Source organism: Thermobia domestica, chromosome 9 (genome assembly GCF_964235325.1).
Source record: "Thermobia domestica chromosome 9, izTheDome1.hap1.1, whole genome shotgun sequence".
Taxonomy (NCBI): domain Eukaryota; kingdom Metazoa; phylum Arthropoda; class Insecta; order Zygentoma; family Lepismatidae; genus Thermobia; species Thermobia domestica.
The window spans coordinates 166,339,378-166,411,466 of NC_137462.1; the positions used below are offsets into that span (position 1 = coordinate 166,339,378).

At 35.1% G+C, this 72,089-nt stretch overlaps 1 protein-coding gene across 2 annotated transcripts; it reads right to left on the reverse strand.

Annotated features, from left to right (window-relative positions):
• Nucleotides 1-6,953: 6,953 nt before the first annotated feature.
• Nucleotides 6,954-32,588, reverse strand: LOC145695174 (speckle targeted PIP5K1A-regulated poly(A) polymerase-like). Of its 2 annotated transcripts, none has more exons than XM_081772135.1 (6): nt 32,481-32,588; nt 28,289-28,477; nt 25,468-25,585; nt 22,400-22,491; nt 21,702-21,968; nt 6,954-10,910 (listed from the first exon to the last, which is right to left on the reverse strand). In XM_081772135.1, exons 2-6 carry the CDS (start codon nt 28,431-28,433, stop codon nt 9,334-9,336), a joined length of 2,199 nt encoding a protein of 732 aa, XP_081628261.1. In that variant the 5' UTR covers nt 28,434-28,477; nt 32,481-32,588; the 3' UTR covers nt 6,954-9,333. The 2 variants fall into 2 exon arrangements, with proteins under 2 accessions (XP_081628261.1, XP_081628262.1); XM_081772136.1 differs by having other exon boundaries at nt 28,289-28,507; nt 32,481-32,583.
• Nucleotides 32,589-72,089: the final 39,501 nt, after the last annotated feature.

A 72,089-nucleotide genomic window follows, 5' to 3' on the forward strand; every position in this document is an offset into this window, starting at 1 on the left:
AATACTGACAACACACGTTGAGCATGGTCAGAGATATGCATCGAGGAAAATTTCGTAGCTTTCGGGAGGGGAGATATAGAATTTCTTCCCCGGGCCTTTCCTTGAAATCATTGATGATCCACTCAATTCCGAAAATATAAATAAAATAGGGAATCTAATATCACAATGTCACCTTAAGTATTGCTAACTTCTTTCGAAGTCTGTGTCCTCCACAGGGGATTGGACCACCGATCACATGTAAATAATTCTGCTATAAAACGAGAATTTGCTTGTTTAAACAAACCTATACCAAGTTTTTAAAATGTATTGTATGAAACGAGAGATCTATTGCGTATTTCAACATACAATATTGTTCGATTTATTTATTTATTTATTTTGTGTGTGTGAGTGATATGTCTTCAAAAGTGCATAATCATCGTTCATTTTTATTATCATTAGGTTCTTTCTGTTTTCATATAATACTGCACTCAGTCGGATACTTTACTCTTATAGTAAAAATGATGAGTGTGTTCCATTTCTAAAACGAGAGAAATCAATGTGACATGAATAGCATACCCAAGTGGTAATCTGATGTAAGACTTTAATGCATTACACAAACCTGGCATTTAGCATCGCCCTGTTTTAGAACCGAAGAAAGCGTTGACAACAATTGAAAAAGAGATTTTCTGTATATAACGAAACAGCTTCAACATCTTCAACACAATTATAAAAAAGATATTTTCTGTATATAACGAAACAGCTTCAACATCTTCAACACAATTATAAGGTAGAAAGAAAGAAAGAAAGAAGAAGAAAAAAATCTTTTCAAAAATTAATTTTTGTTTCCGAAAAGTCAGGTATTACTGAAATAATATCTGGCATTTGATATTTTGATATAATCCTAGGCTAACGAGAACTTATCCTTGCTGATTACTATTCAATACATATACATCTTCTACTGACAAACATTTCGTTCGGAATACTGTTCCGAATGGGCACTTCCAGTTGTAAGCCTTCGTGTGACCGATGTCATTGGTAAGAAAAAATTAGTCCCACTAATTTTTCGTTAATTGTTCGTCGACTGCTGAAGCTTAGCCGGACTTGAAACACACACAATAATAATAAGAAATAAAGTAAAATAAAAAATAAATATGTTCTGTGGAATTTCCTGGAAGTAAGACTACCTCACAGCTGACAATCATATGTGGTGTTGTTGAACATTTTTCCTTTTAGGTAATGGCACCTGGAAATCAGAAAGCATTTTCGTATGTCAGTGATCTTAGCGCCCGTTTAATCAACCTTTACTCATGTATGTCACCAAAGTTCACTAGTTTGTAAAATTCTAAAGCTTAAGTGATTTCGCGTTGGAGAAATTTGTTTCGGATATATAATAATTTATGTGATTGATACTTTCTGCTGAAATCGTAACAATAAATATAGATATTGGAATAGGCCTATCACGTAACTACAATTGTATTTTTTTAAGTGAGTTAGCAACACTACTTGCAATCGGGTAGGAAGAAGCTGTCTGTTCATTGGATTCACAAGAGATCTTTTCACTGTAAGTGTACGCAAGTAAATGAGTCGTTCCCATCGGTAGTGTCGCTTCAGAAATCTCGATGTGGATGAAGATAAAACTGTAGATGAATTTTATGTAGCAAAGTGCTGCACAGCACAGTATAATCATAAAATTCCTCGTACGCTGGCATTGAAACACGCCAGTGTTCCATGGCGTTACAGAAATCAGAAAATGATTTGTTAATTAAAGGCCACCTGGACTATCTTCTCAACATCCGAAATTTACTGAAATCTACCAATTGCAAAGGTCAAAACAAGACGCTAAACGAGCTGCAGCCAGAGGAACTAGTCAACTTAATCAGTTTCGCCAGGTACCTATTTGTAGTTTTTCCTACATGACCTAGGGAAGGAATATATCAAAGATTCACCTCGATTGTACACGTTAACTTTGCGTGTGCTCACTTGGACGACAAGAATGTACTTACAAACTTATGTGGAGATTGTTCTCAACTTCATTCCCGCTTTTGTTTAAAAATTATAGGACAAGGAAACTTCCGCCATCCTGCGCGAAAGTTACAGTGTATAGGATGTGAAGGCCTGCGACCAGTAAGAGATAACACCTATACACCTGAAAGTTTCTGTAACAATGGCGCTAATATTGCCCCTATATTGACAGCATGAAACCGTCGAGCGATTTATGTGGTGTATGCCAATCAAATATGAACGCTTTCCGCACGATCCGAAACGATGTAGTAAAACTAGAACTTGTAGGTTATTTAAACCTAACTGGAGTACAACGTCAGTATTACAAAGAGCAAACTGAACGACTGAAAAGGATTTATCTGTTTAGGTATTATCGTTCACCTATGCCCAAAATGTTCATTATCTGTGTGTTGCTCACAAGGGACATCCCCCAATTGTCCGGCTCCGATTTCAATGAAATTTTCCTAGCTGATAGAGGACATATATGTATTAATTGTGATGATAGAAATTTTTGCCATGGTGCATGTTTTCTATTTTTCATAATTTTTAAGAGTTGTGATGTGGTTATTAGAGATTAGTGCTGAAGTCCCTTACTAACCTATGTAAACGGAGCGTTAATGAAAGAACAATCATGTAGATACATATAAGGCCTAGGGGGAAGTTCTATGGTAGGTATGACCTTGACGGCAGCCATCTTGAAATCCGCCATTTTGAATTAAGGTCAAGTTTTTTAAATAGGAATAGGGTAATATGATACATAATTTCGGGCTAGAATTTAATCAGGAAGACAATGGTGAAGCTAGTTTTGAGATACACACATTTAGGGAAAAGTTACAGGCATTTAATTGTTCACTTACTACGTGCGAAAGTCCCTTACCTCCGCTTCTAACCCGCGTATTAATGATAATAAGTGGATAAAAGCTTCGGTAATACATACTATGCTTAGAGGCAAATGATACGGTAAAAGTAACCTTTACGGCAGCCATCTTGAAATCCGCCATTTTGAATTAAAGTGAAGTTTGAAAAATAAAAAACATAGCATGTGACATCTCATTTTAATAGCAAATTTTCCCAAAAAGCCAGTGGTATGCTGGATGCTTATCCCAACACTATTCATGAACTGACAAATCGCAACTCTTAAAAAAAAGGAAATAAATTTAGAAAACATGAGCCCTGGCAACAACTGCAAAGTGCCAGTTGGAATCTTAAAACATGCGGTGAAAATTAGGAGTATTACCAATTTGAAAGATCGAATAATGGACGTTTGGTGCACATTAGAAGCAGTCCTAATTCACACTGGTTAATTATAGAACAAAAATAAGCATACTATTGGCTTTTTGGGAAAATTTGCTATTAAAATGAGGTGTCACATGCTATGGTTTTTATTTTTCAAACTTCACTTTAATTCAAAATGGCGGATTTCAACATGGCTGCCATAAACGTTACTCTTACCGTACCATTTGCATCTAAGCATAATATGTATTACCGAAGCTTTTATCCACGTATAATCATTAATACGCGGGTTAGAAGCGGAGGTAAGGGACTTTCGCACGTAGTAAGTGAACAGTTAAATGCCTGTAACTTTTCCCTAAATGTGTGTATCTCAAAACTAGCTTCACCATTGTCTTCCTGATTAAATTCTAGCCCGAAATTATGTATCATATTACCCTATTCCTATTTAAAAAACTTGACCTTAATTCAAAATGGCGGATTTCAAGATGGCTGCCGTCAAGGTCATACCTACCACACAACTTCCCCCTAGGCCTTATATGTATCTACATGGTTGTTCTTTCATTAACGCTCCGTTTACAAAGGTTAGTAAGGGACTTCAGCACTAATCTCTAATAACTACATCACAACTCTTAAAAATTATAAAAAATAGAAAACATGCACCATGGCAAAAATTTTTGTCTTCACAAATAATACATATATGTCCTCTATCAGCTAGAAAAATTTCATTGAAATCGGAGCCGGACAATTGGGTGATGTCCCTTGTCAGCTGTCGCCAGTAGCTATTTTGAATCTGCTCAGAAGTTCCAAATGTTCGAGGTTTATAATGAAGGCAGCAAAAGCAATACATACATCGTTGACCAAGCTCATATTTGTGGAAGGCAGAGAATGGGGTAATTGGTTTCCTAGATAACTATCTTAGTAATATGCCGCACAGGGACGAATTGGTATTGTTCTGACAATTGTCACAAAACAAGAAGAATGGTCCAATACCTCGCGTGGCGCGTTGCTACTGGAAAAAATAAGACTTCGTAAAATTTTCTTCTTGTTGGACCTAACACGCTTCTCACCGGATCTAATTTTCATCCGATCTCATTAAATCGAAATACAGGAAAGTAATATTGATACGTATTGAGACTTCGACACTGTGTGGTTATAGCATCCCTCTCTGATTACAATCTCGCAGTAGTAATCTATGATCCAGTTACTCGAAGCAGCTGCGTTTTTGCTGCAGTACTATTCCACAACACTCAATATCACATCATAGAAGTCACTCTGACATTCAGTTGGTCAACATTGTCAAATTCAAACCACCAATAGGAAATGGTGTTGTTCCTACAGAAATGAAACCGGAAAGTTTTTCGCTGAAATGTCAGTGATACCTGTACAAAGAAGTACGTCCTTTGCGTGTAAATCTAGCCAATGCAGATCAATTCGTCAGGAAGCCACAGGTCAGGGGAAAGCGAGGTCGGGGTCTTAAGCATACTTGTTTTCAAAGTCCCGTTTAAATTTTCTCAGTGGAGTTCCACGTTTATATATATATATATATATATATATATATAGGCTCGATATAAGTGAGATTATCGAAATGTATATTTTTTCTGTTAACGTAATCGCCATTTTATCTTCGACATATTTCACACGTGATGTTTTGTGGTCAATCGCCTCGCTTTATTTCTGAACACTACAGACTACATATGTGACATCGGGCCATTAGACATAACTTTATGTTCAAGAAAGTACTATGCATCCTCTCTATATATACTTTATTTATTGTCCAGGTAGCATCCGAGGACTTCAACTACTCCTTACTCTGGGAAGAAGGGTGTCGCCCAAACCTCCTATGCGTATGAATTTTGTGTCACATAGTACACATCACACTTTTGCGTATAAGCAGGTTAGCACAAAATTAGCTTTCCAGTAGGATCAACTGCAGATTTTTGAATACGACAAACGACATGTGACAGAGGAGGGTCTCAAGGCATAAAAACCGTCAAAACCAGAAAATCGTTTTTTTTTTTTTTTTATTATAGGTATAAGACTTGTTTCTTCGAAGCTGGTCACATGTATAAAAATTTAAGCTTTTAAAAGATGTATTGTAGTGAATTTTTAATATGTCGGCCACTGGGCTTGTGACGGGGACGAATAGCCTCGCTGCTGACATCCCTATTAAACTTCAATCAATCAGCCGAAATCTTGCACTAATTTTGCAACAACCCTTAAATTAGATATCCTAATCAGTTATGAAGTCTACTATATGAATATGGCCTTCGAAGTCTTCAAAAAAAAAGTGAAGGTTTTGCACTGAACTGCTCATGCTAGTTTCAGTCATGGGCCACCACTGCAAAATATTCATTACTGCAGCTGTTTCAGGCTTCTTTTCAAGCAGGTGTCTTGTGTAACATGCACGTTCCTTGTTTCAGAAATTAAATCAGCAACAAAAATTGAATTACCACATTTCCAAGATATCCTAATTTCTATGAAATATTGTATCTCTGGTGATATTAAAATAAATGTTTATCCCTTTAAATCTTAACTAAATACCTCCAAGGAAGTTTTGTGAGTGATAGGCGTTCTCACTTTGCAATTTGGTGACGTGGATTCGAATTCAGCTGTCAGCTACCTTACCTGAGGCCTTAATGGACTTGTTCGTAATCCCACCAGTTGAATATCGGCCCTAACAGACATTTCTTCTTGTCTCATTTTTGTTTTTATTCTTGTTTATTGCAGTATAAAATTGCATTTGAGGCTATATTTAGAAGTTATGTAAATAAGTATAATTTCCTTCACCTCTATAAAAACAAAATAATAATTCAAGCTACATGTTAGAGATTTGGGCTTTCGATCTCCCGATTATAGGATAGTGACGATGGACTATTACCACATTGCTTTGCATTTCATAGCACAATTTTAGAAGTCTTAACTGATTTAAAGATCAAATTTTAAGCGCCTTTTTTGTGATTAAGGCACGTTATTCGATTCCTGGAGTTGGTGGTAGATTTGCCTTTGATAAAAGTCCGAGTAGTGGCTCGGATCCCACTTCAAACAGTGGGTTCCGTTTTATGCAGGTGCTGGAAACACATTCATTCCAATGAATCACCCGATTTACAATTTCTGTAGCTTGAATGTTCTATCTAAGAATCATATATATATATATATATATATATATATATATATATTTAAAAATGTTTTATTTAAGAATCGTAATTTTTTTTTTAAAAAAAAGTCCAGTTATATTTTGTACGTGTACCACTGTAGTTCCTCACTTTCCTGATGGTCTGATATCACACCTCAAAAGAGGTAAAAAAGAACATATTTTGCTTGAAAAGAGAAGCAGAAACGATCTATTATCTAGTTGAGTACAACAAAAGTTTCACTTCGGTACTTTGTGTTGAATAATTACTTAGTTATTTTTCAAAACTTAAATATGGGGACTGTCTTCGTGCCACCTAGAATACTGCGTTGGTTAACTCCAAATAAAACTGTTATCACCAGAGCATTTCAGTATTTTTTGCACGACAGCTAAAAGATTGCAGGAATAATATTAGAAACGTCTTTAAATAAGAATTAGTGAGTTTCCTTGTGACTAAATGATTTACTATTCCCATTTTCGGTGTGGGACACCTGTATTAATTGCAAGTGGGAATTACTGTAGTATTTGTGGTTTGGGACTCATATTAAACTGAAGGTTCATGTCTTTTTTTTAGCTTCGGTGCTGAAATGTAAAACTGAGCTTCAAATAATTAACCAACATAAGAATAAATATATTTTAAAATATATTTGACATATTAAAAACAATTCTTGAAACCAAGTATATCAAGCAGATACAGTCATAAATCGTTTCAGGATTTCTTTGAGGCTTACATAATGTTACATACTTCAACGTCAATAAAACACTCTTTTCGACGATCTTCATTCTTAAAAGATAAACAATACAATAGTGATCAAAACAATCTTTAATAATAGGTGCTGTACTATTTACCTTAAACAATGCAAGTAAGGTGAGTCTTTTCACAGCATAGTAAGACTGCGAAATTCTATGTACTCTTTAACAGAAATTCTACTCAAATATATGAAACAAAAGTTATATTTTTATAAAGTAATCATGCGCTTCAACTTCATATTACATATATATATATAAAGTTAATTTTCGTTAAAATTGAAGCAAGATTACTAAAATCTCAGTAAGTGACATTATCTCATAGCTTTCACAAATATTTCTAAACCACATTTTGAGACACCCAAGTACTACTAAGAGCCATGTCTCATTTAACTATTAACTATTTGATTTGGTCTGATCCGCTGCCATTTCTTTTTCTTAATACAGGAAAATTATTTTCATAAAAACTATAATTTGTAAAGAAAAAAAAGTACGGTAACATAAATAAAAGTTAACCTTTCAATATAATGGAATACTCGAAAATATATAGTACTTCTCGTCAAGTAAAAATAATGTATCTTACAAAGTCAACACTGATGTTGAATTTTTCTACAAAAGTTATCCTTAGACAGTATCCTTATCCTTTGTATGTACGACAAATTACGACCGATCGTCACCCAAAGTGATACGTTTCATTGGACTAGCTGCAGAACATTATTAATAAGGGAATTCTTGAGTCTGATTTATAAAGACAGTTACACACATAAAAGTTTGAGAAAGCGGAAAATATAAAGTTTTTCTACCATGTACTTTATAAAAGCACAGAAGTGGTTAGATACTATTCTTACGTATCTTGTTAAAACCAACTTCTCAAAAATATATATGTACGTGAAACAACTTGGAAGGTAATGAACTATAATTTCTCAGATATAAAGATCAGTTTTCATCGTGAAGTAACATTTTATTAAAGAATTTCTATTGAAGATTTCTTCTGATATTTATTTTTAATATTGAAAAAAAAAATCATTAATCTACTAGTTCTTAATGATTAGCAGTGTCTAACGAATATAGGAACGCGACATTGTTTCTCTTCGATCTGGAAAATTTCAATGGGTACCTCTTCGAGATCTGCCTGTCAGATTTTCTCATATATCGTACGTTCTAAAAATGGCGCCCACGGACCACACAGCACTAATCTACAGGTCAAAATAAAGCGAAAATGCAATATGATGGAATGCCCTTCGGGGCCTCCTTCAGTCGCTACAAGGAATCAAAATTTCACGATGTGGTAATACCGCATATTAACTTGGAACCATTAGCATAGCTCTGCAAATCCATGAAACAGTTACATCGATTGTTATGGTAATAAATGGTGCTAGTGTCAACGTCTATTGACTTTAACTGTCATCTGGCAAAAATCAATGTAATTATTTGATGGGTTGGTAGATCTAATATATGGATCTTTATCTGCGACGTTGCCACATAGTGCAATTCGCGTCTCCACACGAGGACCAGAAAGGTGTATATATATATATATATATATATTTGGTTTGACTTGTAGAATAGTGCTGTGTGGTCCGTGGGCGCCATTCTTAGAACAATCGATATATGAGTCTCGACAGATCATAGTGTCAAATGTGATATGGCTTAAATACAGTACTTGAAATGAACGAAAACAAACTTTTTGGCCTTCCTAAATCTTGAACCGGATCCACAAAATATTATACAACTAACATCATCTTACACTTTATACTTAAAAGATTCGAAGAAAAAAAATCACATCATTAAAACCTGCAGATAACAATGCAGTTTATAATACTGTCTCTAACCTATCATAAATAATTTTACCTTCGTGATTTGGCACTTACTGGAATTTACAGATCATTACAAGCTGATATCATATTCTTGTCATTTATTTATCACCTCTCTCAATTTTAAAGTGATTACGATCTGACTATAATAACAGGTTAAGAAGCAGAATGAGCCATATAGAACCTTAACTTAAATTGAGATATTGCTACATTCTTACTGAGAGTTCTCTTGTAATATAATTATCGCCTATAAGAGTATATTATTTATAGGGATATTTTGTAACAATATATTACAATATGAAAATTTCTAATGCAATATATTTGATATATTGATGTGAAATTTATTCTTTGATCTCTGTTTTAGATCATTCTGGATTTCAAATAAAAGAAAGAAATCAGGTTCGAAAAATCATTTATGTAGCTATGTAGATATCACTGATTTGATACATCTTCAGTTTTCCTCTTCTCCAACATAAATTTTACAGATCTCTCAATGATTCTTGGCATGTTTGTGTTGAAGTACATACATAACTGTGTAAAGGCATGCCTACGTGAACCGTTATCAGAAAATTCTAAGACAACGTGGGTTGGATTTTGCTTTTTACGAAAACTACAGAGGAAATTAACAAGCGGAGTTGTACATTCAAAATCCTTGTACACCATATTCACCATATATTGTGACACATATTCCTCTTTTTCAATGATTGGCATCCCTTGTGGAAACTGAAAGTTCTTGTGGGCTTTCTTCCGTCCTTCCCATAAAGGATAGAATCCCGAACACTCCAATATTCTTGTGTCAGTATCCTCCTGGTTTGTCTGAGATACATTTTCACGAACGTCAGACTGTCCTTCTAATTTTCTTATTTTGTTACCACCTACGCTATTATCAGACACATTAACAGGTGCATTCTTCCAGCGAAACTGTAAAATCTTCTCAAAAATATCCTTCAAAAGATCAAAGACTGTTTCATACCATTCTTCCTGTAGTTTCTTCTCTGCATTTATCGCTGAAAGAATTGCCTTGTCTGGTACAATTGAATCCGAGAAATAGTTACTAACGGGTATTGTCACTTGAAATGGTTGATCTTTTGAGCCAACGTTATTTCCTAATAGTTTCGACAATGGCGGTATTGCATTCTCATCAAACAACTTGATTAAATTTCGTTCATTGCTGTTTTCCATAAAATTTTCACATACTATTGCCGCTTGTGAGCAATAGGCTTGAAACCTTTCTACGGATTTTAAGCCCATACAAGAAGTAATATTATGATTTAATTCGAACGGATCTTGAACGCACATTGGAGAATCCACTCGAAGTTTCGGCAAATCTGTTGCGGAAATAGCAGTTTTATATTCACTTACTCCCTCTGGTACATTAACACTTTCGGTACTTGAGAAAAAAGATTTCAACACTGGCTTGCCAGTTAGGAGACATACTACCTTCATACCAAAATCAAAGGTTGAATAATAGTTAAAGAATCCACGTAGTAATATCAGCACACTGTCGTCGTTAGTTGTTGGTTTCAACAAAGATGGATCACACGAAAAACTACAGTTCCACCCATCTATAACAACTTTATTGTTGCTAAGCCGTTGTATGAAGGATATCGTGGGAATTATTGGGTTTTCTATATTCTGAAGGTAGAAGAAAACGAGCATCGCCAGTGTATAGTTTGTTACTCGCCCAGGACCTGATAATTCATGTTTCTTAGCCCAGTATTTAACCACCATTAATAATGGGCGAATTCGTTTGTCTAATGAAATATAAAACTTTATCAGTTTTGAATTGTGTACACCGATTCCATTCTTGAAGTTGATATCACAGTGCAGCTGCGTTGGTATATGAAAAAATTTAATAATAGGTGTTCGAGCCTTGGGTATAGCAAGTATATTAGTGAACCGTGACGCTGCTTTCCACAATAACTGTTTTCCTATTTTAATTACATTCTCACGTGTAGAATCAGGAGATGACGCACTACTTGCTACGGGTATTTCAGCAACTTTAGTTCCTAGAAAAAATAATAAAGTCAATTATTTATTTATTTATTTTTTAAAAAGGGAAAAACACATTTTGATTCAGGAAAGTACAGTAAAACCTGCAACTTGGCTTCCTCTCTAAATTGGCCACCTACTTATCCTGCTTGGTTCGTCTTGAACCTGCATGTTCTCATAAAATATTCATTACTTATTACTCTGTAAGTTGGCCACCTGTCTATCTTGGAAGTTGGCCGCATTGAAGCAATGTTTACTCTATGATGACAAAGTTACCTGCGTATCTTGGTCACGCAAAATACCGTTTTGTTATTTTTCTTAACTCTTTCGTATTCCCACATGAGAGGCAGATGTTCTGTATTTGTGATTGGAGACAAAGAAGCATAGATTCCCACGATTTGTTCTTGGAGATCAATGGCCAGAACAATATCCTAATAAGGGGGTTGTAAAGGAAGATGTAAATAAGAAAAAGCACATACAGGAATTCAGGGAATGGCTGTATGTATTTTTATACAGTGTCTGTTTTGGTAAAACCATTAGCTTTACTCCTTTCATCAGTGAAGATCTTCAGTAATTACGGAAAATGCTCAAGGTTAAAGCTAATCATCTCAATTGTCAACTATTGGCACTTGGCAGCTTATCGAAAGGTAGCCGAGGTTTTGAGTTATGAATTCCCTTAAGATTTTCTCAAAACATCTTTTGCTCCGAGGGAAACACTTGTAGCTAATTAAACATTTTTTCTACTACTGTATATTGTTATGATTACTCTATACATATTATTTAAAAGTAGCTGTGGTGCCATTGGTTATTAAAATTTTACAATAAAGTATTTGGTCTAGGAATTAATTCGTGCGGTTGGTACGCACACATTGAAGCTGTAGTACAAACACAAAATACATAAATACCTTAAGAAAAATATTGTCCATCGTTAGCCACCACTTTCGCCCATCTGTCAGGCAATGTACGGATTCCGTGGCGAAAGAAGTCCTCATCCTTGGAAGCGATCCAGTCAGAGACCCATGTTTCGATATCTTCTGAAGAAGTAAACCGCTGTCCAATCAAATCGTTGTTCATGCAATCGAACAAGTAGTAGTCCGAAGGAGCAACGTCTGGTGAATACGGCGGGTGGGGTAAAACTTCCCATCCGACATTTTCTAAATAGGTTTTGACCGGTTTTGCGACATGTGGGCGAGCGTTATCATGTTGAACAATAAGTTTATCATGTCTGTTCTCCCATTCTGGTCGTGTTCTGGCCAGAGCTTGCTTCAAACGCATTAATTGTCGTCGATAACGTTCTCCATTCATAGTTTCACCCGGTTGCAGCAGCTCATAGTACACCACACCTTTCATATCCCACCATATGCACAGCATAACCTTTGCACAGTGAATATCTCGTTTTGGTTGTGATGGACCTGGTTCACCTGGTTTCACCCAGGCCTTTTTTCGTTTAGGGTTCTCGTAATAAATCCACTTCTCATCACCCGTAATAATTCGATGCAGAAACCCCTTTCTGCTCTGTCGTTGAAGCAGCAATTCGCAAATGGTTTTTCGTCTTTCAACGTCTCTGTCTTTCAATTCATGTGGAACCCAATGTGACATCTTTTGAATCATTCCCATGGCTTTCAAGCGTTTGGAGACTGTTGTTTGATCAACGCCTAATGCTGCTGCAAGTTGTTCCTGCGTTTGACACGAATCCTGCTCGAGCAATGCTGTCAATTCTTCGTCTTGAAATTTTTTTGGCTGTCCAGCTCGCTCTTGGTCTGCCAAGCCGAAATCACCACTTCTAAACCGTGCAAACCACTTCTGACACGTTCGCTCAGCTAGAGCATGGTCACCATACACTTCCACCAAAATACGATGACTTTCAGTCGCACTTTTCTGCATGTTAAAGTAATGCAGCAGGACACCCCGCAAAAACACTTTATCAGGCACAAATTGCGCCATGTTCACTTAACTACAAACTGGTGTTGTTGACGCTTTAATCCACTGCCCTATACTACGAACGATACGCGATGACAGGGGTTTGCAACACATGTGTGGATACACGGAACTGTGGGACGCTCCGTTCGTTGCGCCATCTCTTGTCCACCCGCACGAATTAATTCCTAGACCAAATAATACTAAAAACCTATTCTAAATATACACCAATGACAGTTATTTTCTGTAAGTTGGCCACCTGTCTAAATTGTTCAATGAAACCAATAGTGTCCAACATAGACAGGTTTCACTGTAATTTTATTTTGTAATATACAATATTATACACACACAGATGGCTATAAAAAGATCGCAACATTTAAGATGTGTAACCTGGTAACACTGAGTATACGTGTACAGCCTGTGGCAGTTATTAGTGGTGTATTAGGTGACTGTATCACGTTGGAAGGGATATAATGGAGGCGTGTGTTGAAACGGTCAGATGATGATGTTGCAAAAGGGAAGACCTCCCTGAGTTTCAAAGATGTCAAATTGAGGGTGTACTTTAGTTGGTAAAAGTGTATCTAGGGGCCAATGTGGTAGATATGTCGTAAGAAATAGTGTCTAAGGTGTTGACTGCCTACAGAAATCATGGTAAGAATAATAGTGGATGGAAGAGAAGCCTTAGTGACAGAGATCGCGGCGCACTAAAGAGGATAGTCACCAAGGATCATTTAGCTAATGCGGAAAAAGTGACTACTGAACTCAATCAGCACCTCGAACAGCCTATTGTGACTATCAGAATTCGACACAAGTTGCATAACATTCGCAGTCGGAATGCAGTTGGAACTGACACTGCCAACAACGAAGTAAGTAACTCGAAGAAAATGTGCCAAAAATATGCATAGTGGACTGCCGATGACTCGAAATGTACAATATTATCCGGCGACTCTTTTCAACAACAGGCCGTGCTTATGTATGAATGGTGGACGCCCAAAGAAGCTTATCCTCCGAACTGTCTTCTCCCTACTGTAAAATACGCCGGGGACTCTTTGACGTTATGGGCTGTAATTTCCTGGTATTCCGTCGGTCCTGTGATTACGCTCACAGGACACATTACTATCAATGATCAAGCTGACACTTTAGGTGATCACGCGCATCCTATGATCCACATGTTTCTGGGCAATGATGCAATTTTCTAAGATGATAATGAGCCAATTCATACTGATAGACCTGTTAGGCAGTTTCAAGGTCATCGAAATGAACATCTTCTCTTACTCGCCCAATCCTCACACCTCAATATTACTGAAAACCTGTAATTAGTCTTGAGGTGAGGTGAGGTGAGGTCAGGTCAGGTGATTTTGAGTTTTTACGTCTCGTTCAGCATCGAGGCTATATGAGACGTGGACCTACTGATTAACGTGGAATCCGAACCACATGAGCTCCCGCCGGGAATCGAACCCGGGTCTCCCACGCCAAAGGCGCGTAAGCTAACCGCTTAGCCACGAAGAAGCTCTTGTAATCAGTCTTGTAGCTTGAACTTCCGAGCAGATATTATCCTTCAATCTAGCTCATGGAACAGAGTGCTGCACTACATGAATATTGGTTCAATATACCTATGGAAATCATTCGTAAAATATTTCTCTATTCTTGAGCATCAGAGTTGTTCTGGAGGTTACTGGTAGCCTTCTCTCATATATGCCTGTTTTACACGTTTGTCGCCACCTTGTAATTGTATTACGTTTCGCATTCTATACATACCGGTTCAACTCGCAAAGTAAAACAGAGGCTAAAGTTTCTGAAAACAGTTTTGATCGTTCATAACAAAATTCGCGGTTTTATGTATATATCTTTTCGTCCAGGGTTTACATTATACCTGGTACGAAAGGATGTCCGTTAAATCGCGAAATATATTATGAACAATATTTAAAACAGGATATTACACTTCAAATTTGTATTATTTGTATCGAATAATATTTAATGTTCAAACCATATTAGCAACAAAAAAATACTGACAACTGCGTATTAGAAAAGTAGAACAAGGCTTCAGTTGCTTTCCCTTTTAGCGTTGTTTCTTGTTCAATGTTGAATAATCAGATTTAAACGAGTGGTTCCCAACGTTTTTTTGACTGGCGACGCACTTTACCGAATTCTCACGACATCGCGATACATTTCTTTCACTTTTTTATTATTAACAAACTGTAATAGTATAAACTTGTAAGTTTCTATTCTCACTGTTTCTGGCTATCGTGGCGTTGACTGGTATAATCTGTCTCTTAAATTTGATTTTAACTAATTATTCAATGTTTCAGGACTTGTCTTTATAATTTCGCGACACACACTATGGGACTGCGCGATACTGGTTGGGAACAACTATTTTAAAATGGGTTGAAATGTTCATAGTAAGCCAAGAGTTCTGGATCTGAACTACATTTGCTACATCAGTCAAATTCTGTTCGTTAAACCGTAGGATTACTGTATATTAAAACATTCTCTTCACAACAGTTTTCAGAAATCCTAAGCTTCTGTTAAGCCTTGTAGGTTAATACTCACCCTATGTATGAATACGATAAAACATTAAAAAATTATGACTTTTATATTACATATCTAATTCTAAGAATATAATATAACTAACTATTTACACACCAATAAATTTGTATTCACTTTTACTTCCTTAACTTGGTTGATATAAAAAAAATGAGGAAAATACACCACATTTTTGATACTACATTTGTCTGACATAATTACAAGGCGGTCTGAAACCAAATACATAGAAAGACAGTTGACTTGGAACTAGTGATACAGTTTGAAATCTAATGAGGTATTTTAGGTAGTACGGCCAAACTCAACAAAATAGTTACACGTACTCTGAACGCTTGGAAATTACATTTGAGGCGTTCAAGTAGTAATACCAAACTGCTCCGTGGCAGCAGTTCTCGTGCTTATCTATGGTTTGTGGAAGTCATTCCTCTTTCCTTTAGAATACAGAGGTTATTCAGTCTACATTTGGCCAATTTCGACTTAGCTAAAAATTTAGAAGAATCCATGGCGCCAGGTCCGTAAGTGCTCGATGTGTTTCCCTTGGTTCCTAACAATAGCTCGACAGCGTAATTTCCACTGTAATAGGTTTCTCTGAACAACTGGGAGGGGAATCTTGTCCCATTCCTTTGCACAGCTTTCCAAAGTCCTTCCACAGTTGTCACATGCCGTTTTCCCAAAGCCCGCTTCAGCAATCCAAATCCACAATAGTCCATAGGACTTGCATCTGGAGATTTAACAGGTACCTTATTGAAAGGTATCACCTGTATACCACTTGCCTCCTCTATCTCCCTGTAGAATGCTAGGGACGATCGTGAGGTATGTGATGAGGCCTTGTCCATGTGAATGCGCACCAGATTGGCGTCATTTCCGTACATTGTTGGAATCTCATGCTCGTAGATCGGCCGCATGATCTGCTCCTGAAAAAACTGCGAATTAATTTTGCAGTTATTCGCCACCCTACGAATCTTCAGTTTACCTCGGTAACAGTAGCCAGTAACGACCATGAACCCTTTTGGGAAGGATTCTTTACAGACACGGACCCACCTTCTGAAGTTCTTGGCGCCTTTCTCTCGGTACATGATGGCTCTCGGTTTGCCGCAGTCGGAAAGGTTAATCCATGCTTCATCGAGCGTTATGACTTACATCCACCTTTGTTTTGCCAGATGCCGTTCGTACAGCTTCCGGGCGTTACACTTTCGTTCCTTTTGATGGGCATCCGTGAGAAGATGGCCGCGAGCTTGCATGACTTTTTCCAGCTTGAGTTGATGGTGTAACGTCCGGCTCACAGTCCCCTAAGACATGTCAAGACGATTAGCCATACACCTTTGTGTTGGCGGATTTTCTTGCATTGCCATTTTGTGAAGTTTCCTCTGCATGGTGGAGGTGGCCTTGGTGCATTCCCGCTTCCTAGACAACTTCGTTGGTGATCCAAATGGTGGAGCTTCGTTCCCCTTGTACTTTTTAATAACATTTTTTATTCCACTTAAACTGATGTTACAACCATTCTTCTTGCACTGTTTTCTAATGACAGAAACACTAAAGTGGGCGTCATAAAGAGCCGCAACATAGCCTTCCCAAAACTCGCTTAGTTTGGGAGGCATTTTGGCCACAGAGCGGAAACCCACACACTTGGAAACAAATTTAACACAACACTCACAACAATGGTCCTGTTTTGTGCGTTATTGTCGTCCGCCCGGAAAAACAACTCCGTTCTCAGGAAGCCACTGCATAACACTACTGGACGCCACGAGCCAGGTCGGGTGAGTCCATTCTACCCGGAAGGGGGAAGGAACGAAATCGGCCAAACGTAGGCTGAACCTTTGTATAATACAGTTTCAAAATATACAGGGTGAGTTTGGAATAAACATCAGAACAAACAAGTAGAGTTCGAGGGTGAGGTGAAGGCAACTTTATAAACATATGGAGACCCCCATGTTTTATTGCAGATTTGGATTCTACGAGAAAAAATAAGTAGATCTTATTCGAAACTTTTCTTCCATTCGTGATAAATAATGCTAGTTTCACTAAGTTTCTTCAATAGGACCCACCACCATGTTTTATTTCAGAATGAACTTGCGATAAACAGTACCAATTTCTGTCTTAAACGTTTTCTCGATTCGTGATAGGTGGCGTGTAGTAAAAAATATAGGTCCGCATTTAAATCCTTTAAACTGCCCCCACTCCACCAAAGATGGACGTAGGAGCTAATGTTATCACAGGTGTCTCCTCCAAAATATTAACCTTTTATTTCGAACACTTTTTTCCGCTGATGCTTGTTCAACGCTTCTTGACTGTTGACAAGATCTGAGATCACTATTACACACCTGAAACAGAACAGCAGTACAAACACTGCAAGCACTGGCTCTCTGGACCAAAGCAAACGAAGTTCATCCAATCATACTGAAAGCAGTAAAAGACCATTTTTTTGAGGAAAAAGTTAGGCCGAGGGGGAACCTTTATGTTGTGTCAACTGAACGCCGCCATTTTGAATCTCGTTTAAAAAGTTTAAACGGGAAGGGAGTTACGTGACACATGAAGCAGGGCTAGAATTTTAAGACAAACTCAATAGTGTAATTAGATTTAACTATGAACTGTAGTAACTTGAAGTAATCATCACATGAAACTCAGATTACCTCATAAAATGTGTTCAATGTGCTAGCCGTGTTGCGCTATGTGTGTTTACATACATGTCTCCCAAGCTGTATGAACATGGAGCAATGCCTCATATGTGATTTATATATGCATATGTATCCTTATTCCCTGCTCCAAATGATCCAGATCCCTAACTGTTTTTGCCATATACCATTGCCTTTAGGTGACCCCTCAGATAAAATTCCACTGGTGATAAATCAAGTGATCTGGCAGGCCATTCCACTGGCCCACGTCTACCAATCCATCGACCAGGGAATTGTTCATCCGGATACCGACGAATCTGAAGTTCATAATGAGGTTGCAAAGTTGGGGCCATGTCGTAATTGTTCTACTCTCCATTCACAAAATTGCACTTTCCGATCTAGCTTATCCTCAGAAAGATGTAGCTGCAGCTTATAAGGATTCTACTTATGCGTCTGTAATACCCTGCAAATAGAGGTTTGGCTGACTGGCATTCCCGTGATCGGCGTCTGTTGCGCTGTGGACACATCACAAACGATGCGAGCACTATTGTAGCTGTGCCTTCGTCACGGCAGTTCGGGGCCTACCTGATCTTGGCATGTCCTTGACTGTATCTGTCTCTTTCAATTTGGTCAGTAACTGTGCCAAGCAACGTACGAAACTGGATCATGTTGAGGATGTCTTTCATTGAAATCACGAGCTGCAACACAGGCACTTCTACCACCCCCACATATTGACGATTTTGATGCGGTCAGCTTTGGCTAATGGCATGGTTCAGCACTTGGAAATAAAGATAAATTTGATTTGCCCGTGATTATTACTTTAAAGTTATGTTAAATCCGATTACACCATTGAGTTTCTCCTAAAATTCTAGCCGTGTTTCATATATATCACATGACTTCTTCCTATTTAAACGTTTTGAGCGAGATTTAAGATGGCGGCTGTTCACCTTACATGCATTATAAATGCTTCCCGTCGGCCTAACGTGCCCCTTCTAGTGTTGTAAAATTTCCGGAAATTTTGAACCTGTTGTTAAAAAACAGTTTTTTTCCGGTTTCTTTCCGGAAAATTTGGAAAAATTGGGAAAATAACAAAAATCTTTGTTATAGGTTAATTGTACTAGTAATAGAGCCGTTTTATTTTCGAACACGTAAAAATGTAAGTTGAGAAATGTCAATATTGCGAATATTTAAAAAAGAAGCATTCGAAAATAAAATTATTGTAATTATTCTTGATAGTTAATAGTCTGCACTAATTTCCTTTATGTGCTTTTTAGTCGTTTATTCGTAGTTGTGCATTAATTACAGAACTTTTATAGTTCTATGCACATCTACTGCCATGAAGCGTTTCTGTTGCAATAAATAGGGGCTCTTGAATGAAACTGTGTCCTTAATGTGCTCTTTGATCTGCTGAAATTTTGTTAATTTTAACCAAATTACTTCTTCAAAGAGAGAGCAGTCGGGAAATTTCACTAATACTCATTCTAATATAGACAGACTTTTTTTTATAAACTTTTGTACAAAATTTTATACGTAAACAACCACTTGTTTTCTGGTGCCACAAATTATCTATAAGGTGAAAGTGACTATATTTGTAACTTAACAACTCTTGAACCACCAGACCGACCTCGATAAAATTTTCAACATAAATGAGGTTCCGGCCTGTGACGCTTTTATCATTTCACTTTGAAGGTGCCACTTGGAGGAAGGAAGGGGAAATATATATTGAAAATGATCGATATTAGTGTCGAATCCATAGTTTTCGGGGACACTGAAATGAACAGTGACATTTCCGATGCCGTTTAAATAAAAATTTAGGCCCGAAACTTGGAGGGGGGGAGGGAAAGAGGAGATATAAAAGAATTATTGAAAATAGCCGATAATAGTGTCAAATACATGGTTGTCGGGGTCGCTGAGGTGAACAGTGACACTTCCGATGCCGTTGAAATCCAAATTCATCCCCGCAACTTAAAGCCGGGGAGATAGATAAAAACGATCGAAAATGACCGATATTAGTATCGAATCCATTGTTTTTGGGGTCGCTAAGATGAGCAGTAACACTTACGATGCTGTTTAAATCCAAATTTAGCGCCGTAACTTGGGGTAGGGAAAAGGGGTAGATATATAAAAACGATCGAAAATGGCGGATACTAGTGTCGAATCCATAGTTTTCTAAGTCGCTGAGATGAACAGTTACATTTCCGATGCCGTTTAAATCCAAATTCAGCTTCTATTAATACTCCTAAAGGGAGAGGGTGACATGTAAAAGTAATTGAAAATGACCGATACTAGTTCGAATTCATAGATTTTGGGGTCCATAAGTTTATTGGTAACAATTTTGTTGCTCTTTATGTCCAAAATGAAACATTCTTCCCGCTGCAAAGAAGGGTATTCTGATAGTCTTTAATAATAACGAACGCAAATTTCACATGTTAAATTCTTTAATATATTTCTCGCCGCACAAATTTACGCACTTGTACAGTGTATGTGTGTATGTGTAAATAAGATCATCTCTCTTTTTGAGTTCGAAAAATATACAAATAATAAAGAGGGATTATTACCAAAAATAAGGAGACTATAAAGTAAAATTAAAGCCTTTAAGTATTTTTCCTGCTAGCGAAATATATTATATATATATATATATATATATATATATATATATATATATATATATATATATATATGCTGCAGATACATTACAGCAAATAAGATTAACATCAGAAGAAGAAATGATTTTTAAATTATAATTTCCGATTTTTGCCAATATTTCCGAACAAAAGTTTTTTTCTAATTGGTTTACAGTTTCCGGAAACACAGCACAAGGAAGATACTATCTATATATGATATATATAATTGATTTTAACATACTGGTATTAACTAAAATGATTTTGGCCCCGTTATTTCAACACGTCCCTTTCATAAGATTGCTTAAGATAATTTAAATGTGTCTATATTAATTAATTTAACTAGGATTATATTTTAGTATCTTTTGTGGGCATAACTATTTTCTATCACGGTGCTAACTTTAAAGGAGTGGTGCACATATATTTGTTGCTATCCCTATTCTAATACGAGAAACGTAATAGTTTTCATTTTAAAACCATAATGTAGTAAAATATTCGAAAATTTCAATTTTTCCCATATTTTCCGTTTTTTTCCAAGCTCGGGAAAAAAACGGTAACAAAAAACTGTTTTTTACCCAAAATTTCCGTTTTTTTCCAAGCCTTTACAGCACTAGTCCCTTCAATTGCCAATTTCGGCTATCTACACTCGTTTTCATTTATAAGGGGAGGTAAGGGACTTCTGAATTACCCTGTATAGTGTTCTTCATTTTTCTTGGAAAAATCAAATTATGGATGAACAGGATCATTATTTTCTTTTTTTAGGACAATGCCTTCACTCATACGCCTACTGTTCCATGGATGCCATCCATGAATCTGACTTCAAGCTACTTAAACGCAAGCGATAATCATTCTGTCTTACATTATTTGACTACAATTTGTTTCCCAATCTGAAAAAGTGTTTGGTGGAAATTTTTTTGCCACTGATGATGACTCATTGGTACTGTGGATAAGTGAATTGACAACTTTGAGTGCAATAGTTGTAGCAGAAGAGCGAACCTGAAACAAATTTGTGTTGAAAAATGCGCCATACATCTGGTTCCAGAGTTTTTGTTTTGGGTGAGACTGGCAATTTATGAAACAACCTTCCTAAAGCTGGAAAATTGAGAAAGCAACTTACCGAGGTCAATATATATATCTATGTCACTTCCTTTAAACGCAAGGCCCGTGAGACTTGACCCAAATGGATGAACGGAACAACTGGGAAACCTTTCTTTAAAAATATCTTCTAGTTCATTGCACAGATTAGTATGATTTTGGATTTCTTCACTGGACTGCTCCAATTCTTCTACCAGTGCTTGAACTTGATCATCGAAGTTCTGATAAGACAATAACGTATCAGCTACCTGCGAATATTGAACCGATGCGTTTCTCGGTTTTACATTTGCTGTAATGATGATAAAAAAAAAATTACTGTTAGTTTCAAGTAATGTACGAAAATAATTCTTCATTTTACATGATTATCTATCCTACACGAAATAATACATAATCTGGTCAAACGTAGTGCAACCTTACACAGCTTAAATATGGAAATAATTATTATGTACATTATCTCACTTAGGTCCTGAATATTTTTCCATTAAGATTACTTTAATTGAATAGCTGGAAATCGTATTAATTGAGGGAATACGTTGATACAGCATAAGTATAAACAAGTACTTTAAACCAATCTAACTGGTCTCTAATACTTTTAGGTATTTCTAAACAAATCACACATTGTTTTTGATAAACTTTCCAACATACAATATTCCTTTTTTAATATACTTTTAAAATAAACTAATTAAGGATCATATTTAAACAAAATAAGAAAGGACTTACTACTCATGCGTTCTCGAATTTCACGTCTTTTAACAAAAAGACGTTTTCCCTGAAGCCACAAGGGTCTATCAAATACTTTCTGAACAGACAACCTGTAGAAATAAAGCAACAATAAAGCTTAAATTAATTAAAACTTTACAAAAAATCGAACTCCAATACAAAACTGTGTAGTGACAAATTACGGGTACGAGTTTTAATCATTACGATAAATATTTTAAGAATCAAACTTCCTCAACTTAATAATTTAAACTTTTAAACTCTTCGGTTTCAACTTCCAGATTGTCTCTATTTCGAATTTCTGTTACAGAACTAAAAATTATATGCCTATGTAATAGTTAAGATCAGTATTCATGGAGAGACGTGTTCTCCACGAAAATATAAATGTGTGGAATGACGCATCGATTTATCTATTATGAGATAATGACAAAACTAGAATGTGTTCTTTCCTAATCAAGTGGCTAACGCACGTGAATCCCGGATTTGATTCCCGGTTGAGGTTACTAGCCTCGAAAAATAATCCGAGTAGTGGTTCGAATTCTGCTTTAATCAGTAAGTCCAGTCTCATCTGATCTTGATGCTAAATACAAACATTAAACTCCCATACATACAGTTAGATGAAGTGTGGCACATTTTTGTTAAAGGCTACGGAAATCCTGATCAGATGATTAATTTCCTGGTATAATTTCAGCAATCATCTTGCTGTTCCAAGTTTTGAGAAAATGAAGCTTTACGAATATATTGCAGCTCATTTCTTATAAGCTTTTTTCAACACCGTAAGCATAATAATCAGACTTCCTATTGTCCGAGAAATTTGTTATGTTCTTCAGTGCAACCCACGCACTCTCTTTTTTTTAACTGACATTCTGAGTTTTGTCAATTTTGGATTTTTCATTATTTCTCTAATTTGTGATCCAATAAATATTCCTTCTTTTGATTTTACATTTTTGATACGGGTAAATATATAAAAACCTTCATTAAATCTATTTTGATATTTAATGGTGGTTAGTATAGCTTTAGCGGTTCAACAAAAGGTTTGTAACTGATATTCTTCTGACCAGAAAACATCGAATTCCTTGCAAGCCAATGTTTAACGAGATAGCGTTTTCCTTTTGCCCTGCTATTCCATTCGAAGAAAAAAAAAAATAGTATCCAGTATAACCTGATGATACTCCCAAAAGCAGACCAAGAATCACAAATGTACAATAGTGTTCCGTATACTTAATAGTTTTCAAGTAAAATCTTCATGTTTTCTTATTACACTTTCATACACATAGCATAAGCGGATGGAACACCAGGGTGACTAGACTATGTAATGAAATAGAATTAAGTCTGCATTTCGAAGAATCAATAAATAAACGCACTTAAATCATGCCATATTCAATGTTGAATGCAGACATGAGTCCACAAATGTCTGTGAAATACATCAAACCTTCGTGACACTTGATTAACCGAGATGTCCCACGACAGCACCGTTGTCTATTGCGTTTTTTTTAAAAAAAGGTTCCAACCGTGTAGTCTAGCTAGTAGTTCAGTCTGCGACTTGGATAACTACAAATCTCTATCGAGATCATTTAACTCTATTTAAATTAGGTGCAGTTCCCGTAGACTTTTTAATGCAGTTAGGATCTCATCCCTTTTGGAGTCCCTTTCAAAATAACATATAGTATCACACTCATGAAATCCAGTTCGATGGTAGTATAGGAACAGAGATCTCTCAGGCCTAACAGCGGCAATTACAGTTGGATATTTGATTGACTTATAGGCTTTTGAGGTTATTCCATGTACATATGTTAAACAAAACTAATAGTCTGTGGTGTGGTTTCGGCTCACCCCACAGCATTGGTACGACAAACTGATTTGTGTATGCTTCATTCAATCAACTATTCCTGAAGATACATTGCACAGGACTTACAACACGCGTGTGATGTTAATTTTATTTTTTACTGTTTTATCCTGATCCCGACTTTATACTGAAAATGAGATTCATAAGACTTTCTCACAAGGGTGTCATGTAAGTAATTGGAGTTACCGGTCACTTTCCATATATGTAACAGAAGTTGTTAGGTTCACTTAAACAAATACTCGATATGACTTACTGCAAACGATACGTCAAATACATATAAAGTCTCACACAGATACTTGTAAATGAAAATAATAACACATTCGAATTCTCGTCCTGAAAGTAGAGGTCTGCACGGGTTCGGGCCGAGCCCGCGGGCTTAAGAAGGACTCGGGCCCACAAAGAGTATACTACTTCGGGCCTAACTTTGTAAATATACTGTATAATGAATTAATGATAATTTTTTATGATATCATATATTTTTTATGATAATTTTTTTGAGAACTTTCAAAGCACACAACTGCAAATTTAAACCTCTAATTGCTGTAAATAAAAATACTATTTTGCGTTAGGTGTAAGTTTCTGTAATTTGGGCTCATTTGATTATCAAACGAGCTCGGGCCTAAATGCTAAAACATATTTCGCACTCGGGGCGAGCCTCACATTATAAATTCACGGGCCGGGCCGGGCCCGGGTTAAAATTTCCGGCCCGTGCAGACCTCTACCTGAAAGTCAAACTGTCATTACATTACGAACAGTTTATTCACATTGCGCCTCGAGACTGTAAAACCTCAACAAAACAACAAATATGAAAATCTAAACAATGTACTAACACTCTTCTGATAAAAATTTCCAGAACGCAGTGTTGAAACAACACTAGTCAAGGGAAAATTTAGTATTTAATATATACATATCCATTTTCGGTTAAAGTACTGGCGAATTTGTACACATTTTCTATTTATGCTTCTCCTTAAATAATAATAATAATAATAATAATAATAATAATAATAATAATAATAATAATAATAATAATAATAAAAATAAGTAAAATTATTTACTGTTATTCAAAATTGCATTTTTACATTTTAATCAGTAAAGTATAACACTATTTTATTGAAATTTATCATGACGAGAAAGCAAGAGATCCATCTCAACTTCACAGTTAACAACTTCGATTTTTGTGATGTTTTTCTTCCCTAAGTTAGTGAGATTGTTAGTTATAACTTACTTGGATTCAAACTGAACAATTGCGTATCTTCCCCCATTTCCAATAATTATTTCTTTCACTCGGCCAAACCTCTCGAAATATCTCTCAAGCACGGGTTTTTCTATATTACGGGGAATACCTGAAATCAAAACAAAAAAATTTTTAAAAAAAATCCTTAAAAACTGCACAATTGAAATTAAGACTCTTTGTATTGTAAGCAATAGTCTATCAACTTTCCTAGTTCACATGAAGTAAGGATATAACGATTTAGAGGATATTGTCTTATGTAAGTATAAACAGCCTGACTTTTGTATCACATATCAATCAACAAAGATAACAAGAAATAACAGAACTGAAGAGTTCAGAAGAAGAAATGTTCAATTTTTCGTATTTTGAAATAACGACTTCATAATATATACAGGGTGTTGTACCATGATACTCCGACATTTAAAATCATCCTTATCTGTTTTTTTGCAGATTAGGCAGCTGTGATTCTAGACAGAACAGAAACAGAGACTTAACAAGTTCGGTGTAATTGGTTGTCCGAAGAACGTGGAGCTGTAATCAATACTGTATAAACTAAAGAGACATGAGCGAACAAGCGTAAGTACGTTGATAGTATAAAAAAACAAAATCGGGCATTCAAGTGCACCAATAAATTTAATAACAAACTTGCATCACTTAAAATAATCAGACGTGATATGACCAGTTCTTGAGACTGGTAGTGTAGTAAAAGAACTGGTATACAATAATTCCCAGCGTCTCAGGGGTGTACAAAACGTTCGCAGATCATTTGACAGTAAGTCCAAAGAAGTTAATAAGCCAAGCAACTCAAGAGCTTGGTATAAACGGTTCTTTATCGACAGGTACGCCTCTCTGCCTAAAAAGCCTCATTTTAATTGAAATCAAACCAAACAATATTTGCAATCATTAAACTAGTCTACATAACTGAGACTGAGACTTAACTTTCCTATCACGAATAATGTTTTTCGACAAGATAACTTTGCACATCAGTCGGTACTATGTTAGAATTTGGTTGCATCCATCACAACAGGTCGTTGATAATTAATTGAGTCATATTCTTGTACCTATCCCTAGGACATAATGAACTCATTAATTAAGAAAACAGAGTATAGACATATATAAGTAGCGCAATTTTAATAACGATAAAAATTCACAATAACTTCAGATAGCTGTTTTCGAATACGATGGTGCACCACAATATTAAAGCCATGTTACCTACACATTTCCTAACCAAAAGATTTAGCACGATGGACTAACTTCCTGGTCTCCATATTACTCATATATTACACTACTAGATTTTTCATGGAGATATATGTAAGAGATTGTGTTCTGTACAAAAGTTGCTACAATACAAGTTTTGAAAAAGTTCATAAGAGATGCCATATACTTTGTTACATTGAATCTAATACAGAACATATGGCGTGAAAATGAGTATAGACTGGGTGGTCGTTTAACCAGATCACTCAAAGATCAATAACACTGTAAGTCTAAAGTAATACTTTGTATCGATACATATGCTTGCCTTCACAATATATATACATTCGAAATACTAAAGTCGCATGATGGATAATCTGTACATTTTAGATGCTCCTTTCTTTACATGGAAAAATGTGCTAATAGCTGTGAATAAATAAATAAATAAAAAATGAGAACGACATTGCAAACAATAATTTGAAGTTGCTCTCTGAAAGAGTCGAAAAATGAAGTTGGCACGTTCTCCAACTAAATTCGATTGACTTGTTAATTAGTAACCACTAAGCCGTTTCTGAGGAAAATAATATATAACATTTGACTTCCTGAATCATTAATTAAAAAGAGTGAACCTGAAACAATACAAGCTAACAAATTTTATCAACTGACCAATAATTATAGTTACTTAAAAAGATCAATTACAAACTACTTACTGTAAATATACTTTTAAAAGAATCGTGATTTATTCTTTGCACTTCCTGTTCCTCAGCCATTACCAAATTCTGAACCTCCTTTACTCGAAGAAATGATCATACTGAAGGAATGCAACGGACAATATGAAACAGATACTAATAACAAATGCTCTTTTAAATTTTCTAAGAGTTTAAGTAAACTTGAAGCAAGATTCTTTGTCTTAGCTTCCCGTATATGTTCTTTAATTCTTTCAATATATCCAGGCATTCAAACTTAATTTGATAGAAGTGAATCAAGATGGGTGAATTTTAATACTTTTGATATATTCATCATAACAAAGTTCGAAAGGTGGGAAAAATTTAATTTACAATATAAATATACATGGATTGAAAGTTTCTGTGCATATAATATTAATTATTCATCCAATGATCACACTACCAAAAACAGGATATCAGTTCTTATGTCAGTAACTTCCGAATGAACTGACCGTATGAAATAAGTTTTTAGAACTGTTTATGGAATTACATCTCAATGTCAAAGAAACAGAATTGAAATTGAATGATGCCTCGCTTCTAAGCTACTGGCTAAATGAAACTTGTTGGATATTACATCCACATACTTCTGCTGCTGACTATACAAATTACTTACAAAAATGTTGAGTCATTCTTTCACTTCCTCTGGCAATCTTTTGATAAAGACTAGAGTCTCTCACAAATATCGGAACAATATTGACGTGTGAAAATGACTATTGAAAATGACTATGTATAAGAAATGATCTACAGTCTCATTTAGCTAGATGAGTTATCCCATCACGAGATGATCAGTTTCTAAAGTTGATGACGTGAAACAAGACAAAAGGATTTTATGATATGTTAATTTTTAACGATCGTTAGTGGAACTAATCAGAGTTAATTTCTGAATAAAACTTACGTACCTGTCACAAATATTCCTTTCTCTTCTTTATCCTGTTTTGTTTCCTGCCTTCGTACAGCCTGTACATGCTTTTTACCCTGTATGTGTGTTTCCCAAGATTCTTGTCCACACACGTAGATTTTACATAGCTCACATTCTCTTGACATTGTTTTGGAAATTTTTTAATTTCAGTTCTTCAAGATAGTTTTCCCTTGAAAGAACATCACAATCGTTAATACTCCTGAAACGAAAACTTCTATTTTGGAACAAGTGCCCTACTTTTTATACATTAAATGATCTTACAGTGTAACTGATCAACTTATTTAAGGTTCGAGATTTGCTAGTAAGTATGACTAATTACAACTGTGATCAATTTTCTTTAGTCTGTATGATAATCGTGCAATAACGGAACTGTTACCACCTACAGCGTACCCTTTTCCCAGTGTTACCCATGCTCTTTACTTATTGATATTACTTTTTAAGCCATCATCTATTAATCTGTATGCTCTAATGAATAAATTTATCCATACATTTGTTTTTATCAAAATAAAAATAGGCTTTTTTTTTTTTAATATATTAACCGCCAGATATTCGTTTTCTGTAGATTGTAATGACGAACTTGTTCTCTCTTGTGTGGATGATTAAGTCTATGTAAATGAAAGTTCAAATTCACCTCTGTATTTCTTGTAATATATTTTATATCAGGTATAATGCACGTTATCGCTGCATCCTTCGTAGGACCTATTACTTCTTGCAATGCTTGATTTATTACATAATTGTGGGTAACGGGAAAAATTATAAGGTGGTTCAGATGGTCCTGCATTCCAAAACATTTTCTCAGGTTAACAATATCTACAATGGTTAAGTAATGAATCAAGCTCTTTAAGAATAGGTGCTGACGACGGTTACAACGATAACCAACATATACACTGCTATGAAGAAGAAAGAAAAAAAAAAAAAGCAAAAGATACGAGCTAAGTCTGAACATTCATTTGTGTATTATCTTATAACATCCATTAGTAAATAATTGCACGTAATTTATGATATCAATATTTTTTATCGTAATCTTATCTTGTAATCAATATAGCGTTTAATTATCTAGTACATAGTAAAAACATTCGGTATTATAAATCCTTCAATTAGTAAAAATTTAAACCCAGAATGACTAATTATTATATTGGTCAACAAGAGGGGCGAAGTCCTCCTGTTGCTTGTATCTTATCTTCGAATAAGAAAAAAGGTTTCCTTCCATGGATTTGGTAATTTAATACTTTTGAACATTTCAAACTCTGTAAATTGTTTGGAACTTAACCAATTCTGTACAAATTATAGTTGGAATACAATTATGTACTTCATGCTTATAAATTTGAACTGTATTTCAAATCTTTGATCAACACGAAATGAAATGAAATGAAAAAAAAAAAAAACAAGTGGTTACAAACGAAGAAAAAACGAAGTGGTTACAAACGATATTTAACTAATCAGGACAGTAATTCCAGTGTTCATGAAGTTACATGAGAATAACAGCTTCTAAATTGGTATGATAAAATGCAACATCAAAACTAGAATTAAAGAACAGTTGGAGATTCTCAGAAACAGGCTGTCATTTCAGATCTACCTAAACATTCATTTAGGCAGAAACATGAACAAATGATATTCATATTTCACGTAAATCATCGTCGTATATTGGAACGAATACATTCGAACCCTTTCCTATTCGCATTAAAATCCAGATATCAATAGATACAGATGAAATTTAAATAAAGAACGGGATACTATTACCAATAGCTTTATTTTAAAAATTAACTAACAGAGCTACATATAATTCGACAGTCTGTGCTAAATTATTTGTTTCTATGATCTAAAAAATACCTGATCAAAATGGAATTTTTAAAAATATGTAACGTTATTTCTTCGTTACCTTCCCTGATTTAAATATATTTTGAATACTTATAAAGTTCAAGAGATCACAAATTAATTGCACCACATTTATGCACTTTTAGATCATATATTTTTCCACATATACCTTATTTGTCACATTACAATAATATACATCCAATTATAACAATATGGTTCTTCGTTCTATCTATTTCTACATTACCGTATCAACCAGAAAAAACAAGTTGTCATAACAACGAAAAAAAGAAGTATCTCGATATAATACAAATATTTAAATTATTTCTTCATATACCTTTTTCTTCTTAATAGCTTGTGCTCTTTAAATAGCACTTTTGCCCTAAATAGAGACAATATTTAGGAGTACATACAAAAATATACACTATCGCTGTAAATAGTATCAGCTCAATTTCTACAAAAATAAGGATTTCATTTTTAAGTAGAAATATTTCATAAAATAAATTATTTAAATGTAGAAGCCATCTACGCTTATTTATTTATCATTTATTGTACCTAAAATTTCCTAACCGATTCTCATTAAAAGAGTTGCGTACAAAATAATAGTAGAATATGTTGCAATTATTATTACGTAGAAGCTGAACAAGAAGGTTCATTCAAATTTATTTTCATTTATAGTTTGCTTACACATCTATTTTATGGACACTTCATGAACAAAGTTTCCTAATTTTACATAAAGTGTGTCAAAACTTTAAGCGCAGAAATTACATATTACAAGTAATATGAATGTAGCTTTTAGGAGTATGCAGTGGTGCTATTCAGCCGGTTCGCTAGAACCGGTTGTTAAATATTTCCAGTTCGCAGAACCGTTTGTTATACTCATATATAACAGTAAATTTTACCCAGTTATACCTAGGAACAGTAAATTTTAGTTTAACTTTGTTTTTAGAAATTCTTGCAGCTACAGGGTTAAATATATGATTCCTCAGAACAAGGTATAAGTGTTTATTTATTAATTTTAAATGCTCAGAAATCAAGAATGAAACTGGGATCACATAAGTGTAGCAGTGACGGATATTGGAACACATATATACCATTATAAATAATAGTTAATCCATTGCTGGAATTTTTTGACAACCATCTACCTTGGATAATTCGTTTCCAAGATATTCCCTATGCTACTTAATTTCGTCACATCACCCTGTATTAGGATGCTGAGGTCGCTACATGTCACTTGTTGTATCCAGTAAAAAAATCTGCTTTTGTCTGCCTTGAATAGTTTGTTTCCTACGAGATTTATATCTATTCATCTACTATCTCCCTCCCTCTCTCTCTTTGTGCATTTATCTATCTATCTATCTATCTATCTATATACACAGAACCGGCTGATAAAAATTACAATACCACCACTGGGAGTATATGAGCCAGTGTTAGAAAAATACATGCTCTAATAGTTAGCAGCATATATTTTTTCGACATATACAGTATATAAATATATAAACAATGTGTTCCAGCAGAACTATTATTGGCAACGAACAATATACTTTTCAGCACCATAAAGGTTCATTTTTGTCGATTTTTTCGAAAACTGCGCATCAGAATTTACCCTTAAGAATGGTATTTTGTTAAGCTCAATGTAATCTATCGATGTACATATTTTGTATCTTTAGACAATATTTTAGCTAAATAGTTTAAGAGTTAATCATAGGCTTGCTAATTCTTATTAACCATACTACGTACTGTCATCTTGCTAGTGTTATAATGAACAGATTCACGAGGATATTACTTCAGCACCAGTCTCACAATTCGTTTTACGCAGTTTCCTCGAAAACTACCTACAAGCTTTTACAATGATGCATACCACGTTGATCTACTGAGTGAGATATATCGGTTGGTATATAGGTCACCTTTGGGCAAAATTCTTCCCATTAAACGCTAATAGTACTGCAAAATCTTAGTCATCAATCTGAATTTATCATAATGTGAATAACAGCAGGATATACATTAAGATTTTTCTCTTCACCATACTATTACACCGGCAGGCATGAGCAAGTGGTCTGAAGCATTATTTTGACGATCGCAAAACCTGTTTGTCGGGGGGTTCGAATCCCAATGAAAGTATTGTCCTCTTACCGTTAATTTCATTTATCTTTATTTGTTCCTCACGGCCTGGTTTAGCCTCAAAGGCATAAACGTGTAACGTACAACTCAAAGGTAAGTATAAAATAATAAAATCAACACAACATTTTGTGTTAGTGACCTTTATCGTGTTCCTATAATCACCATAATCCTGGATCAATAAATATTTCGAATATTTAACAACCCATACTATCTGAAAGTAGTCACTTAAATTTACTTACTTGGTGAAACTTGTATAACTTTTTTAAAATATTCAGGTTTTATGCATCCATCTTTATCTCCAGGACTCAAGATGACATTATTAACCGATTTGTAGAATTTAATACCATCTGAAAATAGAAATCAATGTTATGTGATTTCTATCTATTCAAATAGAAAGCTTTCAAAAGAAAGACACATTTCTAGGTATTACAAAACAAAATTATGCGCTAATAAATGTCTGAACTTACGTTTTGATGTTATCAACTCATAGCATGATCCAATTTTCGGTATCTTTCGGTATTTAGGATTTTCGATATATCGATATTTTTTGGTGTTCAAAAAATACCGAAAGTCAGAATTTAAATCTCAATACTGAACATTTCTACTGTAACCTTCGTCTTAATTAATTACCAATGAAGGTAACTGTGCATACATTTTAATACCTTACTGTTTTGTATCTTTTCAAAATGTATATTTTAGGCGTGACGCTCGCCTAAATATATGAGAATCATTTCTTTCAAAAATTAATATGAGTCTTTTTTGTTTCTAATAAAAGGTTTCAAAAACACTTATTTCAATATCGTTCTTGGATACCTACGTCCTTCTGTCCTTCATTTTTAGGGGATGGGGGTAGATGAAGGCTTACTTTGAGCTTAACATTGTCTCCAGTACCAAAGCCATATGACATTTTGTCTTTTTAGTTCTGGCTCTAAAAAAATCAATTAAAATATAGAGAAAAAAAGAGTCTGCTATATGAGATATGGGATCTGCACTATGTCAATTGTCACCACAATCATTTAGCTACGAAAGAGCTTTGCAAGCTATTGTTGTTTGTTATTAAGGCCGCAAACGTATTTCTCATGCTTTGCGAGTTATGTCCCATTGTATGTTTTGTTTTACTTCTCCCTGTACTACTTTTGCTACTTGCTTTTGATTGTTTACCGACTGTAAAGGAAAGTATGTTAGCGAAAATGAGGATAGGAGGACGAGCATCTTAGCATATACAATACCTTACCTTTAATGTCTTACTAAATAAATTACATCATACAAAAATTCAACCAGAGTAGAGAAAAGATATGGGTAACAACACTAAACTTTCTTGCTTGCATAAATCATGTCATGCAGCAATTATTACATTTATGGAATATGAAATAAATAAATAAATAAATAAATAAATAAATAAAATAAATAAGCCTGAACTGTTCTTGAAAAACTATCCGGAAAACTTATAATCAAGAACAACAACTTTTTTCTAAATTTTTGCCAGGAAAATGACATTGATTTAAGAAATATAAACAAAATAGAGCCGTTTTCAAGAAATTAGCAAGTTTTTAATATTCACCCTACAGCAAACTACTCGTAATTCTTGGGGTAGTAAGAAAATTCACTCCCCTTGGTAAATCTTAGCCGCCCTCCATATTTATATATCCTATTACGGTTACCAAAATATCGCCTTTTACATCAAGGTTGGTGACCAGATTTTTTTTTTTTAACAAGACTGTATATTGAACGATATGACTTCTAGGCAAGTGTATATTTACACTGAGACGGATGAAAGACTTTTTTCTTTTTAAATGTACAGTTCGCGCGGAAAGTATTGACGCCTAAAGCTTACCGTCAATATTTTTCGCGTTTTTACACACCATCCACGTATTTCTTTAATGACACCGCGGAAAGCATTGTCGCTCGCTGGCAGGAAAGACCCACATGTAGTGTTTCTTTCTGTGTAGTAACAACTTTCAACTTGTTCTGGTGGGTCGATGGGATTACTTGACGTATACAAGTGCTCTTGGTATTTCGTGTAATTTTGTTGCTGCAATGTGTGTGTTGTGTTCTCATTTCTTTGTGATAAGATGCCTTACTACGCGTTGAAGCCTGATGAAAGTGATGCGGTGATTGCCCTGTTTAATGCTGGTAAAAAATCCAAAGATATCTCTAGGTAAACGAGTTTGAAGTTGAGAACAGTATAACGTTCGGTGAAATGCTTCAGGGACTAAGGAGAAGTCAAAATGCCCCGCCCAAGACCAAAGTTTTATAGACCTAGGAAACTGTCTCAAAGAACGCTAAAGATCATGAAAAGACAGCTGAAGAAGCAACTTTTTTTAACAGCTAGTGAATTAAATGAAAACAATCCTGCATTGCTTGGGAATATGTCCCTTCGGACAATGCAGTAGAAAATTCATGACGACTTAGGGCGACAAAGTTACAGAGTTCGCCGAAAACCCCTTCTTGCAGAGAATCATCGTAAGAAAATACTGGCTTTCTGTAATAAATATGGTACCTGGACTGTTAATGACTGAAAAATAGTGTTGTGGATTTATGAAGCCACGTTTTTTGTTAGTGGCATTGGTTGCCAACGAACGTACTGTCCTCATAGTGCTGATCACATCTTTCTTCAGCATTTGTCCATCTGTAAAAACCATGCCAGTATCATGGTCTGTTGTTCCTTTAGTTATGGTGGTGTAGGAGAGTTAGTTATCCATCCTAGAGAGCAGACTATGAATCAGTTTGTCTATTTTCAGCTATTAAACGATGCATTGGAATTGTCCTTTGCAAAAAGTGAAGCATCATTTTTATGCAAGATGAAGCTCCTTGTCATACAGCCAAAAGTATGCTATCTTGGCTTAAAGATGCTTGAGACATGTTTTTTGAAGATTTCCGAGAGCAAAGTCCAGACTTAAAGTAAAGCTATGGTATATCATAAAGAGACGTTTACAAGGTATGGACATTTCTACATTGTCTCTGCTGGAAGCTGCTATCAGGGAGGTTTGGGAAAATTTACCACTTGTTACCCACCAAAATGTCGCCTTGAGTCTTCCAGAATGACTGAAAGCATCCAAGAGTAAAAAAGGTTAACAAAATACTGACTAAATTTTATTTTGTGTTGTGTTCGGCGTCTTTTTATTTGTGGTTCTAGCTTTCACTTGTGTCGCGTCAATACTTTCCGCGCGCGCTGTATGTAGGGGCTATAAAGCACGTAAATCCGCTGAAATTCTGAACTAGATGTTTCAAGATTATCACAGTTACTTCTTTCTCATCTTCGCTCGAAAGTACAGTATAACATACCTGCAAGCGCTTTTGCTATGTCAATATATATGTACAACTGACACGATGATCGGATTCCACTAATGACTTCAGCTTCCCCTGGTTCACCAACTGCGAAATGGATATGATTTCTTCTCATACGTTTTAAGCCTTCCGTTTTAATGCTATTCCAATTCTTGAAGTATGTACCATGAATGACCGTTGGGGCTTCCTCAGCTGAATTGATAGGCTTTAGTTCAAGCTGCTCCACCTAAAATTATACCATTAAAGGGACAAATCAACACATGATATTTTTATTGGCTAAACGCTGCTAGCTTAAAACAAAATATTATGAAAATGCAATACTAAAGTACACACCGATCCTATCCTAGAGTCCACTATGCGGTGTTACATAGTACAGAGAGAAAAATAATCCATACACAGTGAATAGAGATGTCTGGTGCAAAAGAGAAACAGTAATACATTCAAAAGTGATTAAAACGCAATTGAAGAAAATTCAGACATACACTTTCACATACAATAAGTGTTTGACATACACAATTTGTGTATGTACTCTCTTTTTAATTACTGAGTCTGATATTTAATGTACTGTACTTGGCAAATTTATCTGAAAATAGTTAATAGTGTTACTTCATTATAAGTTAGTTAAGTGCTTTGCATTGTGTAAAAATTATGGCTCTTATTCACAGTCGTTCTTACGTGTGATTAACGTTATAGTAAGACTTGACTAACAAATGAATAATGCAGTAGTCAAATCCTTATATGAGGTTAATCACAAGCAAGAATGGCTCTGAATCCGACCCTATATGTTTTGAATAACATTATATCAAGTAAATAAATGTGTACTCATCGAAAACTATTGTATTATCAACTTTTAACGTATATTTAAGATTCTAGCAGCAAGTTCACGAAATGCTTCTTAGAAGTGAGCAAAGTTTCTACAAACTAGACAAAGTTACACAAGTGTTAAAAGGAGTTTTCTGCATAAGGTTTTCACAGCAAAAAAAATATTAAATAAAAATACATAAATAAATAAAAGAAGAGGATTCTAGTGCAAGAAAACTTAATATTTTGAAATGAAAAAAATAGTGCGAAAGTAAGAAGTCAGAGGATTGCCAGTGAGTTTCCCGAGGAAAATATCAACACCGAAACAACTAGTTAATCGTACACTTTCGTTTAAAAAAAATAATAAAAAAAAAAAGTTCAGAGACTAAATAAAAAAAAATAACCCTAGATCCTTACGTATTCTTTAGGTCTGCTTCATTTTCCCTGCATTATTGCTACAGACAGGGGTGGAAATTACACGATAATATTACGTATGCATATGATTATTTTATGGTAGATCAAAAAATAGCTACCATTACATGAAATTACTAATTTTAAGTCGTAAATTTGATACATTATTTATATTTTTAATATAGAATAATTAAAAACGAGAAAAGTGGAAGTAGGGAGAACATCATAAGCACGAATAGACTACAAATGATTAACCGTCTGATTTACGCGAATTGATAGTCGTTTCGTTGCCAATTCGAGTATTCCCAAAACATGCCTTTGTTTGGTTACCTTCCTTGGAGCAAAAACTAAGAAGTAATTTATGAAAAACGCATCGGAATCAGCAACGTAAAACCAAGAATATTTAAAATCAATCTGCTATTTTCTGGTAACTTACGATTTATCTTACCCGTCTTTTGCATAGGAGGTTGAAACACAGCTGTTTTTGTGTCCAAAGGGCTGGAGATCTCAAGATACTCTTATTTGCAATGCCAGTATTACAACCTTCACGACACAGTAAAGTTATCTATGTTAGAATATAATAGAACAGGACGCAAAATACAAAACTTCAAGGTAAAATACCGACATGTATTAATACATTTTGCTGCGCATAAGGCGGATTCCTTTCTTTTCTAATTTATTTTTCCAAAAGTGCCCTCTTAAAACTATATTCTTTTCGACAAGCAACTTAAGACATCTGTAATTTGTTTTCTGTAAAGTCCTTCAGTAAGTGCTTGTATGTTTATTTTAAATACTAATTACACAGTTACTTGCTGAAGGATTTTACAGAAAACAAATTACAGATGTCTTAAGTTGCTTGTTAAAAAGAATATAGTTTTAAGAGGGTACTTTTGGAAAAATAAAATAGAAAAGAAAGGAACCCGCCTTATTCGCAGCAAAATGTATATATATAATGATTTGTTTGTTACTTTTAACTCTAGCGTATGGGGTCCCTTGTTTGACTCCAGATCCTCGAAAACTGAACTTTGTGGTGGACAAACACTGTAAGCGTGGGTTTCCTCGGAGTTCCTTGTTTCCACCAACTTTCTTCATTCCATCATTATCATCCATCTCATTACTACAGTCTCCTTTAGCCTCAGTACTTAATCGTAGGACGTTAAACTAATAAAAAAAGTTTTTCTCTAAGTCAAGTTCTTTTCTACCTTTTGCCAATGCTGATGTTTGATTATGTTAAAATAACTTACGCATTTTAAATTAATAGTATCCGAGGACTGAAAGAAATGTATGATTCTTTTAAAAGTATTCTTCTCAGAATTTCAGTAGCTTATATATATATATATGTATATTTAAAAATAAACAAGAAACTTTGCACCCTTGCTTCTATCTCCATTTCTTTTCTGAGGCAAACCAACATGAAACTGAAGTAAACAATTGTATTCATGTTTAACTTAAAAGCTTCCTTTATCTGTTTAATTGCCTCAGATTGATATATCATATTTTCTTTATATTGCACAACTTAATGAAAGGTATACAGTATTCCTGTATGAATCCAAAACACAATTTTCAACCCTAGGTTCATTCGAACTTGCATTCTAACATCCTTTCATGAACACTTTAACGTTCGTTTTCTCTCATGAGATTATCTAACATGATATCAATACTATCGCAAAAATTGTAATTAAACATGGATTTACCCACATATGGCGTAAACCTTTGAACAAAGCTTTAGTAAAACACGAATTGAGCACTTCACTCACGGTTCTTCTACTTGAAACAGCAAAGAAGAGTACTACTCAGTAATAAGTAGTCGAGTAGTAGATTTCATGGAAAATACGAACATGATAAAGCTTAAGATCAGAGGGAATCCACTCTAGGAAGTAAGATTTTTTTTTTTTTTTTTTTTTTTTTAATACAACCACGGAAAAGAAAAGAAGATATTGAGGGTTAATAGTATAGTCACAAAAATATCATAATGAAGTTATTTATATCAAGAAACACCTATTTCATGCCAAAAGAGTCGCTTACATCAGGAACCAACAAATCTGAGTATTTCCTAGGTCTTACAGCTCTAAGATGAAACAAGCAAGGCCACAGAACATGCATGATACTGAAGTGAGTTGTTAACCGTTGAACGTAAAACACGTTACATCACAGCTGCACAACAGATGAAAAAAAAAAAAAAAACCTTTTTGTTTGTTTTACTTTCTAATGTTAAACTTTGTAATTAAATTTGCATAATGAAGTTACTTTTTTAAACACTTTTATTTGTTTGAAAATATATTATATGAAACTTATAAGTGAAAAATATATTTAAATAAAATCATACTGTTCTATAAAATGTAATAATAGAAAAGAAGCTTTTAAACGATTGTGATGTACTTTAGTTTCATATCTTTAATTATTACTTTTATACATACATATATAGATATATGAGTAACTTTATTCAGCAGGTACACTTGTATTCTTAACGATATATTTGAAAATATAAAAAGTAATTCTCACCATAATTAATAACGATACTTTGTGGTGAACAATCCTGTGTGCCTACAATTTTTCTGAGTTCTCTCGTTTTCTCTCACCTCCGTCCTCCCACCATTCGTTCGTTCTCATAATCACAATCTCCTTTAGCCTCGGAGCATAATCGTAGGATGCTAAAATATTAACCTTAATCAAGCCCTATCCATTGGTCTAGTGGCTTAGGCGCGCGCCTTTGGGGCACAGGGTTTCGGGTTGAATTTCCAGTAGGACAGTTTTGAAATTTTAACGTTTGTCGGATTCCACAGGCTATAGGTCTACATCTCATATAGCCTTGGCGCTGAAACGGGATGTTGAACTCCAACCAATCAACCAACCAAAATAAGCAAAGTTAAAAATGCATCAAAGCACAACAGCATACATATCATTATTTTAAACTAAATTTTGGGTAAAATTACTTTAAGTGAACAAATAAACCTCGCATTATTAACAAGAGTCCTGCTTCCAGTTTTCTGATTATTGTTTTTCCACCTTCTGTCTCAGTTTCATAAGTAATATAAGGAGGTGATACCTATACTATATAGACCTTGACCCAACATCTTCCGAAGTATGCTTTCCATTTTATGTTCTTAAAGTTCTAAATGTTTATATATTAAAGAAATCATCACGGAAACTGCATCAAACGTGAGCCTACTGATTGATTTGGCATTTAACTCCTCCTTCAGCGTGCAGGTTATGTGAGACATAAAAAGGGGGCTCCTGAGAAAGAACCAATCAATACTTTGAAGCAAATACAGTATAAAATAATAACAGATTATAGACTGAAAATGAAATCGGTGCTAAGTGTCAAAAATTGAAAAGTTCGGTTTAATGTCAAAATGTGAGCTATGTGTCTAACAATGTTCAGTTAAAATCGGGCTATCTAGTATTTACAGTGGCAGTAGTTCAAACAATCGCCAGAACAATGCGCGTGGAAAGTAATTTGGGATTTTCACTCAACATTTTCATTTTGGCACTTAGCACGGATTTTATAGCCAGTCTACAATTGTTTAATGTGGAACTACTATTCAGGTTTCTTTCAGCAACAAATATTTCTACCAGGAATCAAATATCGCGCGCAGAAAGTTCCCACGTTAGCCACTGGGCAGATGAGCTGTTTATATGGATCTGTTGTTTCATGTAGAATCCAAATAACATGTATCCTCACAGAGAATTAAACCCATGATTTCTACGTCATAACTAACCATTGAAGTTCCTTTTAAAGATAGTTTCTATTAAACAGCCCGTTCAGTTCCGTTTGGAGTTTTATTAGTAAATAAATAAATAAATAAATAAATAAATAATAATGAAAATATCACGAGCCCTTGAGTTTTAATTTACTTTTGCTAGATTTCTGAAGTCCGTAACTCCTTTTGTTTTATACGAAGTTTTATATGCCCGTCAAGCGATTTAGAAGTAGATAGAGGTTGACCGGTTGATGCAAATTCAGCGTCCCTTTGCGGTTTTAGTGTAAGGGGAAATTTCCATAATATTCAATTTTTTGATCATGTATTCAGAAAGCGCTGAATGTGAGGATTTGCTTAAGTTGAAGGTGTGAAATTCGGTAAATTCTTCATTGATTTTTTTTTTTATTTTTTAACTTCCGTTAACCCACCAGAGAAAAACCATGTGAGATGACGAAACACAAATTAATCAATTATCCTTATTGGAGATCGCACATCCTCCCTACCAAATGACAAGACTTTGGTGTTCAAACACTGTGGTGTAATGAGCGAGAAATCGTATCGAGTACAATCAAAGCCCCCGCCAAGGATGAAGTACAATATGTGACTGGCGGAAAGGAATAATCCAGCTGCCATTAATGTCGAATAATTAAGGATTATGACGGGTATAAATGATTGCTGTGTGCACAAGTGTTGCAAGGAGATCACATAAAGATGATCTACACAATGAGAGAGGCCAAGGGTGAAAATCTGTGGCAGGAGACGACCTTGATGAACGCATTAACCATATAGCTCGTAAAGGAGAGAGAAAAAAAAAAGTATGGTTTCTGAACTTCCTGATCTTGAAATTTCAGGGAAATCGGAAGCCGCATGAAGAAATTGAATTACATCAAGTAGTTCATCCTTCGTGGACGGTTCGAATTAGAGATGCAAGGACTCGAAAAAAAAAAAAAAGGATTTTTTGAAAAAAAAAAAAAAAACTAGTTTTCTTCTGCTTCGCTTTTCTGCTTGGGGAATTTTGGGCTTTTTTCAAAATTCTGCTTTAACTTGATAAAGCAGACTTTGTTTCGCTTTTCTATAACACAGAAAGTCATTTAATTACTGATTGATGCCGATAATAATATAAAACCTCGAAAATAAACCATGAATTTCGAAAAGATATTTCAAACAATTTTTCTTCAACATATTTACATTATGAATTCCAAAGGATTAACCAATGTATATAATAAGAATTTTTTAACCTCCTATATACAAAAGTAAGCAGGGTTGGCAAGAACCATGGTTGTTTTTGAAAATGCCAAAAACCCTTTTTTTTTGGGGGGGGGGGAAGTTTAAATCATGTTTTTTTCTTGGTTTAAACCAGGGTTTTTGATTTAGATATTTTGCTTTATGTATTTATATTACATATTCACAGGAATAAGTTTGTTTCGCCTTGGTGTCATTATGCAACAACGGGGTTATGCTGGAAGAGGTCCCATAAGCTTAATGAAGTCCGGTCAGTAAATTTCTTAAATTAACAAACTCCCGCCCTAGCCATTGGGAAAATCCCGTCATTACTTTAAATGTAAAACAATAACGGGAAAATCCTGTTATTGCTTTGCATGTAAAATTTAAAGGTCAACGTATCATAATCAGTACGCTAAAACTGAGGTATTAAATTACAAATTTAGTATGTAGATATCATTGAAAGTCCAATCCAAGCTAATGTTGGAAGCTACGTAGGCAATCGATAAATTTTGCCAATTTCTATCAATATATTTAAGAAACCTTGGCTTCTTTATAAAAAACAGGCATTCAGGCATGCAGAAATATACAATTTGGTTTCGTTTCGTATGTTTAGACTTCCTTACGTAATACCGAGATTATCAAGGAGAAGGCTTTCGCTTAAAGTGATATCCGAACCGCTACTTGGTTTACGCATGAAAGAAGTGTTGTGGTTCGACCGAGAATTGAACATGGGCCACTTTGATTAAAAGGTGAAAAGGAAATAAAACTAATGCAGATGGTTTGATATGTGGAAACGTCACCATGAAGTTCACACGATTCGCATTTTTCGTTCTTTTTATTTTTTTGGTTTAAACCAGTTACTTAAAAAACTGGTGTAAACCAGCCAACCCTAAAAGAAAACACTTCTTTAAAAAAGAATACACAAATAACTAGCAATATTGTATGTTATTTTTACTTCAAAAAAAATATTCCATGCCCTATTTTTGAAACAAAATAAAATTAAAATAAAACAAGAAAAATACTTAGATTTATATGATACACTTAAAGGCTGCACATCTAGAGCTTTTGGTTCTGTATATTCTTGAAATTCTACAGTTAAGTTTTATATAACCACCATCACGATTTACTCAATCCTCAAGTTTTCTGAATTTTTAACAAGAGGGATTCAACATATAATTACGAAACTCCCCCCCTCCCCCCCAAAAAAGGACTACGGAATATATTTAAGTTAAGCTAAATACAACTGCACAACAAACATGACTGAGTGGTTAGCTTTTGCGCTTCTATCGGGAAGTCCGGGATTCAAACCAGCATTCGACCATTTTGACAAAGCTTTTCTTCATTCCATCTGTGAATGTAGAAAACTAGCGCGTGTACTGTGAGTTGGCCGAATTCTTTCTTATTGTTTATAAATCGTTATTATTACTAATTACCGGCAGTGATGGTATTGCGAAGGTTAGGGGGACGGTCTTTCGGACTGAAGCTTGTTCCCCAAAGTTACGGAATGTTTAAAACAAACGAAATATCTATTAGTTATGCCTTTACTCATAAACTTTAAACTCCTGTCAAATAAAAATTACGAATGTTTAGAAAAACTAAACATTAGTAAGAAAAAACCCTCCCAATATACTTTTCTAAATCCGCCACTGATCCTCAGTATAAAATGATCTTCAAGGTTGTATCCGGAAGTTTTTAGATACTCTTTGAAAAATCAACTTATTTACATAAAACCTATTACAATTTCTTAAAATAGTCCACATAACCATCAATACACTTTTGGATTCTTAAAAACCACGAGTCAAATATTTTTAAAATTTTGTTTACTGAAATATCAGAAATGTCATTATTATATGCTGCGACTACGTTTTCACTTGCTCAAAAGCGGCGTCTTCGAAGCTTTTACTTGAGTTTTGGGAAGAAGGCGAGTCACACGGAGTTAAGTCTGGAGAATAACCTGGATGCGGTAGAATACGGACTTCACTTTCCTGTAGAAAATTCGAAGTTTTCGCTGCTGAATGTGGCCGTGCATTGTCATGATGATCAAAAAAGTGAGACAGTGGAGTCTTTCGGTGACCAGATCAAGTTCAAAGTGACGATATTATAAACGTCTTTATCTTGTCCCCTGCGAAAATCTTTTAAGCATATAGCGACATCACGCCACGCTGTCATCTTTTGGTCAGGTGTAAGCACATGTAGGATCTAGTGACTGCAACACTTGGAAAGGCCGAGATCATCTTTTATTACGGATTGGGTTGCAGTATATCCATTCTTTAAGGTTGAATGTATTTCCTCCTATGTGATATTGCGATCCTCTTTCATAAGATTTTTACTGCTGCGACATTTTCATCTGTAACTGCGGTGCTAGGGCACTCAGAACGAGGCTCATCTGTCAGGCTTTGTCAGCTGCGTTCCGAAAACCAATTAAAAACGGTTGCTCTTGAAGGAGCAGGGTCACCAAAACACTTTTCTAAATGATCATGGCACTGCTCATGCGTTAAATCGTAGTTTAAGTCGTAAATGATCATTTCACGAAAATTACGTCGCCCCAATTCTTTTTGCTGCCGACTGATAGGCTCAAACTAATGTACAGTTCCAGCCCTTTAACTTTTAAACAAACAAACCTGCAGCCTTGCAGTTATGCCTTTCATTATTAGAGAGCATAAGCTTTTAGGTGTAATATGTTTCGGTATGACAATCCTATGTGAATTTTAGTATCTAAAAACTTTCGGCATCACCATCGTATAAGTTTTAATATATTATATTGCATACCTGTAAAATGTTTACAATTTTCGTACATCCGTATTCTTTCAATAGGACACCGATCTTTATTTAAAAAAATAAAGAAAGAAAAAAAAAAGAAAGAAATTTAGTAAGCAGGATTCGAGCCTATGCTAAAGTCATCACTTACAGATCCGTAACCCTAACCACTATACCACAAATACATGACTTCAATCTTTCTCCAGCCGTAAATTACTGTCTTGATGAATTATGTCCTACTAAATATGACAATCTGTTTTATTTTTATCAACTCTTGTGTCACATTTTATGATTGTTTTCTATATCATCATATATTTAATTAACAGCAATGTCCAGATGAGCTATTTATCTTGTAAAGCTACGCATGTTACTCTGTGGCAGAATGGAGGGAAAATAGATTTCCCTGAACGCACAGATCCGTGGTACATAAGAATCTGGGTTCATGTTTTTTTGGAGTTGTCTCTGAAAAGCAGTCTACCTTTTTGTGAGTATACATTAAACATAAATATGCATTAAACATTAGACGCAGCAAATAAAGGAGTACATATACAAACTATTACAACATGTATCAATTCATATTCTGAAATAATTGTTTGACATACGTGTTTAATTCGGCCTTTTATCAGCTGATGAAGCTACGAGTAGGTGGATAAGTTAAATTATTTCTTCACACACATCCTTAAATACTGAAATTTCAAATAATTACAAAATTACGAACGTATATTTCCTACCCACAATACGTCAATGCATGGATTTTAAGACACTAAATTATATGAAAAGCAGCAAATATTGTTGCCTGTGTGGTGCGTCTTGATGTATTATTTTTTCAAAATGGTTTGAAAACCTCATTGTTTGCTTATTCTTGTAATCTTATTCTCCAGATTACTTCTTGAACACGTTCTGAATCTTTTTTTTTTCTTTCTAGCTTGCGTTCAAAAAGTAATTTGGGAATAGAAGAAGTTGAATCTTTTCTAGTGATGTGACTCAATTAAGTTTTCTCTGTTATCAGCCAGGTGAAAATATCGACTTCCAACGGGTTAACTCTGCCAATATGCTATATGTTCACAGGATCTTTTTCGCTCACCTGTGTCAGGAATCGCCACAAGACATGATACATTAATTAAGTTACACCTTATATATCTATATCTATATAGAAGTAGGGACTAAGAATGGAAGCCTGTGATTGGCTGAGAGAAACGCTGGCTCCTAATTCGCTGTTAATTGTGGTTACGAGAAGGGCCTTTGATGAACACCAGTTCTTTGTCCGTGAGAAGGTTCGAGCAGACAAGACAGCTGAAACCCTTTGTCATCATTGAGATTGTTGCTCTCACGTGAGATGGCTATGGCTTTATTATCTTCCATTATTATTCAGTTCCAAATATTGCTGCATTTGGCTACTATGGTAGTATTTATGAAACTGATTTGTGTCCTAGCTCTAATATATACTCTGCTAGTCCTAACTTCTGGGGTTGCTTAAATCTGATGTGGTTGTTGTGTTCTTTGCAGTTATTCTATGGTGCGTACAGTTTGCTCTATGCATCATTTATCACATTCACATGGGATATGATATACTTTAGGAATGCGCAGGTATCCATGAACAAACGGATGCAGTAATGATGGGTCTCCTATCTCCAGTCAATGCCAACTTATAGAATTCTTTGAATATGAAGCTCTTGACGCAGCTATTCTTAAGCCTTCCTGTTTCTTTAGATACATAGATGATACTTTTGCTACCTTGTCACATGGACTAGAAACACTACAGAACTTTCTGGAATATCTCAATAGACGCCATCTTCAGATCAAATTCACTATGGAACTGGATCGGAATGCGTGTCCCCATTTTCTTGATATTCTTGTTCGCTACAAACCTGACGGAACATTAGGACACAGCGTATACAAGCGTATACACACGGACCTTTATCTCAATGCCAGCAGCTGTCATCAGAAATCACAGCCTCCAGTGCTAACCTTGGCCTCAGAGCAGTCTTCATAAATAACCAGGAAAGTTAGAAGATGCATTCAATGACCTTCGTTCGACGCTACAAGAGAATGGTTAGAATCTTACATATATCAACATGGCCATAAAAAGGTCAGTTACTTTCCAATACAAAGTGATCGAAAAAGTAAAGAGTGAGGATTCTCTCTCAACTACCGTATTACCTTCATCGATCATACTTCTGGTAAACTCAGCAGACTACTTGTCAGACATGGTATAAGAATTATTCACAAACCTCCCGTTAACATCAGTTCATTACTTAATTCAGTGAAGGACAACCTGCACCTGCGCACACCATCGTATCCATTGTAAATGTGATAAATCATGTATTGGCCAAACTGTATGCACCACAGAACAATGATGTAAAGAACACGAACTGCTACATCAGACTTCAGCAAACCGAAAAGTTAGCATTAGTGTACCTTAGAGGTGGGATATAGGGTTAATGTCACAAATACTACCATAGTAGCTAAATGCAACAATTTAGATATAGATAGCATAATAAAGGAAGTCACAGCCATCTCATGTGAAAGGAACAATCTCAAGACAATAGGTTTCAACTGTCCTATATGATTGATCCTTTTCAGAAAAAAATAAATAAATACAATAAAAAAGTGAGTGTTCAACAAAAGCCCTCCTCGTAAATACATCAACAGTCAATCAGGAATCAGCGTTTCCCTCAGTCAATCAATCACAAGCCTTCTATATACTCAGTAAGATTAATGCAACGTCTGCATTCCAAACGTCGGAATTAAATATTTTCACCTTACTGATAGCTTGAGAAAATTTATTTTAATTTGGGAATGTTTGTTTATTCATATAGTCCTGGAGTGAAAAAGTAAACAGTTTAGTTTTTCGAAATATTGTAGAAAAATAATACCTAAAGAAGCACCACACAGGTAACGATATTTGTTCTCTTCTATATTATTAAGAACACCTTAAAAATACATTATTTTAAAGACGACTAAAATATTCAAACAAACGAATCTACTACAAGCAAGCGATGAGAAATATTTGAGTCACGCTCTGGAACATTCCAAACCATCTCACACCTCTCATATTTAAATTCCTGAATAAGGAATTCACTTCCAAGCTTTTGGATTCAGAGCAGAACCGAAAGAATAGAGGTACAAGTATTGAAATTCGAAATGAGATGAACTGTAAAGTTTTAGAGTAAAAGTTCTGAAAAAAGAAAATAAAAAAAAAAAAAAAAAATGAGTATGCACAATTTAAAGTACTTAGGAAATATATTCTTCTTCTTACCGGACTTTTGGCCTAATAAACTGTTCAGTGAAAAATGGAGTTAAAAGCTGATTCTTGCATATATATTTACTACCTACTGCTATATTACTAAGAGTAATACCCGACTTACCCTTGATTGATTTCAAGAATACGATTGGCAGGTCCTACAGAAAATATATACACCCTATTGCGTGAATATTGGATAAATCTTGTTAAAGAAAGTTATAATATTGAATTTTCTTGTAATAAAATTATCTATGTATAGAAATTTGTAACATAAAGTGAATTTTGCCGGCCTGTTGTTGGTAACAAAAAGAAAGGTAAGTAATCGAATCACTTTGTGTTGTCGGCGTCGTACTTTTCGAGCTACTGTGTTGATGGTCTGATTAGAAGTTTCGAGATGATAACACCATTATGATATTGATTTTATGCGGGTGTCATGCAACTATTATAGAAACAGGTCATTCCAGATGCTGATAGAAATTTTGCAACAGTTATTCCGCATTAGCTCTACGGTTCTTTGTACAAAATATTTATTACTTTGTTATACAATAACCACATGTAAAACCTATTAGTATTTCTTAAAAATTTTATACATATAGTTCTTTTCTTTTGGGAAACATCCACCTACCTTTACATACTCATACAATAAAAATACATTTTTCGTTACAAATGAAAACATATTTAGATATCCTCACACAATAAAAATAAATTTTTCGTTACATATGAAAACACACTATTTAGATAAACATAATCTTGCTTACGTTAAAGGAATGTCCTTGGTTGGCACATATTTGTAGCTTTCCACTTCTAGGACAAGTACGCATGGTAAATCTCTTCTTATCATTTTCGGCAACGACTCTCTCGATATCTTCTTGTGTGTAACGTTTGAAAGATTTATGTTCAAGGATAGCTGACACATCCACGAACCCGTCTTCTCCGACCTTCAGACCCTCTTGAATTGCACCATGACGTAGCAACCAAGACAAAGCCTTGCTAAGTCTCACATTTGATCCCTGCCTTGCCTGTAATATTTATATATAAATTTTAATTAATACGTTGGCATAATTCGTGGCATCTTTGATAACTGACTAACAACGTGATTGATATGTGAAAACAGTTAATTAACTTAGATAAATTCTAATGAAGCACTCATGGAAGTACCTTTTTGTGACAAAATGGTTAACGCTCATGGTTCCGAGTTGCCGATGGGGCTTCTTGTATCGGACGGGAATTTGAATCCCATTTTAAACAATAGACGCCCTCTCTCATATAGACTTAATTCTGAACAGAGTTCAAATGTTAATAGTAATATACAGATTATTGATGTGATACCTAGCTTTCCGCTGCTTAAATAACCAGCCTATTCTTGTTGGTCCTTTCACACCTCCCCGTTCTACCAATTCAAGAGAAAGAGTCAACCTCTGACTAGTATCATCTACAGTGCACAGCGATTTCCAAAATTAAGTTTCATGCGTATAAAAACAAAAGGCACATTCAACTTAATACTGGAAGATCATCATTACATCATTCTCTTTGTTTCGTAAAATGTCTTCTTTCAACATTCCGAGTTTTTTCTTTTCTTCTTTTTTTTTTCGTACCGGTAATTTATATATTTTTTAAAAAAAATCAAAAACGTCCTGGTTGATATGACTAGTTTTAGTGTGTCCGGAACTTCAATCGTGAGTTCCTGGTCACCCAAGCAGCTGGCCAATCAGGTTCTTTAAATCAACTGTTTATTGTGTTATGTAATTTCAGTCTTCTTGTTTCCACTCATCCAGAAGAAAAAACTAAGACTCAAGTCGTTTTGTTCTAGCCAAGATTATGGGGAATTATTAGAAGTGTTGTTCCTGTATCTCTTTACAATATATTCTGAGACATACTTAACGTTCTTATTTCTTGTATGAATATTTCCATCATCTGTGTTCTCAAAAATTGAAAGACTGACACTGAACGTTAAGATGGAGAAATCAACCCATTCTTCTTACACTATACCCCTAGCAAGAACAAATCCAAATAAATTTAAAGTGATAACGCGCAGAATTGAGCCGGCAATCGAACCCGGGTCCTAGCTTACCGTGCCAGTACAGTACCCACCACACTCTTAGTTTCGCCCTCCCTGAACAGTAATAGGTGCAAAATTAGCTTGTAGTAAACTACGTAGCACATGCTGGCACGTCTTTCCCGCATTTAATGTTTTTATGACGTATGTTAAATCTGTATGCAGTTGGTGGGTTCGCGAAAAAAAAAAAATCATTCATTGGTGAAGCCAGTGACCTTTCTCAGCACCGAGGCTATGTAAGACGTAGTCCTACAGTTTACAGTAGAATCCGAACCAACGCAATGCGCTGAAATTTCACAGCTCTGCCACTAGTAATCGAACACAGGAAACGCATGTTCGATTAGTGCGCTACCCATTTGATCAGCGATGAGAGATAAAGTAAGAATGATAGTTACTAGGTGTTTACTGAAGCTGGCAACAGCGAGGAACGTAGGTAAGGCCACTGACGGACAAATTTTGTACATTAAAAATTCAAAATAAGACTTAGATTAAAAACACTAAAATTCAATTAAGGGACGTGAAAAATAATAGAATAAGTAACAATAACTAGTCAACAATAACAACACATTCCAGGAAAAAGTTAAAACCTCAGGCTAAGTTAACTATTCTAATTACACAAATAAAACTGAGAACACGATCACTAGAAACCGTAACTTGTAAAGCCTGATTAAGTTTTTTGGTAGCCTTAAACGTTCTCTGAGGTCTGAGTATTCTGGATATTCCACACAAATGTGCAGAATCTTAAGTGGACGATGTAATCTTCATCATATGTATGATTATGCTATGCACTAAATACGAATGAGTGAGATCGTGAGAGTGATCGCAAATGTGTCATGATCAGTTCATCTCGGCACCTAGTACGCAGCGTCTGCCAATTGCCTAATATAGGTTTCACTGAATGGAGCTTATTTTCGCTGGCCTGATTACAATCCGCTTGACAATAACATTGCATTCATTAGAGAAAAGAACTACTACGATCAGAGCATGGGAGAGAGTGCTCCTGTGCAACACCTACCAATGTGGCAAGCTAAATTCGCCGAATCCCGACACATTCCGGCATCCAACAGACAACAACCATTACTAAAAATAGCAGTTCTTAAACGTGTGTTAGTTGGCTAATAATTATTCCGAACGAAGTGTTAAAATGAATAAGATTAAAGAAATTCAGTGAAGTCCTGGAATTAAGAGTTAATTTTCTTCACAGGATTTACATAAACAGACAATGACGACTCCCACAGCATCTATCAGTAAATAAAGTTATTGTTATTTAGCAGTTTGTGTTGGAAGTTAGGGAGGGCTTGCCCCCTAAATATCTAAACTACTTAGTACATATTAAGTTTTATCTTACCTTGTCATCAATGTTTATTGTTTCACTTTTATCTTATCTTGTAATGAATGTTTAAGTGTTTCATCTGCTCTTCCGACTTTTTGAGAGTTTTGTACTTGAGTGAATTCACACTTTAAGAGAGTAGCTTTTTAATTATATATTTTCGCTAACTACTTCTGTTAAAAGGAATTCAATATTAAGGTTAGTTTCAATGTTTATTCATTGATTTGCAGTTTTCCTGATTCTATTGAAAACGTCTTTATCCGAAGTTAACACATAATGTGTTCTGTCCTGGTTGACGGTGAGTTTGTGGTGTTAGCGCTCTTCTGTGATGATTCATCGTTTTAAAGCATTGTGACTGGTTAGTAATGTTATGTTTTTATTCGATGTGTCCGTTTAGTTTGTGTGGTGGTTATGTGAATTACGCGGTCACAGAATATAGTCAGCAAGTGTTTTTTTCTTTACTGTTTGTCAGAGATTAAGGTTATCATTTATGAGTCATTTTAAATGTTTTTGTTGTTTTATTCGTAAAGTGTATAAGCTGAAATTAGGTATTTTAATTAGCTGGTGGTATTTTAATTATATATTTGGAAGATCGATCAGACAAAGTAAAATGGGTTACATCATTTCTGCATTACATCATCTTACGTTGCGCTACATAAAATTAGTTTCTTTCTTTTCTTCCTTTCTTTCTTTAAAAAAAAATCCTTTACAATTTTAATTTTGGCACTTTTCTTTCAGAAATATAATGAAATCATCAGGGATACCATCTAACGACTTTACCCGAAATCGTAAATTAAAATGAAATGAAATCTTTAAGTTTAACGTCCCACGGATATGCCGGTTAGGCTAAAGGAAACGGTGATAATGGGAAATGAGTGAAATGAAAAAAGTGGGAGAAAACGGGAGAACCCCGAGAAAACCCACAAGCACGATGTTTGTCCACCGCAAACTCCACACGACTCGAGCTGGGATCGAACCAGGGACCACAAGCACCGGAGGTGAACGCTCTACCACTGAGCCACCGCGCCCTCTAAATTAAAATGATTTTTCCCACTTTAACGTCAACAAGTATCCCCTTTAAACTAAAGGAGAATATTGGTAAATTTAACTGAAGATGGTAAAATTACATTTTTGTGCCTTTCCATCGGGAATCGAACTCGGGATCATGTGCAGCAAAGGTATACCTGCTAGCCACTGGACCAACGGGGACGGGGGAACTTCGAAGAAACTGGGAGTCAAATTGTAGAATCAATTTCATCCTGTATTTTTAATCTAGGTATATGGTTCCAGTAGAGGCACGCACTGATTAGACCACTGAAGACGCTACGCTATTGTATGGATACATACGCCTATAAACATATACTGTATGCTACTAACGAACAAAGAAACAACAACAAAAAGGCATTTTCCGGTACCCCTCCCTCCTTCCGCTTCTCAACATAATATCAAAGCCTTGCGAATAGGTTAGTATATATATATTAGGTTTAGTTTTATTCTTCTCTTAATACATAGGTTTGGCACGGCGGGGAATTATTAGAACTTAACCACCCCTCCAAACAAAAGCTTTTGCAATCTCTTTTAATAGATATTTGTGTACAAGATGATTAGCTTCGTGAATCGTGATCCAGTGGAAGGTGCGCCAGAACGACAGACAGCAGGCAAGTAACACTGAGAGTGATAGCCTATTTGCAATCTTTCACATTCTTAATCTAAACTCCTTTTTCATTTGCAGCTGTTAATTTTCATTACAAACTTGGGGATATACTCCCCAGATGTAAGCCAAATGTTTCCCTTAACAAACTGCTTGAAAATGTAATTTCTCACTCTTTGGTACTTTATTAACCTCGGGTTCCCTCCGTACAGGTTGACTTTATGAGGATTCAACCCTTATGGGTATAAATCAGTGCACAAATATAAAAACTATTAAGAAAACTGGTAGGTTGCAACGTTTGCCCAAGTGGGCCCAGCGCGAAAAAAAACATTGGTTCTTTTTCGGGTTGTACCCACCTGGGTTTTTGAGTTTTTTGTTAGTATCTTATTGGATAACTACAGTGATCATATTGAAAGTGATTTTTATCGGACTTTGGTCTTTTCTTGGGCGAATTAGATGCTTTTATGTTAAGGTATACAACAACATTCAACATAAGGCCTTTATAAAGTTCTGAACGCACTGAATGAATAAAAAACTTCCTTAGCTTGAGATAACTATAGAACAAATTAATGTATGGATTATGTTTATAGCATATCTGAAGTAAAATATGCAATTTTATATTTTAGAAAATACTTTCCGTGAATAGTTTGCTCGGCGACGTCGAGGGACGTTATCCCTCATACGTTTGATGGGTTTAAGGCCTAGGTACCTGTACTACTAGTAAGTATGTAAATACATTAGTAAAACTATTAGTATTATTTCTTATCTTTGATGGTACCAAAAAGTATTCTTCAGTAACATATGGTTTTTCAATAACAAAGTTTAGTTCAGTCATTTGTTGCTACTCTTCAAATAAGCATTCTGTAGAATCAATACCAGCAATAGCGTAAAAATTCTTGTCAAATTTAAGAAACTTAATGCTCGGAGTTCCGAAGACTACATAACACTATTGGAAGTAAATACTTCAACAATAAAACTATTTATTTTACACTGGAAGATATTTAATTTCATTTAAGACATTTTAAAAATTTACTTTATAAAATATGAATTATATCTTTGTTACTTGTTTTAAATTAATTTTCGGGAAAGAACCGACTTGCAACAAGTGCTCGGGAAATTTCCGTAATTGATTGGCGAACGTCACTAAGGCTCCTGGAATGACTCGATATACATTTGTTTGTTGTCTGTCTGTCTGTTCCACACACACTACTGAGTACAACTTTCGGTCTTTTACGTTTAAATTTTCAGGGTACTAGCACGAGACACTAAATTTCCTGTATAGATTTTGACGGCATACCAACGTAAAATTTTAAAATGGCATCCATTTTCTTTTTTCAAAATAGCAACTATCCACGCTACAAAGTGCAATTTTCGGTCTTTTAAGTTGAAATTTTCAGAGTAGAAGCACGAGATACTCATTACTACCTATATAGATTTTGGCGGTGATCCAGCGTAAAATTTCAAAATGGCAGCCATTTTTCAATACAGCGAATATCCACACTACAGGGTGCAATTTTCGGATTTTTAAGTTGAAATTCTGAGGGTAAAAGCACAACATATTCTAAATTTGCTGTATGGATTTTCTCGGCGATCCAATGTAAAATTTCAAAATGGCGGGCATTCTTTTTCAAAACAGCAGTGAACAGAAAATGACAATCAGCAAGTTGTGACAATGACAATCTTGAAATATAAATCACATTTTAACACTTTTACCGCCAAACCATTAAAATATAAAAACTCAATTAAATCCGAATATACCCATAGGCCATTTTTTCCCAGAAAAACCCGAGCCTTTTCAAACCCTGGTAGGTTGCCACTACAAAGTACGAAGGGTTAAGTGCTGTATCGCTGGTTCAATTTTAAGAAATTTCCCTTGTGAAGTGGAGAATTAACTATGGTCTGTGGGGAAGAATGAGTGCAAGTCTGGTAAGGGGAATTGTTGAAGTTATGAAGATGGTGGTTATTGTAGGGTGTTTTTGCTGTGGTAAGCGGCACTACATGTGGAGGCGGAAGGGACTGTTTGGCGGAGAGGTAAAATTGATTTAGTGGCGGGAACGGCAGTATTGAAATGGTGCACTATGTCAACGTCGTGGCACATCGTGTTTGAGTTTTATAGGGGTTAAGTTTAGAGTTACCCCTCCGCTTTTTATAAAAATCAGGAAAATTTACAGGAGAAATGAGGTAAGAAATGATTATTTGAAGTTTTTATTTGATGTTTAGGAATTTAAGTTCGGCATGAGAGTTATGTTTAACACGAGAAAAGATATGTGGAAGTTAGTACTATTTGCCGGATTCGGAAGCATTCGCGGAAGGTTTCAGCAGCATGGTAGTTGTAAAATATGGCGAACATGTGTAATGGATGCTCAAAAATAATGAAGAAAACCTTTTAAATTTTTGTAAAGCCAACGGAGTACTAAAGTTAAGTGAAATGTAATAATTTTTAATACTTTAAGCACTGTTTTTTGTATGTTGCAAAGTCCAAGGGCACCTACAGACTGGAGGGGCAACTCTAAACTTAAGCCTTTTATAGTATAGGAAAAATAATGAACGTGGAACCCAATCAGCCAAACGTGCTGGGTGATCACTTTGCGGTGTATTGCTGCAGTGTACACAACCTGCTTTTACATTTAAGTATCTCATGTTAGCTGGAGTTCGCCCTGCCCTAACTCGGTTAGAGTGCATTCGTGCTTTTTATTGGCCACCTAGCACACCTTGGTTCGTGTTATTTGCACTGTAGTATTTATGGGCATAATTTTAGATTTGGAGGTTAAAATTAGGTTTTAAAAAACAGAGTCAGCGCAGGTGGATTCGTGCGGCTATACATTCATAGGAAGCAGGCGTGTCAGCGACAATGAGTACGCGCATAAACAATGCTGCTGGAAAACAGTAGTGTTCAATTTAAACGCTCTATTGTGAACAGAACGACGTAACATCCGAAACCATCTCGGTGCTCTTATTTAACCTGTAATTTTATTCAATTTTTGACAACTTTTGGCTCACACTTCCCAAACAAAACTCCAAATTTAATATCTGCATAAGGAATGGATAATACCCTTGGGGATAAACTGCAGCAACCACTAAACGTTTGAACGTCTCGACTATCTTTCTGTACTTTTTCCTCTTTTACACAACTCTGCATATTATCGCATTCTGTAGTCTCAGTACTTCGATAATTTTCAATATAACCTATTTAATTAAAGTAGAAGAAAGCATTGTAAATATTCAACAAATTTTGATTATACATTAGTTAAAGAATTGAAAATGTCACATACTCAGTTCCAAGACAGCCCATGTTCTAGATTTAATGTTCTCAGAATATATTTTATTTTCACTAGTTAAAACATTATTACGCTAATATATTGATACAACCCAACTTCCTGGATTTCTATAACGTGTTATTTTCTGTTGTTATACTTACTGTAGCTGCTTTTGTTTGTCCTTCTTGCATTACCAAAACTCTTCTTCCTTTTCGAAACGTAACGGATGAATTTACTCCAAAGAAATTTATCTTCAACCTCTTCTTCTTCATCATCAGTAATTTAATGCAGACAAGAAACACAGTTGGAGAATTATTAGGTATATTAATCGTATAATAAATTAATTTAAACGCGTTTTATATAGTAAACTATTTTAATTATACAGTGGAAAAATATAGACCTAATGAATTTTTACGTAAGGAATAATTTACTTAATACTGTAAAGTTATTAACAAATATTTATTTATGAGACATGAACAAAAAGATTGAGTAGTTTTTGGAAATCGTAAGAAAAAACTTATTTCAAAGAATAAACTACTACTCATACATTTTTAAGGACAAATGAATTACAATATCTTAAGAATATTAATAAAATATTTATTTGGGACATTCCATGTGAAATCAACCAATGAAAAGACAAAATCTGACCTGATGATCTTAGATTTTTGTAAAAAATTGGTGCATAGCTCAGGCCCGTAGCCAGCCCAAAATGTAGGGGTGCCCGGCTGAAGTTAGGGGGGCTCCATCCTAAAGCACCCATGTTGTAGTTTCCAAGGGAACAAGTATAAGCGACGTTTCAAAAATAGTTTCAAATTTTGCTGTAACTAATGTAAAAATTCTATTGGATTTTCGATATTCTGAAGTACAATTTCCTCTAGGGAGGGGTGAGCGCCCCACCTAACACCCCCAGTTGGGCACCCTTGGCCCCATCCAACCATATTATAGTTGATCACCATATTATAGTTCATGTGCAAGCCTACCGTGAACATTTTAGGGGGGCATTTTAGGGAGGCCCGGCCCCCTAGACCCCCCTGGATACGGGCCTGGCACAGCTTTATTACAGTGGGAGATGAAAAATCCCAAATATTATCCCTCTTCTCCTGAAAGTGTCCCCATACAGGGTGTTCAAAAATTGCCTGAAAGAACTATTTTTTTCAGTTACAGTGATTATTAAAAATTGTCAAAAAATGGTTAATATGCGCAGTAGAGACATGCAACAAATACCATTGGAAGGCTTAAAGATTGCTATACAAGTTATAATATACAGTATTGAAAAAACCTGTATAATAAAAAATAACATGTCAAAAATTCAAATTAAAATTTGAATTTTGATTTCGCACAGAAATGTCCCTGTGAATTTGTTCAAAATTGCCCAGATTGTAGTCTCATATGTGTACTAAAACACCACAAAGGTTCATTTTAGGCACTCAATGGGATCCGATTCAAAATTTAACATGAACCAAACATTGCAAGATATTGACTGTGTGAATATCTGGGTTCAGATCGATAACAACTTGCCTGTAGCTATTTACCTGCAGTATGAAAGGAATTTATATTCAACTTTATTTGTTTCTTGATGTATTCATTTGAATTTACTCAATTATCCACTTTTCGAGTTATTTAGACCGGTATTTCGTTCCCGAACATTACTCAATAGAGGTCATTATTCTTGTTAGTCAGTATGAATGTTTCTAAATTTATATTAGCTACATTGATACTTGTTATTTTTAGTCCTTCGTTTCAGGATTGCTGTTACAGAACTTATTATGAAAGGGAGGGATATATTTCCCTCCCTTTCACAATATTGTATTGAATTGTTATGAAACACAGTGGCATTCTTCACACAAGGGCGCCCATCAGGGGGGAAAGGTGGGGCGCTCACCGCCCCCTTTAGAGGAAATTGTGCTTCAGAAGATCTAAAACCCAATAGATATTTTAGAATAGTTGCCGCAAAATTTGAGACTACATTTGAAATGTCGCTTATACTTGCCCCCCCCCCTTGGAAACCACAACATGGGCGCCCTTGACTTCACACACTTTCAGATCAAACAATTAGTCAATAAATTATGCAGTGATGTACTTCCACATGTCTGCAACTTTCGGCGATTTTCGCAATTCGCAGGTTGGATCTTCTGGATATATTTCTATTCATTTAGTGTGTTGGGAAATCTGCAATCGCATTTGAATCCAATGGAGATGCCTCCTACCGCTGCGCTTCCAGGTAACCAAATATTAATTCAAACTTGCGAACTCAACTGTCTACACGGATCCGAAAAGCTGCGAATGTGAATTACACTTTCTAGAAAGAGTAATTTCCATTTTTTTGGTCGTACTGTGCTATTGTCAGAACAAATATAATTTTACTATACCGACTAATTGAATATGTAAAACACATTGCCGATTAAGGAATTTTTATTCCACCAGTGAGCACTTCATTTACTATTAATTACTATTACTATTATTCATTTACTATTAATATAACATATCTGGATAGCGTTGAAATTAATATGGTACGGGTGTAATATAAAATGAAAGCAAATTTCACTTTTCTCTTTCTTTCTTTCTTTCTTTTTTCTTTTTTTTTTTTTTACTTCAAGTGACGAAAGGAGAGAGGAAAGTATAATAGAGGTCGTGAAAAAATATCGAATTCGATATGTTAACGGATTTACACATTTTATACCCATAGGTACCGAAAAAGTGACTTTGTGGAATTGACCGTTCGTTCTTATGTGCACTCACCTAGAGGTCAAACTCTTCAATGTATCTCAACCAAATTTTAAACCTAAGCTTTTTTTTTATGTGATTTTCCAAGGGGTTTACGAATTTTCTTCCTACCCTAAAAATAAGGTTAGTTTCTCAAGGGTAAAAAAAATTGAAATTTTCTCATAAACGGCTCTAATTAACGATTTTGTTTATATTTTATGAATCGATGTTCCAAAAACAACTCCATTAGAAAAAAAAATATGTGATATAAGTAATTTCCCTGAACAAACCAATAAGGAATAGTTTATTCTTACAGTGAAGTTTCTTTCGGACGATTTCCTGAAAAACCGCTCAGACAATTTTGTTCATACTTGATAAATAAATGTATCATTAATAACACGCCAATATGGCACAGCTCAATTACTCTGAAAACTGTACGAGAAGTAATATATATATATATATATATATATATATATATATATATATATATATATATATATATATATATATATATATATATATATATAGTCAAGTAATAGCATGAGTATATCGTATAACTCTTTTGTTCTGAAAAACTGTACGAGGGTTAGTTTATTTTTGGATGTATTTTTTTTCAGATGATTTTCTCAGGAACGACTGTGTTCATATTTCATAAATATATCTCATTAATAACCTGACAATATGGTATAACTCATTTGTGCTGAAAAACTGTACGAAGGGTAATTGATTCTTGAAGAGTGAAGTTTTCGGGCGATTTTTACAAAAATGGCTCTTCCAATTTGGTTCTTATTTTATAAATAAATAATTCATTAATAGCTTGACAGTATGGCTTAACTAATTTGACCTGAAAAGGTTTACGAAGGGCAGTTTATTCTTGGGTGTGAGTTTTTTCGTATGTTTTCCTCAAACTCAACTAAAATGATTTTCTTCATATTTCATAAATAGGGATGCGCACGAGACAGGATTTTCCTGACAAAATTCTAGTCGAGACATGGTTCTTCCAATAGAGAAATATACATTTTTCGAGTCGAGACATCACTTTTAGAGCACATTTTCGAGACGAGACAGCCACAAATCTTGTCTCGTGCGCACCCCTATTCATAAATGGGAAATTCCATGTCAAATCAACATGTCATCAGACTTGACCATCTTAGATTTTTGTAAAAATTGGTACACAGCTTTATTATTACTTGCAGCTAAAAGGATAGATATAAACTAAAAAGGGTGATGAGGTAAGTCTCTTGAAATGTAACAATTTTACGGCGGGCAGCCACGAAAAAATTGACGCTTGTCGATGATGATAATTAAAACTCGCAGTAACAATAAAGCTGCTTCAGTAACCAAAAAACTTATTGACATATCTGCACAGAGTGCACCTTCAACGATTTTATCTTTAGATATGTTTCTTCCATGAACAATTTCAGTTCGAGGATCTGGTACAAGTTGTCGTGCCTCATTTCAGGTGCTATGAGATCCATTTCTTGAATCTGTAACAGTAGTGATTCATCTTCCTATCGAATAGGTGTTCCTTTAATGGTACGTTCAGCTATGCTAGTAACACATGTCACTAGTTTCCAATGAAATATCCTTTCCTTTCTTTCGTGATCCCCATTTTAGCCCTATTTCTTGGAAAATATACACTGTTTCTCATTAAATAGGATGTCTGCTACATACTGTCGTATAGAAGTACGCTCCAAATATGGTGAATTATCCACTAAGAGTGTACAATTTCCCCCCATAAATGATTCAGCAGACTGACTTACCAATCCTGGTAATTTGTGAAACTTTGGTAGTCCCAGCGATAGACCGAGTTTGTTTGTGTCGTATTCTATAGGAATTTGGATGCAAATTGATGTTAAGCGATGCAGTTTTGCAGTGTAACTCTCTAGCCGCAGTTCTTTGACCTGAAAGTTTCGTGAAAGCTTTTCTCAAAGAAATTTGTCGTCCTCATGTCATTTTAGTTTTATGCGTAGTGTATTACACAGAATTTTCGATTTTTCACAATAGCAATCCCTTTTCTTGTTGCAATTGTTGTCTGTCTGTCGGCTTCTTTTTGTTTGCCATTCTTCTCCAGAATGACTGAGAACACGTGAATTTCAGGGCGAATGTGCTACTATTATCAACTTTCAGACAGAAAGTTCACAAATATATCAAATTGTTTAATATTACTGCAATTAAAAAACTTTATATTACATATTATATTAAGTGCGATTATCTTTATGCACATGTAATAAGAATACATGCCGTACGAAATATCTTTGAGAGTTTTGTGATAACTTCACATACCAACAGACATGTTTGGAAGTTATATTCATTGTAGAATACCAGAACAAGAAGTATTTTCAAAAGAGCATAATGTAATCGCAAAACAGTAAAATTATTGCTTTGAAATATTTTCGATTATACCATGGCCCAACAAACCTTAAAACCTTCCTGGGGGATTTCTTGGTACAAAGAAAACAATGTTTACAATAATATCTTTCAATGACAATTTCTTTATTACAAATAGCAATATCAATACATGCACTTACAAATTTGGAATATTATATACTGTTATTTCTTAGGCGCCAAAACTTTCCTCTTCCTGAAAAAGAAAGAAAGAACAAGCACCTGTCAGAAACAAGTGCGTCGAACTTTGACCTTGTAGCGCCCCGAACTGCCCAAAGGTTCTAGGACACTAGCATCCTTCACTGTGGAAACACTAAAATTAAGTAGGGTTGCCATCCTGCTATTTTTGATGAGCGCAGGAAGACTCAGATGAGAATATAAATTCTGAAAACAAAATTTTAAATGCGACCTTTACGGAAGCGAACGGATAACAACGGACTTAAGCGAGGCTACCTCTCGTTTAATCACATGAAAAAATACGAGGAAACCCTTTTCCCGCACTTACTTTAAGAGCCTCACAGATCTATCTATTAACTTAATTTAAGGTAACCTAAGACAACGATATACCATTAAAAATTGAATATAGGATATTTACTTATCATTTCATTATCTAATAAGAAAACGTAATACTCTTATATTTGGATAACTCAGATTCTGAACACAGACAAAAATGTCATTGATCAAAGTAAGATAAAACAAATAAAAATAAAAAATATTGATGAGATTTTTAAATGCAGTAATAACTTTGTTTCTAACTTTTCTCCACTTTTACGGATATTAAGAACACAGATATAGCCAGATTATCCAAAATGAGAATGACACAAAATTGCATGATGCAGAAAGATTATTCATTGCAACAATACAAGAAGCTGTGTCAAAAATAGTAATGGTAACTTCATATGTTACTACAAATGGTATATGTTACTCAAATTATATGCTTCTTTACGAGTGGAATAACTGGCAAAACTTACAAGGTAGTAAATAAAAGCAGAAAAGAAAAGAAGAACACAAAATAAATGCAACATAAGCCATAACAGCAAAAACGCTTAGAAATGTGTACACTACTAAGAATGATAAGAGCGTTCTTACCTGTGCACAGGTTTTATCTAAGACATAATCAATTGGTACATAATTTCTCTTAACATTTTCGTTACAAGATTCAGTATTGGAGTTTACTTAGTGGCCGGAGAAATGCTCCATCTTCAAACAAAAATAAAATATACTCCCCATGGTGGAAATGATACTTTAAAGCCGTAAATAACTCAATATTGCAAACCAGAACAAGATATAGATAACGTTAAATCATTTAAGATGCAGGCACAGGCCTGTAGACATAGAAAGGCTTGATATGACAGTCAAGCACACTTGAAATAAATCTTAGACACTTCAAAACATTCTTCTGCGGTAAAAGAAGACATAATGCTCAGCATGGCAATCCATAGCATAACTCCAACGCAGTCGAACAGCTTGGGACGAAGACATCAACATGTATATACATAAAAGCTTAATATCAATTTCAGGCTCTATTAACGTAAACCGTGGACACTTCATGGTAATCTCCCACAGATAGAAAAGACAAAGACAAATAATGCTTGACATCACGTTCAATGACGTAACACGAAGGAAGCTGAACTACTTGTGCCAAAGGCAACATCCTATAGACAGGTAAAGGCTTGATATAAAAGTCAAGCATTCTCGACATAAGTTGTAGATACTTCAAACGACAGATCATCGCCAGAAAGAGAGGCATGGCGAGAAAGATCATAAAATTAACCACTGAAATCCACTTTCTTCCATCATTAAACAGCTTCAATTGGGGTAAAAACTTAAGGAACTGGCTTAATACAAAGGTTAAGATAGTTCCTTGAATAAACAGCTTAGTGCAAGGACTAAGCAACACATGATGAAAGATCGACAAATAGCAAATAATTTAATACAGAAGTTAATCTGGCAGGAAGAATACTCCAAAAACAATAAATAGTTTAGTATGAAAGCTAAGCGACCGGAGTTCCATAACTAATAAAAATATAGCTCAGTACGAAGGCTGAGCGACCAGAAGTATAGTTCCTTACTCGGTGGCCAGTAATTATTAACTGCTCCCAAAAAGACGAAAATTCACATATAATATGCTTAGTCCAAAGGTAAGCCAGTACACTTAACATCCAAGGAAGTAAATGCAGACACGCCTGGTTAATAATCATGTCACAATCAGGTGCAAATCCATATTGATAGAGAGAAATCACTTAACATCTAAGGAAGCAAATGCAGACACGCCTGGTAAGTAATCGTATTACAATCAGATGCAAGTCCATATTTATAGAAAGAAAAATGAGGCGGCTTCTTATAGTCCACCTAGCACAAGTGGACGACGAACAAACAATTACTTACCGTAGCATTTGGAAACTAACATTATTACTGTTGGAATATTTGTAATGAAGTTGTAATTAATACATATGGTACAGCTGGTAGGCACAAAGATGTGAATGCGCGAATTAGGTCGAAAGGGCATTGGGCTCCACTTAAGGTTTACACAAGCATGATTTTACTAAATGATGTGCTGAAGAAAAATGTCAGAAAATGGTTTATGAGATTCACAGTACCACTAGTCACTTTGATTGAATTTCTGGCACTTCTCACTATAGGATTCTGTAAATGCTGAAATTGTTAATATGTGCCAAACTTGTTGATTGTAATAAGTTACTTTGATACCAAAAATATTATAAATTTCACAATTTTAACTGCCCGCAATATGCCCTTCAACCGTTTAAGTGGCAAGGTTAACTACCATTATTCAGGATGCATATAATAAATCCAACATTGGGAAGGAAAGACAGGACTCCTTCAGGATTCGCGCACTACTATTTATGTCGGTGAGTTACCATTATTCCACTTTCTAACATACCTTACTTCCTTTACCCTGCGCCGGAAGATGGAGCATTTTCACAGTGGCCAGATCAAAAATTAGCAAAAGTACTAGGGTTAAAATATTACAAACCACAAATTATCGAGAATGTAGTGGGCACTACATCTTCGTCCAGGAGTAATAAAAAGAATTGAAGGCAGGACAAGTTTTTTTAGAGATAAGTGTTTACTAATAATTCTTGACGTTTTTCCAAGGAATAATTAAATAATTGTATATTATCGATATTCTGATTACCAACCCACTCGTTGTTCAGATTTACTAAACTTACTTAGTTATTTTCCACGCCAATAACTAGGAAAGGACAGAGATATCTTACAAAGAATTTACTAATTGTTTTGTCTGAAGCAGAACTATATTTGTGATTCCTAACGAACACCAAATCACCAATTTTGATCTCTACACCTCTATTTACTTTAGATTCATTCTTTTTATGACTCTTTTCAAGGTTCAACAATACAGACTGGTATCTAAACACGTAATTAACTTTACCAAACTCTTGAGGCCAATCTAGGTCTCTTTTGAAACTTTCCAAGGCTGAAAAATTTAGGAACCGATCAGAAGGAGCATATCCGGTAGTCAGAGATACAGAATTATTTAATAAAGATTGAACTTTAGACAGATTTTGACTCCACTGTGTATGATCATTACGTAGAAAGACTCTCAATAAACGAGATACATCAGAATGATAATGCTCTACAGGATTAGATTTAGGATTATAAGGGCTTAAAACAAGTACTGTATACAATTTCTACGACAGAAACGCCGCCAGGCGGAAGACAAAAATTGAAATCCCCTGTCACTCACGATTTCACATGGAATAGGATAATGATATAAATACCTTCTTGTTAATATAGAGATGATTTCCATAGTTCTAGCACTTCTTACTGGATATAATACTAAGAACTTACTATAATATCTAAAATAGATATGATATAGAAGTAATTATTGCTTTTTGGTAGACGACCAATCAGATCAAGACTCAATTTCTGGTGGGGACGGTCAGCGCCAACATGACAAATCTGATGAATTATCACCTGAGAACTAGATTTTGTTTTTGCACAAATTTCACAATCGTTAATAAATTTAGCGTGTCACTTCATATTAGGCCAATAGAACAACTTTTTACAGTGCAAGTATATTTTTCGAGAGTCAAAATGGGCTTCTTTATGAATTTCATCAATTACCGTATTTACTAAGCTTCTTGGTATAATTAATCACAAGTATTTTCTTGTTTCATATAAATTAAACCTAAATTTTTACAAAAATTTTGGTTACCCTGCTCTAACTTGGACAGACACTTCTTAAGAAAGACGTCAGATTTCTGTTTTTCAAGCAACAACTGTACAAAAGAAGAATGAGTTAAATTTCTAAATACAACATTTACAACATAGGTAAAATACCCTGCTCATCCTCATCAGGAGGGTTACGAGAAATGATATCTCCTACAAAGTTCTCTTCAGAAGAAAGATGTTCAAATTGTATGTTAAATTCCTGTAATTTCAACAATAACCTTGTGGTTCTAGACTCTAAATTTTTGATAGTTCTCAAATGTGTAATAGCTGTGTTATCTGTGTGTACAACAACTTCTTTATGTAAGATATAGTCAGCAAACTGTTCACACAAGAACACAACAGCTAATAATTCAGTTTGAAATATTGACAAAGACCTTTCATTGGGTTTTATGCGTCTACTAGTGTATGAGATAACTTTAACCCTTTCACAGAGGAAGTCGACTTTTGTCGACAGAACCAAATTTCCTTAACATGCGAATGTCGACTATAGTCGCCGTGTTAAAATTTGTTTGTCCGTATCTTGGCTTTGTCGAGAGTAGTCGCCAAAGTTGTACCGTTCATTTTTGATTGTTCTATTGTTTTCGATAAACAATAGAAATCACACAGAAAACCTTTGGCGACTACAATCGACAAACCCAAGATACAGACAAATTTTAACACGTCGACTATAATCGACATTCGCAGGTTAGGGAAATTTTTTTCAGTCGCCTTCCACAGTGAAAGGGTTAAACTCATCCTCTTAATACTGACCTATATAGCCACCAATAGCTAATATTGATGAATCAGAGAAGATACGAGACGTTTTATTCATGTCAGGAAGCATTAATGCGTTCGGTGATACCAAGGCCTCTTTCAGTAACTCAAATGATTTCATTTGTTCTGGTCCAAAATAAAATCTTACATATTTACGTAACAAACTTACCAAATTTTCTGTTAGTTTAGCGTAATTATTGATAAATTTACGTCTCCAATTAGCTAATTCTAAAAATTGTCTCAATTGTTTACGATTTCTAGGTATAGGAAAGTTTCGTTTAACTTAGGAATAACCTTAACTTCTTTACCTGATATAACATGACGTAAGAATAACAATTCAGAAAACAGAAATTTAAATTTCTTGAAATTTAAAGAAAAATTTAAATTATTCAGTGTATAAAATATGAGTTCAAGGTGCTGAAAATGATTGTCTAAAGATTCCGAAAAACAGTATATCATCTAGATAACAAGAGATGAAATGCTTAGTGCTTAAGTCAAAGATACTGTTCATTACAAATTGAAATAGACTACTAGCGGACTTGAGTCCCATTACCACATACTTAAAACAATACTGTCTTCCCTCAAACAGAAAAGCTAATTTCTCGTAGAAGCTCTCATCTAAAGGCAGGCAATAATATCCGTCACGACAGTCAAAAGAAGAAAAACTACAGAATCTTTGAGACGTGCAAGAATATCCTGAATAGGTTCTACACGTACGTTTGATGAAATAACTTATTTGTTGAGATGCCTGAGATCCAAGTTAGGTCTTACAGTTTGTTTATCTGCTTTATAGACACAATGCACTGGATTAAGATACGGGGACAACCTTTCCTCAATAACTCCCCATTCAAGCCACTTCTGAAGAAGTTTCCTAAAAGGTTCTCTCATGGAGTGAGCTATAGGATAGGGCTTACATACAACAGGCTCGTTGTCAGTTAAGTCTATCTTCAAAGGTTTAATTTTTACCGGCCTAGGACGCTCAGAAAATAAAGAACTGTATCGAAGAAACAAATCCACTAATTTGGTTTTAATTTAATTTGACAAATCTGTTCTTTCAGAAATAGTGTTCCGAATTTCACTTGCAGAGACTAAGTAGTCTTCTTCACTACTCACTTCTTGTATAAGAGGCTCCGGATGAACAGAGCTTACCCAGAGGGAATTTAGATTTAATTTTACAGGCTTACAATCAACATCTTTGAGTTATAACATGATTAGAAAAGTCAACTATACAATTATACTTATTTAGAAATGGTGTTTCAAGAATGAAATTTCAAGAATGTTACCTGAAATTCCAAATACAAAGTTTTATGACCTTCTACTTTGTGTTTATCGTTACCTACAAATGATTGCAAGGTTACATTTTTGGCTGGAGGCAGTTGTGCATTAGGCAAGACGTCCGCAATTTTTTTCCACATACTATTATTTAACAGGTTGGCCTCGCAACCACTATCAATTATACAAGACAGTGACAAACCAGCGATTTTACCTGATAAGAATGGAGACTTAGCAAATGTATTACTATTATCAGAGTCTGATGACTCATTCTCACTCAGTATAAAAAAGACATTTAATGGTTTCTGAGTGAACCAAATACCATTATCTCTATTAAGCATTCTCTATTATGTTCATGTCGCAAATTTACATTTTGGCGGACTCCAGGCGACCGCCCTATTGATTTAAAACAGGGTTATGCTGAACATAAGGCTCGGAAGAAGCTTGGGAATTCGTACCATTATTTTCATGACAATTCCTCAAAGTATGACAATGAATGCACGCATAAGATGCTTTACTCGGCTCAGCCTGAGCATGTGAGGTTACGTGATTTTGTGTCACTGGCTGACAGTATTATTGGAACCATTATTCTGATTTTGATTTCTTATATTAACCATTCTTACACCACGATTATATTGTCTAAATCGATAACGATTATTATTATTATTATTAGCCATGAAATTATTTCCTTGCCTATTATTAGAATTACTCTTACCATTGTTACGGTTATTCCAGAACTTTTCTTATTCCCATTATTATACTTAAAATTCGAATTGTTACCATTATTATTAGAGTTAGACGGCTGATTATTAACATAATCTTTAATATTTGAATAACCTGCTTGAACCCACTTCTCTTTAGTCTGTGTTTTATTCTGACTGTCAAGAGCCTGAGCTAACCTACCCTGATCATTATCATTTTCTTCAACTGCTAAGGTAGCTAAGTTTACATCGAAGTGAACATTGCGCTTTTTGTTTTTATTAGGATAACCATCAGGTTCCACACCAGGTTTACGCTTAGTACTTGAAAACTCTAAAGAAACCAAGGGACTATTTAACAATTTAGTTTTATCAGGAACCTATAGACGCATCAACCTCTTAGCGAGTTCAGAAACAGAAGAAATCTCTACCTGACTTAACGTGAATTGATATTCAGGCGGTAACGTATCAAGAAGATAATCAACCAGCTCTTCTTGTGTCATGTTACTTTTGAGCATTCTCAAACCCTTTGACAACTTCCAAACCAAATCAGAAGCTTTCATGAATACTAGGATTATATTTGGTAGACAAAAGAAGGCCCAACTGAGCCCTACAAACCTTAGGATTCAAAGACGACCAAAATCTTCATATGAATGAGTTTGATCCTTAACCTGGGAAATCCAGCAAGCAGATACATCCTTCATAGAGCGCATTGCGACTAAAATCTGATATTCAGGAGCCAGATACATTAGTTTGTTACGGGATTACCACTTCCAGAGTCACCGGGTAACGAAACCGATAGGGAAGGTATTAATGAAACATTTCATGACCGAGATAGAACGAAAGGGAACCAAGAAACAGTTGATAATGTATATGTAGGTTCTAGTGTCCCTCCGGCTGACTTAGCTGCGATGTTGGAGCGCTTCAGTCAGGCATTAACTTTAACACTTAATGATAAATTCCAGGCTAGGGTGAAAAGGTTGAATATGTAAATCAGATGTGTAATACCAATTTTCATGCTATAAATGATATGTGCAGTGGCGTATTTAGGAAGGTGGCTTCCGGGCTTAAGCCCCCCCGAAATCTTACTTAGTATAGTAAAATAAATGAAATATCTTGTAGAATTTTCACATTTCCAGGCAAAGCCCCTCCCGAAACAAAATCGTAAATACGCCACTGGATATGTGTAATAAGAAATTCCAGGCTATGAGTGAAATGTGTAACGAAATATTTCAGGCCATAAGTAATAAGATTGATTGTAATTTTCAGGCTATGAATCAAAAGTTTGAAAATGTAAAAGTCAAAATGTTGCAAATAATAAATGACAAGGTTGCGAATGTAACCAAGGACGTGGATGTGATCATAACCGAAGTTCGCCATTTACAAGCCACAGTTGGGGAATATCAGAATCCGGTAAATGCTCAAGCAGACGATGTTGAGTAGAATCTCAGGTCATCGGTCGAAAAGCAGAATCGACGATATGATGAACTGACTAAAGAGTTATCACATGTCGAGTCGAGCAACTAAGAGTCATATAATTCACTTGAGGCCAAAATTCAAATTATAGCTGAAAACCAGAAGCAAAGAAAAGGTATCCGGTATGGTCGGAAGAGGTCACGTGACACTAGTGCTTGTGATTTAGTTGAGACTGATGGAACAGACTCTGACATCCAAGTGGAGGTACCAGTCTCTTCTGTTGGAGAAACTCGTGCTGTTCCCACGGTGACGGATTCTGTCTGTCAACCGACTAGTATTCACAGCGCAAATGTACTTCCTTTTGAATTTCGTTCACAACCTCCAAATAAGAACACTCTGAACCTTTCTTGTGGTGAAACTGTGGGTTGTCAGTCGATGTACAGAATGTCGAAATCTTTGTCGGCGTCAACTTCTATGTTCCATACCCTCCAAAATAGAAACATTTTTAAATAATAAAGACGACATTGGCGAACGGAGCTTGTCTAGGGACTGTTTAGTGACATATATTGTTTTGAAGAAAAGTACATGAAAAGCAATTGTTGTTTGTTCCGAGAAAAAGTTACAAATATCAAAGTACATTATCAGAACCCTTTGGGGGGTCGCTCTGAGTCGTTCCCTTCCCTACGTCACTGTGTAGTAATAATATTAATTGTTACTTCTCATGAGTCTAGTTGATTAGTGAGAACTTGGACAAGTATTAACCTTATGATTATATGCGCAAGGACAAGTGTAATATATATTTTAGCTGTTCTTTAACCTCCACACACATTTTTGTGCAGAAAAGGTAATACAGGTTTTTCCCCAAGTTCGATACGCTGATTACAGAAATGCACTTCATTTTTCCCTATCACGTCAGGTTTTTGAGTTATTTGCCATACTCTAACTTGCTATGAGCGCAGGACGTGCAGAGATTTTGGGGCGTTTTAATTATTAATAATAGATGGCAGCACAGACATGTTTTTTGTGGACCTCCTCCGTGGCTAAGCGGTTAGCGTACGCGTCTTTGGCGCGCGAGACCCGGGTTCGATTCCCGGCGGGAGCTCATGTGGTTCATATTCCACGTTAATCAGTAGGTCCACGTCTCATATAGCCTCGCTGCTAAACGTGACGTTAAACTCAAAATCTACTCAACTCAACTCAATGTTTTTTGTGTGACAAATTTATCCAACAAAAGTTCTTTAAATAATCCCTAATTTAGTATTGTTTGTGTAACTAGTTAATTATATTTGCAGGACTTGATATAAAACATGAAAAATAAGAAATCTGGAACTAAGAGTTAATGTAATTGTGACTTACGAAGGTAAAGAAAAAAGATTGTTTATAAAAGCTAGTCCCATTTTGTAGTTTGCTTATTCTTTTTGTTGGTGAATCAGAAGAAATGAAGAAACTCAAGCGTAGTTGCAAAAACTCAGCAGATCTATTTTGTTATGTTTGTGAAGAATTTACTCCTAAATCTCAGAGAAGAGGAATTTCTGATGTTCTCAAAACTGCATACAGATTCGATTGTCCTCTTGGTGATCAGGGTCGAAAATGGGCACCCCATTTTACCTGTAAAAGATGTGACGTAAGGCTAACTCAATGGCTGAAGGGAAAAGGAGATCACTTGCCCCTCGTTGTTCCAATAGTGTAGCGAGAACCACCTAATCATATAGATGACTGTTATTTCTGCTTAACAAACGTGACAGGATTTTCTGCGAAAAACAAGAAAGCCATTCAATACCAGAATCTCCTTCAGCTTTGCGACCAATCCCTCATGGAGAAGATTTGCTTTTTTCTGTTCCACCAACTGCAATACAAGAGTTCCCTGAAGAAGATCCACCATCACTGGACGAAACGAGATCATCAACGTCTGGTGATCCATACGTTCCAGAGACAGGACAGGCCTCACTTGATAACACAACAGGAACTAAACGATCTCCTTCGTTAACTGTACTTATCTAAGCAGAAAACCGAACTTTTATCTTCTCGTCAACAACAATGGAAAGTTCTAGATCAAGGAACGAAGGTGAACGTGTTTAGAAACAGAAATAGTGAGTTTCTAGCGTCCCGAACTTTCCAAAAGTTCTAAGACACTAACACCTTTCAGTGTGGAAACACTGAAATAAAGAAGGGTCACCACCCTGCTATTTTTGATGAGTACAGGAAGACTCAGAAGAGAAATTAAAATGTAAAAGCAAAAATTTTAATTGCGACCTTTAGGGACGCGAACGGATAACGCCTAACTTAAACGAGGCTAGCTCTCACTTAGTCATACGAGTAGGTAAGAGGAAGCCCTTTTCCCGCAGATTCTACAATTGTATTTTCTCTATGAGCTCTATAGGCTTGTCTATTGGCTTAACCTAAGGTAACCTGAAACAAAGTTGTATCAATAATACCTGAACATATGATCCTTGTTTATCCTTTTATTATTTAGTAAGAAAGCATTACACTCTAGGATTTGGACTATGCAAATACTTAATACGAGTAAAAGTGTAATTAAACAAAGTAAAATAAAATAAATAAATAAATAAAAAAGTCGATAAGATTTGAAATGCGATAATAACTATGTTTCTCTCTTTCTTCGCTTTTACGGAGATAGATAACACAACTATAGCTTAATTATCCAAAATAAGTATGACACCAA

Bases quoted from the DNA above. Each gene is read 5' to 3' on its own strand.
- LOC145695174 (XM_081772135.1), bottom strand. From the start codon at position 28,433: ATGTCAAGAGAATGTGAGCTATGTAAAATCTACGTGTGTGGACAAGAA. The intron at 25,586-28,288 runs GTACGTAAGTTT...TTTTGATTTCAG, and splicing joins GAAAGGAATATTTGTGACAG to GTATTCCCCGTAATATAGAA. The intron at 22,492-25,467 runs GTAAGTTATAAC...TTATTTCTACAG, and splicing joins ATTGTTCAGTTTGAATCCAA to GTTGTCTGTTCAGAAAGTAT.